We start from the raw sequence: 72,089 nt of genomic DNA on the forward strand, positions 1-72,089 counted from the left end.
AGTGCTGTAGTGGATAGTGAGTAGTCTCCACGAATACAAATACAGTAAACTACAAAAATTAATTTAAATACTATGACAAATATTATGTAATTTATGGCATATGTAAATCAAATAATTATTTTTAGAACGTCATATACAACCCTAATTAGTTTCTTAAAAGGTCGCCAGTCACTAGCACCCTTTTCTAGCCAATCATTCGAGATTTCTATGACCACATTCATTGTCACATATTGCAATTAAAAAAAAATAAAACCCATCAACACTTTTTTTTGTTTGACCCAAATGTAGCTGTCGAACATGTATACTGCCTCTTAACTATATGCTATTTTTTTCTTTACGTGTATGATATAGTGACACCATTCAAGTACGTATTAATATTAACTTAATTTTAACGCTTTCACAATAGCAATTACAAAAAATGCATGTATAAATTGATAGACACTATAAAAAACAAAAGATGAAAATTATTTATTTGCTAATTATAAAAGATTATAGGCTATATATTCTACAAATATAATATTATTTTATTAACAAAAATATCTGACGTGTTTCAAAATATATTTATAAATAATTTAAATATATAATATAGTTTCAAAAATATTTTATATATATATTTAAAATATTCTCAACACATAATTTTTTTAAATATTTAATAGGAAAAATATACATATAAAATATGTATATTATAGATTCTATACTTGTTTTATCAATATATATTATGAATCTATTTTATATATTCAAAACTTATATTTAATTTATATTTTGCATTGCTTTTTAGTAATATTTAAAATATATATTTGAATATATCAAACTATTATTAAAGATATATTTTATATATATTTTATTCGAGGTTCTATCAAATACAACTTTAAATATATAAAATATTTATAAAATACATATTTGTGCTACTAGGGTAGGCTTTCCAACCACCCACAATGTAACAAAATAGGTCCTATAGAAGTCTAGATTTAGTTGTACAAAGTTTAACAAAAATTAATCTAATTCAATATTTTCTCACCATTATAAATTTGGAGGTTACTTAGCTTATTGCCAATAACTTTTAAAATGGAGGGGAAATCAAACAAAGTGGATGTAATATCATGAAAGAGAATAATATTTACTACAAGCAAATAGGTACTATGCATTTTAAGAAAATACTTAATAAAGGCAGCCAAAATCCGGCTACAAATAGAAACTTGAAAACAGAATTTTGAAAAAAGTAGTTTTTAATGTATTTTTGTTATTTTTACTTTTTCCCCACAAATATTCATTAAAATCACACATTCATAATTATTTGCAAATCTACATAAATTAGGCTTTCTAATGCCCATTAGTTAACAAAATCGGTACAGTAGAAGTCTAGATTAAGTTGTACAAAGTTTAACTAAAATATCCCTAACTCAGTATTTCCCCATTACTATAAATTCTTAGGCTGCTTAGCTTTTTTTTGCAAATAACTTTTAAATGGCGAGGAAATCGACCAAAGTGGAAGGTGATATTCTGAAAGAGAATAAACTTTTCTACAAATTGATACCATACACTTCTTGGAAATACTAAAAAAAGGCAGCCAAAAGTTGCACCCAAATAATAAGTGTGAAAAACCCCGTTTTCAATGTATTTCTTATGGAAAACATGTTTTTCCCCATACATCATACAAAAAACAAACTTTCACAATTATTTGTAAATCTACACAAATTAAGCTTTCCAACGACCCATTAGTTAATAAAAGTCGGTCCAGTAGAACACTAGATTTAGCTGTACAAATATTTTTTTTAAAACTGAACGAGGTGTTAGCCCGTCCTACGTACAGGAATTCAGTAGTCAGTTAAAAACCGTGTACACATATAAAGTTTACACATATAAAGACAAAGTTGCTTGCAGTTTTAATGTGAAAAATCATATTGTAAACAAATGTTGTGTGACCAAATATGTTTTTATTCCATCAAATAGGCATATACGATATGCATTTTAAATCCGATAATTTTACATTGAAACAGCAATCCTGCAATTTTTACGATGTGAAAAGCGTTGAAGTGAGATAAGCTGATATAGCTTTTTCACCACACTATGATGTTTTTGGCTGTACATACGCTAATTGGTGGCTGAAAGTTACGTTTTGCTGTCCATGCCAGCTGTCATCGTAATGTGGGGACCGAGCAGGTTTTTACAGGCCGGGGCCGCAAAATCAGCTGTCCGCTTACTTACTTAAAACATGAATGCATTTTAAATACACAATCAAAATCCGAATAAAAACGATCTCGAGCCGGCAAACCCTCATTTTCGGCCCTAGGTACGAAATATACTATTTCACCACACTATGATGTTTTTGGCTGTATTACATACGTTAATTGGTGGCTGAAAGTTACGTTTTGCTGGCTTTGCCAGCTGTCTTCATAATTTGGGGACCGAGCAGGTTTTTACAGCCCGGGGCCGCAAAATCAGCTGTCCACTTAGTTACTTAAAACATGAATGCATTTTAAATACACGAAAAAATCCATAGCATTGCAATAGAATTGTGTTATTGTCACCGTTGCCTATCAACTATTTATTTTTATTTTTTGCTGATTCCTCAAATTATTTCTTCACACAACCATAAAGTTGTAGTTGTGTTGACTATCAGTGTGCATTATTATAGTGGTGAGTAGTGGTAATAGGGTATAGTGTGGTGAAAAATAGCGTTCGTACCACGGACCGAAATGGTTTTGCAGCTCTCGATCGATTTAAGTTCTCGACTTCGTCTCAAACTTAAAAACTATCTCGAGCCGACAAAACCTCATTTTCGGCCCTAGGTACGAAATATACTATTACGCTCGTTTAACTGAAATCACCTTAAACACCTAACTTAACATTAATATAAGCTTTTAGGCTATAGTTCATTATCCCTATTATCTATTTCACCATTAGAACTAAAACCTGTCACTGGTAACTAATGCAAAAAAAATTGAACTTCAAATATAGGCTAATAGGCCTACTATAAAACTAATGTCAAATATGACCAAATTTACAGCAGTTGTTTCAATTAACTCAAGTTTTCTCCAATCTTTTGTCCTTACCTGAAGTAGCTTACCCAGTCAAATCTCATCCATGAACGTATATGGTTAATAAATCAGGTTTAAGCGGTTCGTTTATGAGCTTAAACTAAATTAAATATATTTTAAAATATTATGACCTTGAAATTCTACGAAAAATTTTACTTACGAAATTAAAGTGATAGTAAAAAACACGATTAGTTTTAGTAAAGAAATGGTGTAGTCCAGTGCGATTAGGTTATGACCCGGACAAAATTGATAACAGGCTGAAAATTGGTGGAAATGTTCAAAACATTGTCCTGAGTGGCCCACACAAAGTCCCAAGAAATCCCAGTTGGAGAACGGCCGCCATCTTGGAAATTTAGATTTCTTGCTGTATCTTTTGAAGTAATAGTCCGAAAGGCATTATTTATGTCTCAAATTAAGCGTTTTTAACTCATGTATGAGGGTGAAGAGTTTATTATGTTCTAAGCATAAATTTTATTTAAATTAACCTAAAAATATCTACAATAATGATATAGATACGGTTATGTCCCACCTTTTATACGAATTGTGGATATTTATAGGCATGCAAGGTGGATGCGATGCTCCCTGCTGTGGATTAACGTCCGCACTAGTGAGTACTATGACTATCCGCAGTACTATACTGATAATTAGACCAATTCGTTAATGACAAGGAAAAAATGTGGTTCGGATTCCACTATAAACTGTAGGTCCCTTAGTTGCCATTAGCTGCGTGGGCTATTAATTATGTAGGCCTTAGTCACTAACAAGACTACAAGATGGCGCCACTCATCCTACACTCATCCTTCACTCATATTTGGTTAAAATACGCACATAGTGGCGTCCCCATCTAAAATAATTGATATAAATATACAAAATATATACAAAATAAGCTTTTTTTCGTAATGGACTTGTTTAAGCCCTTAATCCTATAGAAATTTCTTGCACCCCACAATGCTTTGGAATTGGTTAAATATAAAAATAATATCCATTTAACTATGTTAAAGCTTTGAAAAGGAGACAATTAATAAAGCTCATGCAATTATTGCTGCAGCTCGACCACGATCTTTCATATCGCCCCTGCTGCTCGGCCTTCACAGACGGTATGGCTCGAAGTTGCTGTTAGACATTCTATCGTAGCTCGGAGTTTGCTCGACATACAAGAATGTCGTCAATTATGAGACTTCGATAGCTGATAATCACCTTCAATAGATGACGGAGCTTACGTTCATTATGTTTTCGACAACGCGTATATATTATCACTGCGCTTAAATTCACTTTGTTCTATTTTGTCTTTGATGCTCTATTTTTGTGGTATTTCTGTGTCATATTAATTGTACCTGCAACTGAATCAACTTAAATTATTGAATCTAGTAGTATTATTGCATGTAAGCGGCTTGAAAGAAAAATGTATAATAATATTCTTATACCTAATCAAACATATTTTGTAAAATGGCAATTGCCGTATGTACGAATAAAATAAATAAATAAACGCGGATTACAACTTTAAAACACTTGATGGACATGGTACTTTTCACGTCATTGGTGGCATTAAGTGCATAACACCAGCCGAAATGTGTGAATGCAAGTGCTCCTGTACCACGATCTACAATCCCAAAAGCAAAAAGTGTCCTTCTATCTCCTAGCTTTCAGCCAGTGACACCTTACCAACGTCCGCCTAAGCCTGGGACATCTTTAGTAGTGTTGAGAGATGTCAGTACAGCCCTTTCGGAACCAAAAATAGTTGTAGATGCTTGTCTTGCTGACACCATATGGCTCATTAACTACCAACTGAGTGACAAACCAAGTCCACGTTGAAATGGATTCATGGATACAGTACTACTTATGGAACCTTATGGTCTTAATTGTACCACGATGCATGGATACTGCACTGGACACGGATGTGCCAACCGCGCTAGTTACAAAGAAGATTACATCACTGTCAATATTATTTAACAGCGAGTAGTTACATTATAAGTTTATATGCAATATTAAAATATAATGGTAATCAATTATAGCAACTAGATGATTCAATTTTTCAGATCGGAACAAACGAAATTATTAATTTCTTTATCATAATTTATTTTTTACTTCATTGTTAAATTGTTGCTTTCCTAGACAAGATTATATTTCCTGTTACCGATGTTGCTCTGCTCCTGCCATAGATTTAAGTTAGTTAAGTTTTCTGTTAAAATGCATGTTGTTACCACTTAGGCTTCTTGAATCCACATTGTAAATTAGTGATCTTGCTGTTGGAATAAATAAATAAATAGCAAAAACAGCATCTATGTGAATAAAAAGTCAATAACCCCCTTCTCTAATATTTTCTAAGTAAATATACAGAGATGTCCTTTTTGGTGGTCGTCCAATCTTAGGAGGGATTTTTATTTTATGATTTTGAAATTTTTAAATGTTCAAAAAAAAGAGACCCTTATGAAAAAGTTTATATGGCCATATAAAATTTTTTTTATCTGGTTATATTTGGTTTTGGACCAAATATAACCAGATATGATCATATATGGAATCCCCCATATATGGAAATTTTTAAATAAAAATCCTACTAATATTATAAATGAGAAAGTTTGGATGGATGGATGTATGGATGTATGGATGTATGTTTGTGACAAGTGAACGCGAAAAATACTGGTCGGATTGGGCTGAAATTTGGCATGATGATAGCTCACATTCCCTATTAACATATAGGCATATTCTTATTTCAAAAATCCTTTTGGGCTCCGCCCCAGTGGCTCTGGAGTTTCCCATGTTAACCTTATGAGAAATGGAATTATTGAATCTTAACAGCTGTTTCAATTAAACAAATTGGTTCTGTTCTATGATGTTCAATAGCATTAAAGTTACAAGGATTACCAACAGGGTGCAGCACTATTATTTCTCTTACATTTATGACAACAGCTAATTTGCAACCAAAAGGTGAGTGAGCGTAGCGAACGAACTTCAACCTGGAGGCGAGTTAGCGTAGCGAACGAGCTAACCTGAAGGCAAGTGAGCGCAGCGAACGAGCTCCAACCTAAAGGTGAGTGAGCGTAGCGAACAAACTTCAACCAGGACTTGATTGAGCCATGCGAACGAGATAATCTTTAAAATTAGGAAGTTAAACGGGGCAAAGCCCGCGGGTTACAGCTAGTATATAAATAAATAAAAAAATTACAATTTAACATATTTTAACATTAAATAGTATAAACTATGCATTAAAACCATAATAAAAATTTTTAATTCGAAAATTTCAAAACTAAATTTTAAATTTGCCGACTGGGATTTGAACCCGGGACTCCAGCGTGGGAGTCTGCCCCTTTAACCACTACACCTCAACCGCTTCATATCTACAACTTAACAACACGAATAACGGAAGCTGTATTTGGTCTCGTAAAATTAGATTTTCTTATAGCCTAACTACGGGACATAGATATTTGCGGCTGTTTGATAGGCAAATATAATATTCTCTTTATTTAGGCCTACTACACTTGCAATTTTAAAATTATACGTCAGTTTTAAAGTTTGTTGCGTTATAATAAAATTGTACAATAGATGTATGTACAGGATTTTGTCATCTGGGTTAAAATCTGGATACTTTATTACTTTACTAGTAATTACTTTAAATGAGAAATGCCTATTTTATCTGCCCCCCTACTGTACCACATTTCAACTCAATCAGTTCAGTAGTTTGTGCTTGCGAGAGCAACAAGAAAATACACAAACTCACAAACTTTAAGATGTATAATATTATATATATTATAAGAAGTGTTTAGGAGTCCAGTTACAAAATCCAAATGTGGCAACAATTCCTTATAATAATTCCAGTTATTGTCAAAAACTCATTTATACATGAGCATAAATGGAAAATTATTATTCCGTATATGAGTAATTTAATTCCATACCTGGGAGTCATATATGGCCATATATAGACCATGATTCCATATATGGAGGATATTTATGGCCATATATGGGCAATAATTTCATATATAGAAAACATGTATGGCCATATATGGACAATCATTTCATATATAGAAAACATGTATGGCCATATATGGCCAATAATTCCATATATAGACTACATATATGACCATATATGGACACCACCATATATGGATACAACCACATCTGGCCATATCTGCTTCCATATATGGCCATATTAAACCATATATGGCTTTATAAAAACATATATGGAATTTTGATATAGCCATATATGGCCAGAAATTACTTTTTTATAGGGGGAATTTTGAGGACAACTTAAAAATTTAAGCGTAAACCCTTCTTCAAGTGACATATCATTTTAATGTGTTTACAAAATCTTTATGAATGGTGAAAACCAGAGTTTGCTATTTCATCTTTATCAAAAATGGTAGCCCGTCAAAGGTTATGGAACATCAATGGTAATATTGGTTCGTAATTGTAATAGTGGCTACCATTTTGGACAGAGGAGAGTACTCAAAGATTTTAAAATCATAAAATGAAACTTCCTGCTAAGTTTGCATCACCACCAAAAGGATTACTCTGTAATATTTACTTAGGAACAAATTAGAGGGGGGGGAATTACTTTTTACTATACAAGAAAATTAATGTAACAATATCGTCATCAAACTTTTGACGGGCTACCATTTTGGATAGAGAAGATATGGCGAACTCTGGTTTTCACCATTCTTTAAGTTTTTGTAAACACTTCAAGATTAGGTGTCACTTGAATAGGATTTACTTTAAAATTTTTGAGTTGTCCTCAAAATCCCCTTTTTTGGGGGGACACTAAAAAATTTCAAAATCATCAAATGAAACTTCCTACTAAGGTCTCAACACCACCAAAAGGATATTTCTGTATATTTACTTAGAAAGTTAGTAGAGGGGGGGGGGGGTCTTGACTTTTTATTCACCCCTTATTCAACCAATTCCAAAGACTAAAGTGAATTGCAAGAAATGTCAGAGGGTTAATGTCTTTAACAAGTCCGTTAAGAACAAAAGAGAAAATAGCTTCATTTTTTAAATATTTTGTAAATTTATATAATTTTTATAGATATACTTTTGGGTTAATATAAATAGTATTTATGCTTAGAACGTATTAAACTATTGAGTTATATACTACCCTCATTCATGAGTTAAAAACGCTTAATTTGAGACATAAATAAAGCCTTTCGGACTATTACTTCAAGAGATACAACAAAAAATCTAAATTTCCAAGATGGCGGCAGTTTTTTCAAGATGGCAGCCGTTCCCCAACTGGGATTTCTTGGGACTTTGTGTGGGCCACTCAGGACATTGTTCTGAACGTTTCCACCAATTTTCAGCCTGTTATCAATTTTGTCCAGGTCAAGGTCATTTTTTGTCTAATTGCACTGGACTAGTGTTCCTTATCAAACATTGCTGGTAGATGCAAGATATAATCTCTTGAACCATTGACTTCCACGGAATAAGCTAAATATTGCTCCGCGCATTTAAATGTTACGAGAAATCATTCTGCTTGAATATTTTTTCTTGGTATCCGACTTACTTTTAAAACTTTTCACTCTGTTTCTAATGGTTTCTATTTCAATTTTTCTGTACTGAATCATTTTTGTATAAACATATTTAAAACTAAACTGCTTCCCATGATACTTACAAATCTATGTTAAAACTGATGTAAAATTACTACATCTTCGAAATTACTAAAAATGTAACGAAAATAAACTACTCATTTCTAAAGCTTAGCCTATACAAAAATTAACTTAAATTATACTCATGTAATAGTTTATACATGACTTTACAAGTGACAACTTCTCAAAATGCTTTTTAAATTTTAAATACATAACTACAAACTCTTTGCACAACAAATATTGTTCACCAAGCTGCAGTCAACTATGGTAGCTTTTAGTAAACAATATATTAATAAGCAATTCCTAGAAGACTAAGACGTGTAACCTTACATTTATGTAATGTTCCAATTTGAAGCATCTTTTAGTCAGTACACTATCCCGAAAGCATAAACAATTAGTTACCTATAATAGTCATAACAGTCGTTCATTCAACCATTAATTATTACATACATGTACATAGTAGTATGTCAAATATAAAGATTAATGTATACAAAAGTAACGGTTTTTTCTTAACATGCATCAAATCCGAAACTTATTTCCAGTTGTAATTAAAAAAAATACGGTTGGGTATCACCTAACCAATTTTGTGAATAAAATATCCTCATAAAGAGTAAGGTAAATGAAAATTTAAGAAGAAGAAATCTTGAACGAAAGTGGCCTGGAATTTATTGGCCAAGGTCAAACTAACCGTGAAATTACTTGGTCTTGTCAATACCGTAACCAAGACTGAACCGCTCAAGGTAAAGTTCAACTCTATGATTTTCATGTTAGATTAAACCTTAGAGATGCAAAGATACAAATAGAAAATATATATTAAACTATGAGTTTATGGAAATTTAGTAGACGATTCTTAAACTGATTTTGTCTTAATTTTTTTTTAAACAACATCCCAACCTGATTTTTTTGCCAAACGAAAAAGTATGAATGGATTTGTAAAAGCGTTGAGGCTCTCATCTATCGATTGGTAAATGTTTTTCACTAGCTAGATACACAAATTATTCTCTTACATTTATTTTTCTGTATACCGTATGCAATCAATAAAACTCTATACATGATCTTAAATTACAATATGATATTTGATTTATGTGTTTGTGTTTTCTGGGCTTCTTTTATCTTAATAGTTAATTGTTGTATAACAAGTTTTGGTCATAGTGGCTTTGTTTAAAACTTAAAAAAATGTACTAAAATAAATATACTCTTAATAAGCGAAATAATAAAAACCAGAGTACCCTGAAACTCATTTTTATTTAAACTGATACGTATTTCGGCACTAATGCCATGATCACAGAATGAGCTATATAAAAGTATGTAAACAGATAAAATAAATAAATAGTTAATAACATATGTTTTGAATTCATATTAAATATAGCTCATACTATGATCATGGCATTAGTGCTGAAATACGTATCAGTTTGAATAAAAATTAGTTTCAGGGTACGCTGGTTTTTATTATTTCGATTATTAATTGCAAAAGTAGCCCTAAAAAGTGAACAGAACTATCAAAAAATATACTCTTATATATTAAACAAAACTTTGGCAAAACTTATGACAGATAGCATCACCATACTACTGGACCGAATTACACAAAAATTGTACCGAAAGAAAGGTTATTGGTCCTATATGTTCAGGTTTAATTTGTATTTTGAGAATATTCATGTTTTGGGTCAAAATAGAAATTAAAATTTCCTTATGGAGATTCAAAATTGGGCTACTTCTGTATATTAATAGACAAGCACGCTTATTGAAACCCTTTTTTCTCAGCTCCTGTGCATCGCAGGGAAAATCTACGCACACTGTGAGAAAGATATTTACCTGTAGATGTGCAGAATCCCTTTGTAAATTAAAATAGGCAAAAAATAAGCACAAAAATGGATTTTAACACGGGCCTTATGGGTTGCCCGGTTGGTGACGAAATAACAACAAAATATAAACAGACAATCAATACAAATGGAAGAAATTCCAATCACATGTTTTATTGAAAGCGTGGGTTGAAAATGGATAAGATTGCACAATACATACTTTTGGTCGAGTTTTCTACCACGGGACGAGCTATAGTAGAAATTAAATAAATACATCACTCTGTATAACTATGTTGATATTGCATGTGTAACTGTTATGGGTTCAATCAAATAAAAAAAAATGAAGGATATTAGCACCCTAGGTTAAGGTTAAATTACTGGAAATATTGTTATGAGACGGTAACTTCCTGGTACTTTTAAATCCTCGTTTCAAATCATTATTTCATAAGCCTTCTATTGCTGTATCGAGTTTATCGGGTGTTTAAATACAAATAATAGCCTATTCAAATTATTTAACAATGGGTCGAAAATATTTGTTTTATTAAATTATTTGTTCTTGAATTTTTACAGCTTCTTGGACGGATATTTATAATAGTTTTTCCGTGAAGCTTACTTCAATCAGGTGTATTGCTTCGGAAGATAAAATTTAAAATATATCACACTTTTACTTACTTTTAAACTTCACTTTTCTGTATCATGAATCTCAACCCATTTACGTTCGCCAAGAATGAATATTAACCCAATTATATTTAATTTAATTTCCGCTATATTTTAATGGTACCATGCTTCTTGCAGATAAACTTATTTAATAACAACAATCCAACAAACGAATTTATAGTTTTGGTTCAAATAGTAAGTTCATGAATGTTTCTTTTTTTGTGTGAATTACTTTATCCTTATAAAACATTTGAAATCGTCTTTTAAACATGCAACATTAATCGATACAATGTCAGTACAATATTTAGTGTCAGTACAATATAGTCAGTACAATATATTTAAAAATAAACAAGTCAAATTAACTTTAAACATCAACAAACAGTTGAAAACATTAAAACCACTTAAATATTGAACAACCACTTAACGTTTTAAGCCTGTAGCATATCATTATTAATTTAACTCTTGCATAAGCGCAAAGTTTGTTGTTTATTTCTAAATTCCAACACTTCCTGCTAAATGAAAGTCAACTTTCTGTTTTTTTTGTTTCCATACATACATAGATACATACATAGATACATACATACATACATTCCATACATACATTTACATTTATGCAGGAACCATTTAACATTTCATTTTTACATTTAATAGGCCGTTCATTAGTATTAAACGTTAAATGTTTCGTGTAAATACAAATGTATCGTGTGACAGTGTGTGTATAAACGATATGTGGGATGTAATAACCAATATTTTTAACATTAATTAACAAGACAGAAGATTTGACAACGGGGCAGATTGCCTCGAAACTGTACTCATCGGAAGAAGACGACTGGGATTGAAGACGTAAAAATGTATTTAACATATTATTAGTACATTACTACGCTATCGGAAATAGAGTGTAAATAATAAATCTCACCCAGGGATTGGTTTACCGCTATTATATTTATATTTGCAATGGTGGGGGATGGGGGACACAAGAAAAATCAGCATTATAAGGGGGGCGTAGGGGGAACATTTCAAACCTCTGATTTATAGCGTTTATAAACATTTATTAAAGGCTTGTGTTTCATTTGCATACAATAGCTTAGATCTTTTCAACGAAACTGGTTAGCAGCAATTTGTTGATGAAAATGTAGATAGAGGGAGATAAAGAAGCATATTTTAATGATAGTTCATCAATGTCAGATATGTACATAATACCAACACATTTAGTTTTACTTTTTTCCCAGCTGTTTTGAAGTATAAAGAAGAATATCTGACGAATATAATCTGATAAAACGAGATTTAATTTTTTGATTAACTCGGTTGTAACGTTATTATTAAATTTAAATTTGTTACTAACTTCCCAACGGACTTAACGAAAGCTATCATAAACTTAATAAGATCCGAAGGATTCACCAGATTTGGTCTTTTTCTTAAAGTTTGTTCTTACCTTTAGTTAGAGAATTATAAGCAATTACTATTTTAACAGCAAATCGTAGTACCAAGTTTATCTTTACTACTAAACGCATTTATTGAATCTCATGGACAGCGTTTTGACCCTTTATCGTTGCCTGCCTGAATATTTCGGATAAAATAAAAGCTTTTAAGCCGTTAGTCATTTTTGACCTTTTGGTGATAGAAATTAACACTCTTTTTTCACTTCGTTGGTTTTTAGTGAATTTCTTTATACGGAAGTAGCTATAACCGTAAGTGGCACGGTGAGACCTAGACCCGGGACCGATTTATAATCCATTTGACGTCCCCAGACGCCAAAACACCATTCGTTTCAACTTATGTATATTAAGCTCGTATATATGAAACTTTCAACTCCTTTTGTGCTCAGGAAGTAACTTTTTTGACTTAAGCTAAAGTTTAATTTTCTGTCAACAACTTTTAACATATTTATATTTTCTCCTAACGAGTTCACATCTTCTTCTTCTTCACAGCAATCATACATTCTGAACAAACTATTGGACATTTTGACACATAAAATTCATAAGTTTGGAACATTGTTTTGCTTTATATTAGTCAATAGATAATGAGCACTCTTTGTATTTTCAGATCGTTTTAAAAGTATTTTTAAACCTAGTTGGAAGTTGCTTTTAGAATGTGTTTTTTGAATTTATGTTTTAAAATACTTGTGGTTGTTTTGGAAAGTGTCTTAATATTTAATACTTTTTATCGTTTATGTGTTATTTGACAAGAATAAATTATCTCCAATGATTTTAATACGATTATTTTCAATTTATTATATTATTTAAGAAGAAATAAAGACTAGAAGCGTGTTGTCAGTTATCAGTTTTATATCCAAATTCCAAGAGCAAAGGTGTTCCACCTCAGAAGGCTAAATAAGATTTGAGCTGTTTTCACAGGTTATCGTATAGACTCAACTGTCTAACTTAATGATGAGAGAGGGAAATGCAACATTGGAACTTCCAATTTCAACAATTTATTTTGCATTTTTTAAATCGTTTAACCAATGCGATGCTACTAAGTAAGGTTTTCAATATATGTTGTAATTGGTTTTCTACATAAACTAATTCTATAAAAGTCGAAAATAAGGATGTTACGACTTTTGTTTTAAAACAAAACTAGTATTCACATTAAATGAGTAAATTCTCTAAATAGGAAATATTTTACTCAAATATTTAGACCTAATGTTCAAATGCATTCTAACCCAATGAATGTCCACAATAATACAGATTGTAGAATTTCATTTAGGTCCTCTTTCATTGACCATATAAATTAAATAAGATAAATTCTTAATAACATGAATAAGATTCTTCTAGTTTCAACATTGCTGCTTGGACTAATAACAGACTTATACCAAATCGTCTATTAGGACAAGAAAATCTGTCATAATGTACGTTTTAATTCACAATCAGCTTGATATTGACATACTAAAAGCTATAACATTTTAGTAGTAATACATCAACTATAAACCTAATTGGCATTGGGAGAGAACATACAGTCATAATATGCAGTGCATTTTAGTTCGTCTAATTTTCATGAGTATAAAACAAAACGGTGAAAACAGTCTATATTAATTCTTTCCAAAAATGGGAAATGATAAAAATGATAAATAAGCCTCCAACATAATATAATTTATAGTTTACACCTGAATAGATTAAATTATAAAGGCCAAATCTCTTGCAATCTAATTTGATGCTTGCTTAAATTTTAAAACAATCAACACACACTTCACAGTAAATTAAAATGTCAAACCATTTAGCAACTAATTATAAATTCTTTCCTACTATAACTTATAACATTATTAAAAGCTAAGTAATCATTAAAGTGGTACGTACAATATTAATATTTGTCATAAAAGTAATAATTCAGAATTCTATAAAATAATAATCAGAACATAAGTTGAATAAATAAAAAATACCCCCGCCGCAGCAAACCTGCCGACTAAGCGAATTTCCATTTGTCTGAATTGATTTTCAGTTAAATATATTTTAATAACATTAGGTTTAACAAGTACCTAGGTTTGCTGCTACAAGGAAACTAATAAAGTGTGTTTTTGAGTAAAATATAGATAGCTTAGTAGAAAATAAATAAATTTGCCAAGTTTGATAAAAATATATCCATAAACAAGCAAACTACAACATTTGACAATATTCTCCATAAGAATAACATGGGAATTTTAAATTTACAATTTTTTTAATTTTCTCCGTTACTAATAATCAAACAAAAATACTTTTATATACTAAATTATTTGTATTTTAAGCTCTTTAAAAAGGTCTAAAGATAAATCGGGAAATTTTGTGTTTTGAGGGTCAAAAGTAAGAAAAACCAATTTTTACCCCATAAAACCCCCCGTAAAGCCCCGTTCCCATGATCCGATCGTGCTGGTTCGCGAACTCATTCAAGTTTATCCCGCTTTACACCTTTAAACCAAATTTCATCAAAATCGGACAAAAATTACTCAAGTTATCGCGTTCACGGACGTATATATATATATATAAGTAAGTCTATATATATATAAGTATGTCTATATATATATATATATATATACATATATAAAAATTTGAACGAATGGTGTTTTTTTCCTCTGGGGACATCAAAATGAAAAAGTAAATCGGTCCCGGGTCTAGGTCTTACCGTGCCACCTACGGTAATAGCTACTTCCCTATAGGGAAATTCGCTAAAATCTGAGTTTAATAACACCATTGAGTTTACTTTGGGTGTTATTGTCCACTGGATGTAAAATTGAGTTCATTGTAGAACTTTTTATGAGTGATGTTTTCATATAATAGCATTGCAGCTGTCACTTCAGTTTATTTCTAGTTGTGATAAGATAAAAGTATCTTTTTTCATAAAAATTAAATTGCGTTCTCCGTTTACATACATTTACATACTACACTATGACATCTAAACAACACAGAAAAACAAAATACATTCATAATAAATCAAATAAAAAGTGTTAAAGTGTTAAGTTATTTTTACTTAAAAAAGTAATTATTGTTCATGAAATATATTGTAAAACAAATTGTGCTTACAAAGTTCTTAGGAGTTTGTTGGAATCAAAATGTTTGTAAGCCATACAGGAAAGTTCAGTAGGTATATATAGTTTGGTTACCTGCGATGTTCTAAGTTTTTTGCTAAAGAAAGACTCGTGTGTTTTGTTTTGTTTTCGAAAGTTAGTTTTAGAATCAAACAATACTCTAACACAAAATGTAGATCAAATTAAGGTCAATTTGAATGTTACTTTGAGCTATAATTGGAAAATATGTTGAGTGTCAACACGAAAATATATTACATCTCTACATACAATTTTACAATTAAAATATTCAATTTTTTCACTACACCAATAACATGAAAAAGTCAATTCAACAAATTCTGTATGTTTCATAGTGACCTGTTATAATGCGAAGTATGTATAGTTTATTTTGAAATCAAAGTAAATTATTAATACAAGCCAATAAACAACAAGCAAGTGCTTGGAACTAAATGGCACAAAACATACTACTGCTAAATCATTATAAAATTCATTGTCAACTGCATTCAATATAATCTGAAGGCAATTAGGCTCTCAGTGTATAGGGGATTGTTTTGATTTTGAGACGGAACTTTATTTATTTTTAATTATTTTCAAGAACTTCTTTTTTACCATTCCAAGACATTAATAATCGTTTTAGTTCAGTTCACCGTCATAGTAACAACTTTAATGATTATCTAAATATTTAGACGAGGGAAATACAGCTTAATAAGGAAGATTTTATGAGATTCAACTTTATCGCTTGGTTCACATTTTAAATCGTGTAAAAAACTCAATGCTTTTTTGACACGATAAAAAGAAAATTTTAACTTATTCCTAGGTGCTCTGGGTTCAAAAAATCTAAAATTCAATAAATCAATATACCAAACAATATTACATTATAACTATCACTTATTTTTAAACTATGGAAGTTTTACTTTGTGAATATCAGGTGAATATAGGCTTCATTTCCTCAGTTTGTAGACAGCATTTTATTAACAATATTCTGTTGAGTAGTTTTGTTATAAGCGCAATAGTATTTTAATGAAACTAGTCAACGGAAATTTTTTGATGACAATTTAGGTAACAGTGCGAGGCATGCAAACATATTTTGAGGTAAAATAATCTATCTGACATTAGTCAGATAAGTGGACCTAATTGGTTTTGAGCGAAAGTTACAACAATACGAAGACATTTCGTACTACTTTTCCCTCTAATTTTTCGAATAATACATAAGGAAAGTAATCCGTCAAAGTAAGTATTAAATTACCAATAAAACACGGTTTAACGTTTATTATGCCATTTAAAATTCGTAACTAACTTTCCAACTTACTTTCCGAAAGCTATTTGCAAGTTAATTAGACCCGGCGAATTCACCAGATATCATTTTCATCTTAATAATTATTTAATTACCATTTAAGCTAAAATTGAAATTGACCTACTTAATTTACAGCATTTTGAAACACCGTTTTTACAGATCCAATTGATATTCAACAGCGACTTTTAATGTTCCTATTATATTTATAATTAAAAGTGTTAACTGATTCTGTTGGTTAGATTTTGGACACTTTTCCCGGGCCTGTTAAATTTGGCTTCAAATGAAAGCTTTTAAGCACTTTATGGTTGTTATCTGATTACCTTGACCACCTGAGTACTCAATAATATTGTTAAAAGGTCGTATCTATTACTGTATATGATTTTTTGGCTTTACCAATTATGTGTGCTTTAGTTATTGGGAGTAATTTGATTTTAAACCGTCACATAAATATTAATTAAGACAATTAAGTTTGCAGCAATGTGTTCTACTAACTAAGACCCTATATAACAAACTTGGCTTATGCTGCTTTTTAAGAATGTTGTCTGACTTCTCGTGGTTTGTCCCCCTTAAGGGATAAAACAGTGATAATCGCTTAAAAGAGTATACATTTATGGCTATTATTGATATACCAGGTTTCACTACTTGATTCACATTGCTAAAAATATATTAAACCGTTTCGGGACTTTCCTACCACGCTGTATTTAGATACTTATGGATTTATACAGGTTGCAAATATACCGATACTTGTTACTTGGTCATTGGCAATTAATAACCCAGTATATGTTTGCGTTATTAATAGAAAACACCATTTAACAATTAACCAAGACACTACTAAGATACTTTATCGTCCCTATTATTATTTCGTTATTTCTTTGTTAGTTCAACGATTGGCTTTAGATTTATAGGTTGTGTTGTAAATTTATAATTTTTTCTAAACCAATATGGAACTCTATAAATATATTTACAAAATTAATCCGAGGGTTCCATATAAGTTTTAATCGTAATTGTATTATTAGTTTCAATAATATAATTATAATTTTATATTTTAGCCTTGTGCTATTTTTTTACCGTCCATGTCCTCAACTCACACAAGTGCCGAACAAATTACAAGTTACTAACCTGATAACAAGTTAAGCTGATACGTTAGATCTTTTATTGTAACAGTTTAGTAATAAAATCTTAAATCTTGATCTGTATCTAACGATTTTTACCTTCAAAGTGGACAAATAATTTATTGTAATTAAACCTAAATATGTACATCAAATAATTTAAATGTCTTATATCTGCCTAAAAAGGAAATCATAGTTAAAGAGAAAAAATACAACCTATTCCATTTAGAAACATTTCAGATGAATTTTTTATGAACAATTTTAGTAATATCTTAAGATTTTAAATTGTTGTGTGTTTGTAAATCAGGTAACAGCCTGCAACTAAAGCGTGATTTGTTGCAAACAACTTTTAACATATTCATGTTTGCTACTCACGAGTTCACATCTTGTTCTTCTTACATTCTCAGTAATTCCACCTCTTCACAGCAATCACACATGCCGATACAAACTATTTGCTTCAACAGTTTTAAAGTTTATAAGTTTTTAAATTGAATCAAAGTTTCACTTTAAACTGATTTGCAGAACACCATTTTATAAATTAAATTTCAAAAGAATATGCACTACTGTGTTTTATTTGGTACCATTAATCATTTTAACGTATGTCATAGTTGTTATCCTAATCTTAAAATCAATAATTAGGCTGATTATCAACAAAGAGAAACATTCGTACAATTAATGTACGAAAAATACACAACAATTAATGTACAATTAATGCACACAATGTGCACAATGTGCAATTAATGTGTGTGTACAATTAATGTGTGTGTGTGTCTGTGTGTATGTGTGTATGTGTGTGTGTATTTTAATAGACTTAAAGACCAGTATCAATGAAATAAACGAATTAATAAAAAACACAATATCAGTTACTTGTAAATCGTAAAACCCACAACTCTTTACCTTGAACCCAAAAGAGAGAGAAAAAACTAACACAATACAAACACTTTTGAATGTATTTTATCTTACCCGTAGTTGTTACATTTTAATTGTAGAGATGACTTAAACTAATAACGAACGTTCAAACAAATATGGATATGATTATCTAATAAAGCATATCTAGCATACATTTGTTCAAAACGATTAATTTGCTATCAAATTGAGTATTTATAGCGGTGTAAACATCTTATCTCATCTAACGAACAATTTGTACTGAAATATTTGAGATCCAAAATATTTTAACTAACTGATGGCCTGCAATATTGGCAAGTCTGGAATTTCATTTTAGTTCACCTTCAGTGATCATTAAGCTCCTAATGATGTAGCCTATTATTTTGTGTCACTAAGAGATGTGCAAAACTTTTGTCTACTTCCTCTTCCTATACATAGTATACAGAGAAGGAATTGTTTTATTCATAAAGTTCGATGATATATGTGGTGATTTGGATTAAATTTGGTATGGTACGTGCTTACTAGTTTAAAGTATCTCTAAGAGTTTTTTATTTATTTTTACTTTTGATTTGGCGATTGTCCAATAAATCCTATAAAATAACTGAAAACCCAATTTTCACGAAAACTATCCGAACTTCTCTTTGAACTCTAAACATAACCATGACACTAGTCTTATCCTATACAAAACATAGTTTAAAAGTTATTGCCACTTTTGTGACCCGTATAATATTATACTTACTCCCATCCTTTGTCAATTAAAAGAGTCGTTAAAGAAATTATGTGTCAGATGACAGATACAAATAACTTCAAAGTTTTATATTATCATCGTAGCTAGATATCATTTTGTAGGTAAATAATCAATCATTCTAAGTCGTACAACAGTAGAGGGAAGGACGGTTATTATCACATGACGTCATAATTAATGTGATTAGGTAAGTATCTAGAGATGGGGAGTATCGTAGTCAGGGCTGGGCATGTACTCTGGTGATGTGTGTGATTACAGATGTTGTAGATGGTATTGTTATTAGGTCAAGGACGTCTGAATGTGTTTTAAAAATATTCTGTACTTATAGGTAAAATATTGTAGTATATTTTCATTTTTGATCTATCCATCTACTAGCTGCCGCATGAGTTCTTCAAACGCCTGATTTAAAAAATATGTTGTGCTGGTAACTTTGGGATCTTGTATTATTAACATAGTTATGTCTACTGTGTTTTGTCCTTGATTACTATTTGAGTTATCTGTTAATGGAGATATATTGTTGTCCGTTGTTGAAGATATTTTGTTTTCTTGAATAGAAGGAGCATTTCCAGAGGACATGTTCACCTAGTGATTGGTAATAGTCAAATGACTGGTAATTCGCACTGTTAACACTTATATAGTGTTTATAGAAGTTTGGGTAATAGGTTTCAGTCTTAATATTGTCTTACCTAAGACGGGAGGAAAACATGTGCACGTACGCATGCGCGTCACGTAACTTGCTCCATCCTGTAGGCACGACTTTAGGTAGACATCCTGTCTGTGTTGGCTTGAACAATGTGAACAGCCTACTTGGATTGAATAATTGATATATTGAGTTCTGTTTGGAATGTAGCATCTAGACACTTTATGCAGTTCTGCAATTATTTGCATCTTATAGGTAAGTAGCGTTGCACTTTTATTGTCACTGCATAATCTTCAAGGTCTGTCTGCAGCGTCAACTAACCAGTATTCACTTGTCTTTGCTAGTGAACCTATTCGTCGAATACTGTAGTCTGTGAACATTAATTACCAATTATCTTGTTGCTTTATTTAATTTCGAGCGTTTTGATTATATTTGCCGATTTTTTAAGTTCAAGTGTTTCTAGTTCTACATATTCCACATCTACATATTGTGATTTGGGGATTTTTCTGATACAGGTAATTATACTCTCTTAATATATTAGTTCTTACTGTTTTAGACCTTAAATACATAAAGCTATTTGTATGGAAAATATTTTGAGTTCTGTTGTTGAGCTTGTGGTTTTACGAAAATTTCTATATATATTAAATTAGTAGTTTTTCAATATGAGACAGTTGAATTAAGATTGCTTAATCATTTAATGTATGTCTCATATTTTGTAATAGATTTTATTCATACAGGCAATTAATCTTTCTTGTGGCATATATTTATAACTATTATTATATTAGTACTAGAGAACCCGTGCTTCAATTTGAGTAATTCTAGCTATATCTTAGAGTTGTTTAAACACTTGTTAGAAAATAATTTTAAATATCTCTTTTTGTGTTGTAAAAGGTTTGCCTACATTATTTTTTTTTTGCTCTCAGTTTTAACTGATAACTTCCAATGAATGCTAAACGATCTGCTTCAATTTGGGTTAACATGTTACAACAAAGTTTTTACAGCATTGAGAATTAAAGAAAACTGTTGCCTAACTGATAGCCTGTGTTGCGTAATTTAAGTTTGGGTAATTTTATTTCTTTGATTTGAGACTTCCCGCTAATACTAAGGTGGTCTGCCGTTACACTTTAGACGCATAAATGAGCGAAGCATTATTTAAAGATTGTCAATGGCTAAAGCAGCTAACACCCTACAATATGTTCCCTTTCAACAGATGCACCGTTTGTTTGCCCGATATTATTTAAGTTCTAAAGAATGACAAATTTATCTGATAGTTCATACTGTACCTTTGTAGTGAAACTGGCCATCCTGACCATTTGCTTGTACTTTGTAAATGTGCATAGCAGGATGTACTCGTGCAATCAAAATTTGTTCTACAATCGCCAGGTCAGTTAATTCGTTCGGGGCACTTGACACATCCATATTATTTAACGCCGTGAATTACGTTGCATTTGAACGACAACGGGAACAAATTGGTAATTGATTTGAAGCTGTTAGTCGTTGCTGATGACAGTTAGTCCAAAGTGTAAAATTTTAGTGCATCTAATTCATGTTGGAATTGATTAGCTATCTGCCTATCATTATCAGCTTCATCTGGTTCTTTTTGTTCACGACACCACTCTCTTACAATATTTGCATTATTGGTGCGACGACCAATATTACGTTGGGCCTTTGAGCAACAAACAAATATAGCAAAACTGTTACTTCCATTGATAAACTGTTACATTCCAACTTTAACCTAGGATGAAAGTAAACATTGAAATGTAAACAAAACAGTTACAAACAATTAATATATGTTTATCTTATTTAAATGAAATGAGATAAACCCATATGTCATAAACCCAATATAATTTTTATTTCAACTTACATTAAAATAACAAGCGAAATTGCGTGACCCGTAAAATAAAATCCAGAAGGAAATTCGCAAATATTTTTTACCAAAACATTGTACTCAGTATTGTTTAGCTGTTGGCCAAATTTCATATTAATTGGTCAAGCCATTACATTCTGATGCTCTTATAAAGAAGTTACAAAGTGAGGGAAAGTGAGCTTCGCTCAATAATGGGGGTGTGACTTTAAGTTTTCTCAAAAGTTTATGGGTGCTTTTTGGCTTTATATATAGATATAGTTTGATTCAAATTTTTAAGATGGAAGAAACTGTTAGTGATATTTATTGAGAATAGCCTCTCATCCTGTTATGTGTTAAATCATAACATAACTGCTTTTTGTGGTCATTTGATAACTTCTAAATTAAGTCTTTTGACTTTAGTAAAATATAGCTGGAATAGATTGCTTCTTTCTTATTTGATTTTTATCGAGAATTACCTCACATACTGTTAGGTCTAAAATCGTAACATATCTGCTTTTTGTGATCATTTGATGAATTATAAATTGCTTCTTTCTTATATGGTTGTTTGAGATGGAAGTAAATGTTAGTGATTTCCTTGTTTGATTTTTATTGGGAATCGCTTCACACTGCTAGGTTTTTAAATAATAATAAAACAGTTTTTGTCATCTTTCGATTAGTTTAATTTACGTTTTTGACTTTGTTAAAATGTAGGTGTTTCCTTATACGATTGTTTATAATGGATATAATGTTAGTGATTTTCTTATTTGATTTTTATTATGAATTGCAATTGTATATGATTGAAAATAACTGATAGCTATTTCCTTCTTGCGACAGTAATAAAACTGTTTTTGTGATCATTCAAAGGTTTGAAATTCGACTTTGTTAAAATGTAGCTTTATTGGGAATCGCTTCACACTGCTAGGTTTTTAAATAATAAAACAGTTTTTGTGATCTTTCGATTAATTTAATATACGTTTTTGACTTTGTTAAAATGTAGGTGTTTCCTTATACGATTGTTTATAATGGAAATAATGTTAGTGATTTTCTTATTTGATTTTTATTGGGAATTGTATATGATTGAAAATAACTGATGGCTATTTCCTTCTTGCGACAGTAATAAAACTGTTTTTGTGATCATTCAAAGGTTTGAATTTCGACTTTGTTAAAATGTAGCTTTATTGGGAATCGCTTCACACTGCTAGGTTTTTAAATAATAAAACAGTTTTTGTGATCTTTCGATTAATTTAATATATGTTTTTGACTTTGTTAAAATGTAGGTGTTTCCTTATACGATTGTTTATAATGGAAATAATGTTAGTGATTTTCTTATTTGATTTTTATTGGGAATTGCAATTGTATATGATTGAAAATAACTGATAACTTTTTCCTTCTTGCGACAGTAATAAAACTGTTTTTGTGATCATTCAAAGGTTTGAATTTTGACTTTGTTAAAATGTAGCTTGATGAAGATGATTCTTATACGATTGTTTAAGATAGAAAATACTGTCAGTGATTTCCTTATTTGATTGTTATCGGGAATGGTTTGAAAACAATAATCAAACTATCTCATAGGTCTTTAATCAATAACAAAACCGTTTTATGTATCTTCTGATAATTTGAAATTAAAATATAGCTTGCTTAAGATTTTTTTTTTTCAAAATAAATGCATAAAATGGTTACAATACTTAATAAATTTAATGTGCATTTTCTTTTCTAGAGTTATCGTGGCCTAACTTTATACACCAAGTGTTCCTGATTTCTACTGAAATAGGTAGGTCTAATTATTCTCTGTTCCATATTGTGTTTGCGTAGCTGAAATGATGTGATATATTAGTTGAAATCTACATGTATAATTAAATATATTGCATGGGTTACATATTGGTGTCTGGTAAATGTTGTTGTATTCTCATATTGTAATTAGCTTGGTTAGTAATTTAATTGATTTAATATCTTGTTCTTGAGGCCTGAAGAAAATTGTTTCTCTGATTATATACCATTCTTAAGCGAACAACTTATACCTTTTAATGGACTTTACTTCAGTTTTAAGCATGTATATTGTTTTGGATTGATACAAATATGATTAGTAGCTGCACGTGTTAGTTACACCCCCCCCCCCTTTGCTTCATTATTGCGAGACTTCCACTACACCACTTGTCCGTTGATTGGCTGAGTAGACCACGCCCCCAGTGAGTCCTCCCCACTACACCACCTGTCCTGTGATTGGCTGAGTAGACCACACCCCCATATAGCCCGGCCCCCCACCAGAGCGCATAAAACTAGTTGGAGTTCTTTCAAACTTCACTGTTCATCACGTGCTCTTGCCAGGTACACATCATGTGCACAAGCAAGCTGCACATCAAGTGATGAACGGTGAGCTAACTTATGCAATGTTGGGCCCGCATTCATATATCAGCTCATTTCTTTTTCAGGTTAATAATAACTAATCTTTTGTTGAATTGCTATGTTTACTTGTTTTTTCCTTTCAGGTTAACTAACTTGTTGTTGCATTACTATATTCACTTGTTTTGTTTTCTGGTTAACTAACTTGTTGTTTATTTTGTTTGCAGGTTGACCTCCAATGTATATGTCTAATCATTTTCAGGTTAAACTCTATCCTTCCTTAACACACATAGAGGCAAGAAAACCTGATGTTTCCTTAAAGTGCAAAATGGCATGAAAACCAATTGTACTTAGATCTCCATACCCTATTCAAATCTTGTATATATGTTTAATCATTTTCAGGTTAAACTCTATCCTTCCTTAACACACATAGAGGCAAGAAAACCTTATGTGTTTCCTTAAAGTGCAAAATGGCATGAAAACCAATTGTACTTAGATCTCCATACCCTATTCAAATCTTGTCTATATGTCTAATCATTTTCAGGTTAAACTCTATCCTTCCTTAACACACATAGAGGCAAGAAAACCTGATGTTTCCTTAAAGTGCAAAATGGCATGAAAACCAATTGTACTTAGATCTCCATACCCTATTCAAATCTTGTCTATATGTCTAATCATTTTCAGGTTAAACTCTATCCTTCCTTAACACACATAGAGGCAAGAAAACCTTATGTGTTTCCTTAAAGTGCAAAATGGCATGAAAACCAATTGTACTTAGATCTCCATACCCTATTCAAATCTTGTCTATATGTCTAATCATTTTCAGGTTCTTCATGCATGTACTGTTGTAGTCTTACTTGTAGATAGTCTTGTAGATACTATGCACCAGTAGTTGTGTTTTGGTGTTGGTAGTTTGAATCTTTGCACTACTATTTTTCTTGCATGGCTTTCGGTTTTTTTTTAATAGAGGATGACCTTGACCTACTTTTATGATTGGTTAGTTGAAACTTTATCTTTGAAAATAGTTTATCATTCCATAGCCAAACTCTTCCTATTAGATATAATTATTTCCCACTCCCCACCCTTTTACAACACTCCTAACTTCCCCCACTCTGTCCTATACCTATATCCCCCACCACTTGGAGTGGGTATATATGTGAGAGCATTTTGGTTAATAACATCATTCTGTTGCCTGCCTGCAGAAGAGCCATGGACCCCTGCTTCAGAAAGACCACTAAGCCGATGAAGCCGGTGGCTGGAGTGAAAAGGTCCAAACTTCTCCAGGCATTGAATGGGGAAATAAGGAAAGAATGTACTGTCTCCAAGACGATTCAGGAGCCTGGACCTTCTTCTGCTGCTGCCAACACTTCTTCTGGACCTTCTGCTGCTGCCAACACTTCAAAGCCTCTGCCTGTCTCCAAGATTTCTCCAGAGCCTGGATCGTCAACTTCTATCGTCAAGAATATTCAAGAGCCTGGACCTTCTTCTTCTGCTGCCAACACTTTGAAACCTAGGCCTCCATCATCGCCATCGTCTTCTTCTTCTTCATCCTCGTCTTTTGACTCCTTGTCTTCATCATCCTCGTCCTCGTCTTCTACGTCATCCCCCCGAAAACAAAGAAATATGTCCCCCCTATCCCCCTTGACTACTTTCTCCCTTGATTGTCTCCTTACTATCCCCTATCAAATCTCCTGAAAAGCCATCTCCTCCCAAAGATAAGCCGTCTCCTCTCAAAAACAAGTCATCTCCTAACAAAGATAAGTCATCTCCAAAACCTCAAACACCTAACCTAACTCTTCCTAATTTAAATCCATCCTCAAACCAGATTACCAACATAGATTCTCCTGAAATAACCATTCCATTACCTCCACCCAAATCCCTCCCTGCTGCACCTGCTGTTGTAAGAAAACTATTTGCAAAACCCGAGTCCTCAAAAGAATCCCTACCCTCACAAAAAACCCCTTCTGAAAAAATGCAAAAACTTATGGCAAAAAGACGAGCAGCATTTAAGATCAAGTCTCAATGTACTTATGTTTTCCAAAAAGGGGTGAAAAAAGGTGAGCGCTGTGAAAAATCCTGCTTTTCCGATACCAATGTGTGTAGCCTCCACACTAAGGGGAAAAGCAGGATGGTACCCGCCCAACCTAAAATTGTTAATAATAATCCTGTCACAGAAAATCCTCCATCATTTGAAAGATCAAGACCATCAATTATTGTAAAAACTCAGGCTCAGGAAAAATCTTGCTTATCTGATCCGGCACCGAGCACCTCCCGTGTTGTTGTGATAAACAAGATCTTACCCAGCCAACCACGGACGTCAGGCTTTGCTCGACCCTGTCGTCCACCACAAATTATTGCCAAAAAAACCAGAATTAATAGGTTGCCCAAAAACAAAAAGTTAGAAATTCTAATGATGACACCTAGTGGTGAAGTCATTTTAAAAGAAGGAAATGACAGGTTCCGCCTTAAATTACCAAGAGGCATGACCATCCCGAATACACCACACCGATACTACTTAATTCGTGATCGGTCTTCGGGATTGGTTACAGTAACATTGTAAATTGGTTTTTAGTTTTAACGTGTTTTTATTATTTTCTTTATTTTCCTTTAGTATGCAAAAATTGGGAACGCATTTGTTGTATCATAACAAATGCGTTCCCAATTTTTGCATTCAAAGAGTGACCTTGAGCTTTTCAACCTATTTTATCGTAAAGGTTTAGGAACACATTTGTCATAACCTTATAATGTGTTCCTAAAGTTTTGTGTATAATATATTTAGACCAAGTTATATTTAACATTTTAATCGTTCATATTGTACAATAAAGATTATATTTCTTCAATGCCATGCTGTATAACTTAACAATTCAAGGTAAAATATATACATATATATACTTATTTGTAGTAACTTTCTCAGGCTAATTCCTCCATATATATATATTCTATTGTTTTTGAACTCTTATCTTTATACTTAAACTTTAAATTATTCCTGGACTTTCAAATTAAATCAAAATAGCATTTATTTAGCAAAACAAAATTTACTTCATATTAGTTCAATACAAAAACTGTTTACAATATATTTTATATTTTGTCATTATTTGTTTTTTCTATTTAGACAAAAATAAAATGTGCTTGAATTTTATGTTTAGTTTTTCTTATGAAAACCTTATCTATTGTTAATATTCCAAATCATTTTAGGTACTCATAATTAAGACCAATACAGTCATAGAATATTGTTAAAGCGTAATACTGTGCCCAAACAATTAGGTCAAGGTCAAACTGAAGAATTTTTAAAAAACAATAAAATAGCTACATGTTTTATGATTCACTCTCTGAACTAAATGATAATCTTCTACGAACATTACCACAAAACTGTAATATTCGACAAAGTTTGTTTTCACCATTTTCAACTTCATCTGCTTGAACTGGAATCGTTGGTGTTTCACAATAGTCCGAATGAAATTCTTTAATTGGTGTGTCTTCAGTGGGTTGAATTTGTTCATTAATAAACTCTTCGTCCACTTGTTCTTCTAGCATCTCTTGCAAGTCCTCGTCACTTTCTGTATTGTTTTCTTCCACATTCCCTGCTTCATCAAAATCAGTCGGTAAGATTCTGGGCTCTACTCCAGTAAGGTATGTGTGGTCTGTAGGAGGCATTGTGAATGTTTATGCTAAACCCCTATTTCAGGTGTTATTTATAAAATACTTAAGCCATTGGTGGGGGGTTTAACACGCCCCTTCATTGAATAAAAATGGAGTGGGGGTTATACACTGTGCTATATATATGAGTCCTGAGCCCCACCCATATCATTACTGTGAATAATACCATGCAGTGTGTAATGTAGATAGTTTTCTAAGTAGTGTCTTAAACCTGCAAAAATGTATCAATGTGAAAATTGTTGGGAGTCTTTTGAGGATGAATTGCTCTTAAATATTCATCATGAACTCTTACATAGACCTAATGAATCTTCAACACCGATGGAATATGAAGATTTCGTTGAAGACCCCTTCTTGCAACAGAATAGATCAACAGTTATACAGTATGCACCACCAAACCAACAATTGTCAGTAGAAATATTAGCTCAAGCATTTCCTAAAGCAATAGTAAACCATTTCAACATTTCTAATAACAATTATGAATTGTCAGATTTTATTTTAAAAGCTAAACCCCTTATCATAGAAACACTAGAAAAGGAACTAACCAGACTTAATTTTATCAAATTCGGCTTGCTCTTGGACACTAGATTTACAAATGTGCAAAATGAGGTTTCCCCGCGGGGGTTTATAACACGAAATAAATCGATCATGGTAACCAGTGATATAGAGGCTGAAGTCGACAGTTGCTTACAAGAAATTGTTGTTAAAATATCTGAACATGAAGGAAGAGGATCTGGGTGGTCTTTGCTAAGTGTAGACAGTTTAGATATACGTGTACATAAACATGGATATGGTGATAGAGGTAGTAGTTTCATTCCACTGCCTAAAAAAATTGCTGATACAAGAACTTGTATAAATGTTCAAAATGAGGACAATGAATGTTTTAAATATGCACTTTTAGCAAAGTTTGTTGAAGATAGGAATGCCTATAGACCTAGCCGGTATTATAGTGAAGTGGCTCATAAATATAATTTCTCAGGTTTGTCTTACCCAGTGTCTTTAAAAGATATCAAGAGATTTGAAAAACAGAATCTTAATTCATCAGTTAATGTCTATGGATTGGATGAGTCTAATAATGTTTTTCCCATTCAGGTTACATCTCATGAGCGTAAAGACCATACTGATCTTTTACTCCTCACAAATGGTAAAATCTCACATTATGTATACATCAAAAACTTTAATGCACTTTTATCAAGACAACTATCCAAAAGGAAGATGAGACTCACTATTTGCAAACGTTGTTTTTGCTATGTTGCCAAACCATTTCAGATGGGTGGTAAGGAATGGTTACTTGACCACCAACGTCTCTGCAATAGTAAGGATGAAGTAAGGGTTAAATTACCTCCCCCTAATAGAGCTTTTATTAAATTCAACAAAACCGCTCAACAATATCGAATACCAATTGTTATATATGCAGACTTTGAGTCATCATTAGTTCCTTTAGTTATAGATGAGTGTGATCAAAGTAAAATTAAAAAATTTCAATTTCATGAACCAAACAGCTTTTGTTTAATGCTTAAATCAACTTTGGAAGAAGATCATCTACGTCGGTATGGGTTAACAACCCAACCACTTGTATATCGAGGTGAAAATGCTGCTAAGACATTTGTAGATAACCTGTATGATATAGCTAATAAGGTAGAAAAACTGTATAGTTATGTAGTTCCGATGAACAATCTTCAACATGATGAATTGACATTCCATGAAAGTGCGGATAGATGTTACCTTTGTGACTGTAGTTTTACAGAAGACAACAGGCGTGTGCGTGATCATGATCACCTGACTGGTTTTTACAAAGGCCCTGCTTGCAACAGGTGTAACATTAATTTTAAATTACCAAAGTTTATCCCTGTAGTGTTCCACAATTTAAGTGGATATGACTCACATTTCATAATTCCTGAATTAGGTAGGGACAAAGGGGCGATTGATGTTTTAGCTACAAGCACGGAGAAATTTATAAGTTTTTCGAAAAAAGTGGGTAAAATAAAATTAAGGTTTGTTGACTCTTTTAGATTCATGGCTTCTAGTTTAGAGAAATTGACAGCTAATTTGCAAAGAGAACACTTTATTGAAACTCAAAAGATTGTTGCATCTGATAAAATGGATTTGGTTCTTCGTAAAGGAGTGTACCCTTATGATTATATTGATAATCCTGAAAGATTCAACGAGACGTCACTGCCACCCATTGAGGCATTTTACAGTCAGTTAAATGATTCTAATATTGACCCTGAAGACTATCAACATGCTTGCCAGGTATGGAACGAGTTAAAAATGAACACCTTAGGCGAGTATAGTGACTTTTATGTGAAGTTAGATGTAACACTTCTTTGCGATATAATGGAGGAATTCCGTAACACCTGTATAGCGGCCTATGGATTAGACCCACTACATTCTTACACCTCACCTGGATTAGCTTGGCAAGCTATGTTAAAAGAAACAAAATGTACATTACAGCTGTTAACAGACATTGATATGGTTCTCATGATTGAATCTAGTATCCGTGGAGGGCTTACCCAGAGTGTTACACGACATGTAAAAGCAAATAATAAACACATTCCAGGCTTCAAGAAGGAGGACCCATCAGTTTATCTAGGGTATTTTGACGCTAATAACTTATATGGGTGGGCAATGTCAAACCCACTTCCATATGGTAATTTTCAATGGATTGATCCGATATTATTAGGTGATGTGACAACTATCCCAAAAAATGGCGACACCGGATTTATAATGGAGTGTGATTTTGAATACCCATCCACACTTCATGATCATCACTATGATTTACCTCTATTAGCTAAATCCGAAATACCACCAGAGGGAAAACACCCTAAGCTGATGATGACGCTTAACGACAAGAAACGCTATGTTGCCCATTTTTGGGTTGTCCAACAAGCCATTGAACTCGGTCTAAAATTAAAAAAAGTTCACCGTGTTTTACAGTTTAATCAATCATGTTGGTTAAAAACATATATTGACTCAAACACAAAAAGAAGAGCTGCAGCATCATCAGCTTCCCAAAAGGACTTTTTTAAGCTGATGAATAATGCGATATTTGGAAAGACCTTAGAAAATAAAAGAAAACATAAAAATGTTAAGTTAGTATCGGATCCCAAAAAGGTAGAAAAACTTGTAAGGCATCCAAATTTTAAATCATCTATTATCATAAATGAAAATCTTGTTTGTGTGTCAATGGACAAAACTACTATTAAAATGGATAGACCTATGTATGTTGGTATGTGTATACTTGACATTTCAAAAACACACATGTACGACTTTCATTATAACAAGATGGTTTCATTTTACGGAAGAGACAATATTGGAATTATATATATGGATACCGACGCATTCCTTTATTGGATCAAAACTCATGATATGTATGAAGATTTACGAACATTTATGTATAAAGACGATTTCGACTTTTCTGACTACCCGAGGGATCATCATAACTATGACAATGGTAAACACAAAAAGGTGTTAGGAAAGTTCAAAGACGAAACAAATGGAATCCCTTTGGAAGAAGTAGTAGCACTGATGTCGAAGCTATACTCATTAAAATTATACACTGGAAGTACTGACAGTGATATTGGTGTAATAAAAAAGGCAAAAGGAATCAAAAGTTTATATTTGAAGAAGAAACTCAAATTTGAACATTTTAAAAAGTGTTTATTTGAAAACCAAGTTCATGTTGCAAGTTTCAAAACAATCAGAAGCTTTAACCATAGACTATATACAATTGTGCAAGAGAAGACTGCATTAACATCCAATGATAACAAAAGATATATACTCGAAAATGGTATTGATACACTTCCTTTTGGACACTATTCAATTGTAACAAATTAACCTAATACATCCAAACTTTTCCTGTCCTAGATTATCCCAATATCCTCCCCGTAAAAAGGAGGGGGGCATTATACACTGCCCCCCTCTTTTTTACACATATTTCAAATGACCTTGACCTATATAACCAATTGATAATTATCAGAGATGTCCATTATTACGACTGACCTGTACAACGGATGTTAAAATTAATTATGGTTTCTAAATGGCAAATTGTTTCTGAAATTCACAAACCTGCAAGGAAAAACTTTCCAAGGAGGAATACAATACTAAAAGGAATTAATGACTTATACCAAGCGGATCTAATTGAAATGATACCTTACAGTAAATTTAATAAGGGATTTAAATATATACTGACAGTGATAAACTGCTTCACAAAAGTTGCTGATGCCATGCCTTTGAAGGATAAAACCGGAAAAAGTGTGACCAAGGCTATGGAGACAGTTATCCGGAGGGATAATAATATTATCAAACATTTGCAAACTGACGATGGAAAAGAATATTTCAATAAGGACTTTTCAGTGCTAATGAAAAAATATAATATAAATCACTATTCAACAAAATCTGAAAAAAAGGCTGCAATTATCGAACGATTTAATAGAACAATAAAAGGAGATTTGTTTAAGGAATTTTCAAATAGAGGTTCTTATGTATGGATTAATATACTTGGAGATTTGTTGAACAACTACAACAATAGGTTTCATAGAACCATAGGTATGACCCCAAGTGAGGTAAATGAAAATAATTCAGAACAAGTCTTGAACAACATTAAAAGAAATACACGCCCAAAGGTTGAAAAGATTTTACCACATAAATTTGTTGAAGGTGATAAAGTTCGTATAAGTAAATATAAGGGGATATTTAGTAAGAAATATCTACCGAACTGGACTAACGAAGTTTTCACTGTTTATAGAGTGCAACCGACATATCCAGAAACATATATTTTGAAGGACAATAAAGGTCAAATTTTACATGGAGGTTTTTATGGTCATGAGATGTTAAAATCTTCTACAGGAGATATTTACCTTGTTGAAAAAGTTTTAAAGCGTAAAAAAGATAAGGTTTTGGTTCGCTGGCTAGGTTTTGATAAAAGTGAAGACACTTGGGTGTCTAAAGAAAATATTATATAGAATACGTCATTTATGAAACAACTATCACAGAGTGATGTCATGGAGATTATACACAATGGATATTCTTTTGAAATTGAGAATATAGACAATTTAACTGTAGATAATGTAAAACTCAAAGAAGGAAGACATGGTAAACTATTACCCGATAGTGTTAGGGCTATTGTAAGTGGACCATCCAATTGTGGAAAAACTAATGTTGTATTTAACTTGTTAACAAACCCACATGGTTTGCGGTTTAATAATGTTTATATATTTTCAAAATCATTGGCTCAACCTAAATATCAACTATTAGATAAAATAATTTCAGACGTAAAAGAGGTATCTTTATTCAAATTTGATGCAAGCAGTGAAATACTACAACCTGGTGAAGCTAAACCTCATTCTGTATTCATATTTGATGACGTGTCGTGTGAAAATCATGACACGATACGAAACTATTTTTCCATGGGGAGACACAACAGTATAGACTGTATATACATTGGTCAAACATATAGCAAAATTCCAAAACAATTAATAAGGGATAATGCAAATGTAATTATAATTTTTAAACAAGATGAGATGAATTTAAAACACATATATAATGATCATGTAGGTGTTGATATGCCATTTGAAATGTTAAAAACAATATGTTGTAAGGCTTGGGGTGAAAAATATGGATTTGTTGTAATTGATAAGGATCAAACTATAAAAAACGGGCGATATCGAATAGGGTTTGATAGGTTCGTTATAATACACTAACAGTTATAAACCTTATCTATTAGTAGATTGAATTTCATCTTGAGAACATGGGTAGCCAAGAAAAGCTTATAAAGGAAATAAAAACACTAAGTGATTCCATTAGAAGAAAAAACAGGGCTCTAAGAATGGGAATAAGTGAAAGAGATAGGTATTTAGAAACAACATTTAAACCTATCATTGAACCCATAAAAGACTTGTCACACACATTTTCTAAATCAATTCAAACTAAAGATAGTGAAATGTTACTACCTGTATCGAAATCAGAAGTACAAGATGGTGGTTTAGAACCAGTAACGACTTATAACGACTACGAGGATTTAGAAGAATTTGAGGATGCTGAGGAGAGTGATGAATCGGATAAAGATTCTAGAGAAGGGGATCAAACTTTAGAAATTCCTGAAGAATATGAAAGTATTAAGAATGCAGATATTCATCCATCTGAAATAAGTAAATTGGGAGAAGATATAACTTCTAAATCTGTGCTTGGAAGGAAGTATTTATTAAAAATGTTACATTCTACAAATGCTAACAGAAAATACCATGTGTATGGTGCTAGACTTGAAGAAAAAGGACTAATGATTGGAAATAGTAAGCTAGACATTGATGAAAATGATGTTATACATGTAGGAAACAAAAAATATAAGGGGACACCTGGTTTATTCGAACTTATATTTAAAAACAAGCCTGGTAAATATAATAAAAAAGATTTAGTTTTATTTAAAAACATTTGTGCTAAAACAAACCTTCATAGAAAAGGTTACAACTCTAATTTACCAATACATAGAAACCAATCTGTTAAATACACAACTATCATTTCAGAACTATTCCCGTCACAAGTCAAAAGAGTTAAAAGAAGGGCAATGTCATCAATCGACATTGATACAATTCATAAGAGAAAAAGGAAAGATGACATTTCAACTTATTCTGGCGAAGGACTATTTAAAGACTGCTCCAACACTAACGTAATATATTACAACAATGCAAACAAATTAATTGATAGAATGAAATTGATACGTGAAGCTATTGAAGCTGGTCATTCAGGGTTAGAAAACGAATGGGTAGCTTTAGTAGATGAACTGCGCAATCGAGGGATAATTGAGTAATACTAATAACTGCTATTTATTTATTAAAATTACAAAGAAGTAATTGTTGTGCTAATACACTGTATTGTTTGTGTACAAAGCTTACATAGACCAGTTTAATTACCAGTGTTTATTAAACAAATCATATAAATTAAAAGAAAAACCATTTATTAATCATTCGTTGATACATATTTACAGAGTGCACTCTTCATTTGTGATTTTACTATAAAACAAATGTTAAACCACAACCGTGCCATTCGCAATCGAGAGACCTTCAAGAGAGGAAGGGGAATAACATCGACGGCACTTTCTATACTTACTAAACCAGTTGGAGCATTAGTCAACAAAGCTATTGATTTACTGCCTGTGGAATTGCATTTAATTGGTGGTTATCAGTACTGTGGTCCTGGAACAAAATTAAAAAAAACGCCTTGCTAGAGGAGATCCGGGAATAAATAAGCTCGATCAAGCTTGTAAAGATCACGATATAGCATATTCAAAATTTGGTAATTTAAAAGACCGATCAGTAGCAGACAAAATACTTGCTGAGAAAGCTTGGCAACGTGTAAAAGCAAGTGATAGTAGTATTGGAGAGAAAGCAGCAGCGTTAGCAGTAGCGGCAGCAATGAAAGGAAAAACAGCTTTTGGTGGAGGAAAAAGGAGAAAAGGAAGACATAGTAATGTTAAGAAACGTGGAGGAAATATAAGAAGGAAACGAAACAGAACTTCTCATAGAAAAAAAAAGAACAAACCTACAATTTGGTCTATGATAAAGAACGGAGGAGGGTTATATCTAAGGCCATACCGTGTTTATTAAACAAGAAGAATAAGTTGATAATTCCGGATAAATCCTTAAGCAATATTGAGCTTTTACGATACGCTAGCTGTTTACGCATACCTTTCTTCAGAGGCGTTTTTATGAAGGATGAACTACCATCTGTAGTAAAATATAACGAGACTGGTATAGTGAATCTTGATAATGCTAGAGGTCCTGGCACTTATTGGGTTTGTTACAAAAAACTTGGTGAAATAGTTTACTACTTTGACAGTTTTGGGAACTTACCACCTCCGAAGGAACTTCTTGAATATTTCAAATCTTCAAAAATTGTATACTATAACTATGAAGGACAACAACCAGAAGATACATCAATATGTGGCCATTTGTGTTTAGAATTTTTAAAGAAAAGCATTAGTTGTCTATAAATAAGTGGTAATTAACCTATAGCATTCAGTTATGTCTCAGACCCTAACACTATCAGGTAGGAGCTCTGTGCTCTCTATCGATTATTTCCCGCCTATTGAGTTGAGTTCTCTTGATGAGTATGAAATCGGTCTTCTCAGTTTTGAATCGTACAACTCAATACCAAACGTTGATGAAACAAACAACCTGTTTCATTTCGATAAAGATAAAGTAATAACTATTCCAAAAGGTGCATATGAGGTGCAGGACATAAGAGACTATATACAAGAAAAATTCCAAAAAATAACAACAAAGGAAAAGAAATACTATATCCAACTAGGAACCAACAACAATACTTTAAAATCTATGTTAAAGTGTACTGTGGAAGTAGATTTTTCTAAGCCTAATTCCATTGGAAAACTATTAGGATTCGGTAGTATTAAAGCTGAACCTGGAATCAGTTATTACTCAGAAAACGTTGTAGACATTTTTAAAGTAAACACAGTAAGAATAGATTGTAATATAGCCACCGGATCATTCATTAACAACAAACAAGGTCATATGATTTTCCAATTCTTTCCCGCTGTACCACCTGGTTATAAACTGGTAGAGATACCTAATCCTGTAATTTACTTACCAATCACTACCCGGACAATCAGCAACATTACACTAAAAATCATGGACCAAGACAATAGACTGGTAGATTTCAGAAATGAAAGAATTACAGTTTGTTTACACTTAAAGAAAAATAAGTAGTGCGAAAAAACTGTTTTTCAATTGTGTTTTAATATATAAGTAAATTTCTTTTGGAAAATCATTATTATGTTTGTACACGTTGAAAGTTGAACACCTGAAATGATAAGGCACCACATAATTGATAAATTTGGCCACTCTTTGTATACACAAAAACGTGAGAGACAAGTAGAGCTGGAAGATGATGACGATGAAGAAGATACAAAAAGATTTAGGGTTGCATCTGATTATGAAACAGCACATCAACCGGTAACAAAAGGTTATTTAAACCGTTACTATGTTAATAAACTAGATTTTAAAAGTGTGGAAGAAAAACTTCTTAAAATAGATGAAAAGTTGGACAAATTGAAAGAATTAAGCGATCAATTTTCCACATTAACACAAAACTTGAAATCTTCTAATGATGGTCTTGAGGAAGCGGTAAAAGAAGTAAAAAAGACAATTTCTCCTCCTGAAGGATGTTGCTTTGATGCTAAAAATAGGAGAATCACTAATGTTGCTCAAGGAATCAACAAAGATGATGTAAGCACTGTTAGCCAAACATTGACATACGATCAGGAAAAAGACATCTTTAAATGTGGTGATAAGGAATTCGACTTGGTTATAAATAATCCATTAACTCCTGTAATAATAGCTAAAGGTAGTAGTATAAGTGGATTTGCATCTTATCGTGGTGGAGATTACAAATTTCCCACACATGTATATCGGGTAAAAGATCGGCTTATAACATATATGGGATCAAAGTTTGTTTGGAATGAAGAAGAACGCATGATCAAACCTGAATATGATGGTCAACAACTTAAAAATATATCGAAATATCATTCTGAACCCTCGATATCAAATTAGGGAAATTCTTGACATATCCTGATAATAAGTAGAAAAAATCAGATACTTTACAGAATGAATAGTAGTTATATTATATCAAACATCTTCATTTATATTTTAGATGAAACCAGGACCCCTTAAACTCTAGAGGGTAAGATAAACTTCTGTTCATTTTCTTATGTTAACCCAGTTTATGAATAATGGGACTATCCTTTAAAAAGAAGAGCACTGGTGATTTAAGAGTTAGTAGGCCACCTGCATCAGAAGAGTTAACAGTTGAAAACATAAAATTTCTACAGGATATTGGTCTGCATGTAAACAATAATGGATATACTGGATATAACGCACGGTCCAACTTTCGACGAGACTCTATGGGAAAAGGAGTATCACACCCACAACCCTTACGCTTCATCGAAATTAAACAATAACGATGAAATTAGAATCCCAATCCAACAGCAAGATGTCTACACCCTTCCTTCTGAGAGTTGTTTATACATCGAAGGAACAGTAACAAAAAAGGATGGAACTATAGGAACAACAATCCCTTTCGTTAGTAACCCAATGGCTTTTCTCTTTGATGAAATAAGGTATGAAATTTCAGGAGTTACCATAGACTCTACAAAAAGAGTAGGAATATCTAGTACACTTAAAGGACTATGCTCATTATCACCAAACACAAGAAATTTACTAGAGGTTGCTGGATGGGTTAATCCCAGTTCAGATTCCATAAAACCTAATGCAGATGGTAATTTTGATTTTTCTGTGCCGTTAAAGCTGTTACTAGGTTTTGCTGAGGATTACAATAAGATATTGATTAACGTAAAACAAGAATTGGTCCTGTTACGATCTTCAAATGACAAAGACCTTATTATAGCTCCTCAATCAACGACCGAAGAAGCTTTGGAATGGAAATTATACTTGAATAAGATAGTCTGGAGAGTCCCACACCTGAAACTGGCAGATGAACACAGGATTACACTTTTAAGGCAGTTGAAAGCTGATCGTGACATCGTTCTACCATTCAGAAGCTGGGAATTGCATGAATACCCTATTCTACCTGAGACAGAAAGACATACATGGACTGTAAAGACTTCTAATCATTTAGAAAAACCTAGATATGTGATAGTTGGGCTGCAAACAGACAGAAGGAGTAACATAACTGCTGATGCAACATTATTCGATCATTGTAAACTTAAAAACTGTAAACTGTACCTTAACTCTCAATTCTTCCCATACGACAATTTAAATGTTTCTTTTGGAAAGAAGCGGTATAGTATTTTATACGATATGTATGCTAGATTTCAATCTTCATATTATGGCAAGGCAAACACACCTTTACTATCGCCAACTGAATTTATTTCAAAAGCTCCAATCGTGGTTATTGATTGTTCAAAACAAAATGAATCCGTCAAATCTTCTAGTGTGGATATAAAATTAGAAATGGAGTTTGAATCCAACATACCTTCTAATACAAGTGCGTACTGTTTGATTCTTCATGACAAAATTGTGACATACACTCCTTTAACCGGTATAGTAAAGATGGTTTTATAAACCACAGCAAGACAAGGTATAAATAGCAGGCACTTAAACAAGGATTCAGTATATATTTGTCAGTGGTTGAAGCAACATATAATACGGTGGACATGAATTCTGTAACGGACAAAGATAAAAGCAGTACCAAAGTGGAAGAAGAGGTGGTGGTTGGAGGAGAAGAATATGACGCAAAAGTTAAGCTTTGTGAAGATGAATTATCAGAGTTTCTAAAATTCCATACTCAAGATAACAATGATTTGAACAATTGTGAAAACAATGTCTTTGCATCTAACTCAGTTCTAAAGAGGAAGAAAACCCCCGAAGACGACCTTCCTCTTAATATGTTGATGGATATTTTCCTCCGTATATTTTACCCCATTTCAAGATGTATGACTAAAGGCATTGCAATCGGATTAGTGAAGGACCTGTCATACACACCTAACGCAATTTTAAACCATGGATCAAAAATGTTGTTGTTTTCAGAGCATGCATGGGACTCATTCATAAAACATTTGCACTTAATCGAATGTTATTTAGCTAAAAACATGTTTGGTAAAAAAACGGCTATTCGGTTATTGGATTGTGACATAGAAATAGATATTTATAAGTATCGTGGAGGACAGCAAATACGTTTCAGAGACCTATCAAAACACGATATTAAGATTCAACTAACAAGGGAAGAATTTTATGTTTTGAGTTGTGCCGCTTCACCTGTAACTAGATACATGAAACAACTAACATTTTCAAGCTCTGTAATAAAGGAATATTTAGTGGATGCTATGGATCAATACCCCGACTCCCAGATTATACACGGACCGATCGATACATCAATTTTTAATCGAATCCCCTATGAGGTTGAAATGTGGCGGAGTATAAAAGACTACGAGATTAATAAGACCACAACAAATGAAGTAAAAGAAACTATTGAAGAAACACAGCCCATCTAAGTGTGTAATGGTTTGAAATTTTAAAAAAACTAATTTAACCTCGTGGGGTAGGCCTACTGGGGATGATGCCCACGTTAAATATACATCAACGCGCCTTAACTGTACGGCCTGGTATAGATATAAAACCTACCGTGGTGTGGAAATCAGTTACTTAACATTCTTACCATGGAGCAGAGGGTATGGTTCGCAGACAAAGTTAAAACAATAGAAGAGAAACCATGTGTAATTGAGTTCCAAGCTTTTCGTGGAAATACAAATGAATATGTTGTTAAGGAGTTAGTAATTTTAGACTTATTAACATACGTTGTCTATCCCTTTATGTTTAAACCACCACATCCTTTTAAAAAACTTAATACTAAAGCCAAGTTAACTAATAAGTGGCTTACTAGGAATTTTCATCTCATTGCATGGAACGAAGGTTTTTTAGATTACAACACCATCGATGATGTAATGTACCACTATTGTGCAGAATTCAACCGTATATACACTAAAGGTTTGGAAAAACGAAACTGGATTCAAAAATATACCATTGGCAACGTGATTGATGTACCGATTGACTCACATTTTAATGTGTGTTATGACAGTATTTGTCTTGCAGGCAAAAACAAATGTCATCGTCAAGGTCATTGTGCTTTAAAAAATGCATACCGTTTAGCATCATTCCTAAACCAAAAGGAGAGCTGTGGTAGTGGGGGAATCGATGGGTATAAATATGAGGAAAGTGTGCAGACAACACATCAGTATTGTTCTAACCTAGGACAGGAAAACACCTACAGCTTGGTCGATAAAGATGGCATCTCAACTCCAGAACCTTGTTGATCAGTTCAACACTCATTCAAAGTCAAGTGTTTTAATTACTAAAAAGTGTTCGGAACTTAAAGAACAAAAACATTATATTGTGCATACAATGAAGAAAATGGAAACATCTATTGGGGATGCTATTTTAGTCTCCTTAAGCGATGCACCTTTTACTCCAGGAGATGAACCAAAGTTCCAAATGTTTCTTCCAAAACGGTTTGTCAACATGTTACAGAATGTGGATCTACGCAGCATAGAACCTGGCTCACTCTATTTGGTGTCTCATGGAGTTAGTGGAAACAACTCTACAGAACTGTCTCTGCACTGTTGTTAGAATATTGTACATATGATTGTATATAAATAAAAAGTTATAAAGTATGATGTTAGTATTTTGTTTAAAATACTAACATGATATTTTTTAAAAACTAATATGGATGACCTTGGCCTAAATCAGAAACAAAATTATACAAACGATTACATACGAGCTAACCCCCCCCCCCTCTTCTTATTTGCGTATAAAACGTTGCTAACAGTTGGGCTTTAATCATTTGGATCGTAGCAAGCCATCTAGTACCTTAACATGTCTGCAACCATTTTGAAGATTAAGATTGCCTTTCCAAACTATACCCACTTTCAAACTAGGTTGAATTCTTTTGAAAAAAGTCTACTTAACTCTGTCGTAAACAATTCCAAATGGGAATTATCCGAAGCTGGATTTTTTTACACGGGGAAAAATGATGAAACTATATGTTACTACTGTGGAGGAGGATTAAAGGATTGGCAAGAAGAAGATGATCCATGGCAAGAACATGCGCGATGGTTTCCAAGATGTCCCTTTGTGATTGTTAACAAGGGACAAGACTTTGTGGACAAACATTCCAAGCAAATAAATAAAAATGCGATAGTTAAAAAGAGATGCTCAACCAAAGGTTTGGGAACAAACGAACCGGTGCAAAAACAAGGCTCGGAGTGCATAGTATGTTTGTCCGCAGAAAGGGAAATTGTGTTTTTACCTTGCAAGCATTTTTGCAGCTGCATTATGTGCGCTCTAAGTGTTGACGATTGTGTTTATTGCAGAACCCCCATTATTTCTGTGATGAAAATATTTATGGTGTAATACGAGGCCCCCTTCGAAAAGATTAGTGGTGGGGGTAGCTAGGGGGGGGGGTGAGTTTACCTATAAATACATGAAGGTAGTTACATGCTTTCAATCGTTCTGAGGACTTGCTAGAGGCAACTTCAGCTCAACACAACAATCATGTCTCTCAAAGTTAAGTTTGTCCAGTACGACGATGTTTACCTTTCAACCTACCATGACATTGAGGTTTTTGCTGAAGAGTTGAGAGTTCTAATTGCAAGTGGGTATGCAATTACAATAACAACAACAGCTAACAGCACTCTGCTTCCAGACTACGGAGCTTACAAACCACCATGCCCCAATCGAAGAAAATTTGATACCGACCATTCATCAGCATTCAACATATTATACGGAAGCAGCTCTACGACGAAGAACGATTCCAACACTTCTTAGATTTAACTTAGATATAACTACTGTACATTATTATTACTATTTATGATTGTAATAAAAATAAATGAAAAAATAAAAAATATTCTGCACTATTTATCCATTAGTGCAGAATATTTTTTAAAAACAGATTCAAACGACCTTGACCTAATAACAATACCATCTACAACATCTGTAATCACACACATCACCAGAGTACATGCCCAGCCCTGACTACGATACTCCCCATCTCTAGATACTTACCTAATCACATTAATTATGACGTCATGTGATAATAACCGTCCTTCCCTCTACTTACAACTATATGAAATAGTTTATAAGAAAAACTATTAGACTTTTTTAGCCACCAAACAATGTCAAGAACAACACACTTGCTCGACACAATAGCCAATCTGGAATCGTATAAAGCTGCTAACATTGCCTCAGGTACGGTCCCATTTAGAAGTAATTTCGTCTCTGTTTGCTTCTCTAACAACTCTGGGCTAAAGCCTAACACAGAATAGGGTCGTTGCAATGCTTTTTATATATTTTAGATTTCCGTGTAATAGAAAATAATACTGTGAGAAAATAATCAACCTGTTTATGAGATAAAACATTCTTTCGATGGCCACAAAAAAAATCTGGGACTAGGAGAAATATTATATTTTACATTGTTTACGGATGTGACATTTTCAAAGGAGGTACCACGATTACTAGAAAAATATCGGTATGGATCATAAACATAAAAAATGACGTTTTTGGCCCGAAAATAAACATGTTTAACATTGCTTAAATGGAACGACCAAAACATACGTTCAATGCTCTCAGAATAGGATTCGGGCAAACAACGTTATTTGTTTACGTTTATGATCCATCCCGGTATATTTCTAGTATTCGTGGTAGGTACTGTACAGCAACAAACTAATTCAGAGCAAGTCTATTAAGAATGTGGTATTCTTAGTTGAATTAGTAGATTTGCCGAGAGTTGAACCCGACTCTCACACGCCGAAATCTGAAACGCTAATCACTTCTATGCAAACATATCCAATCACATGGTTTATGCTGTCATTTAGATTTACGAAAATTGGAGATGTCTTTACTATTATTTTCAAAGCTATCGTACTGCTTACATTGTGCTAATTGTAATGCGAATTTGGAAGGTTATTCACAATAAAATCTTGAATGAAGCTTAATATAATAGTAATAACATCTGTATTGCAAGTAGTAATAAATTGATTGATAAATCAACTGAATATGCAACTAAGAACTGATTTTAGTGTGAAATAGTGAGATGATGGATGAAATAAATCATATCCAATATTTACGTTCATTTGATCCAATTGATACTGATCATTCACCTCATTATAATGCACATAACTTGATTGCAGCCTTCTGAAATATGAAGTGTTTGTGTTTGTGCGTGACTTATGATTGTCACCTTTCTTATCCAAAACCAAAACATATTTACGAACATTATATGTGTACAAAACCAAAATAGTTTAGATTAATTAATTCGTAATAATTAGTTTGTAAACGATTATTTTATACTAAACGCCTACATTTGGGCTAATTATTTTTGCCAGACCGTTCACGTGTGATGAGGTTGATCGTATTATAGGATTTTTACTGACCCAAGTGGTATCCACATTTTTCATATAATTTAACAAGAATTAAATTAAAAAAAAAATTATAAATATTTTAAAAGCAGTTTGTTTTAAAATATTGTAAGAATTTTCCATTTTCTTAGTCTACCTCCATCTATAAAACTTTTTAACAGAAACTAAAAGGATCTTCTTATTTCTTTGAGAGAGATACGTAAGAACAAGAGAGCCTAAGAGACCGATAACAGGGAACAGATGTACATACCTAACTAAGAATAATGAAAATGGTTAAGTATTATATCCGTTGTGGGAGATGTTCTATCTCTGGTTGTGTTATGTGTTTAGAGATTGTGCGTGACTCCAAGAAAACAAAATTAACCAAACTTTTTTTGTATAACGGTAAGTACGACATCAAAATTGATGCTACAATTCTATGCAGTTTGTTCATCCACGGTTATTGGAAAAGTGAATTGAATAAATCAATACAGTGGGACGACTTTAGTATCGGCCGTTTACCACTGAACGTATATTATTACTTGTTGCTATCCCATAAAAATCATTGCTTCGATTAACTAATGTTTGAAAATGCTAAGTATTGTTAGAGATATGTGTTTTGTGTCCTGTCTTAATATCAATCTTGATAAAAAGGTGTACAATATAACCACTTTTAGTTTTATTTCTGGGAAACAATATACATGTTTTACATACCCTCCATTAGTATACAAACTTCCAAATTTATTCATATCAGGTGCGAATATCTGATAATTGTGGTATTTGAATTATGTACCAATCATTTATAGGGTTAGGTGATTTTTTTTTTCAAAGAAATTACCTAACAACATTTCTCAATAAGTTGCCATATTCCAGATTTTAATAAAGCCACAATAGAATTTATGCATTATGGTTCCAAAATATTTACTTTAAAATGTTGAACAAAGAAATATTTTTGGGATAAAACTAATATTTTCATTCGTTTTCAACCAAGTGAGGAAATAATGGTGCAAATGTAGGCCATAAGTAACGCCAGTGTAGTGTTATCTTCTATATAGCCTCACACACATTAGCTACATCTACATTACACTCGTTCTGTGCTCTCTAGACATTTACATTTGTAATACCGCTGAGTGCGTTACGTATTCTGTTTACATAGCGTAGTAAAAGCTATATACACATGAAATATATAGCTTTTTGAAATGGAGAGCTTCTAAAAACATATTTGTTATAATGGGTTCCATCCGTACAGAAAATATTTTTTTTGCAAAGTGTTGAAAGTACTATACATGTTAAGGAGATATTAAATATACGAAAAATATTTTTCCTACAGTTACCCAACAATGTACATGTTCTCTCACTGATTTGAGAAAGCAAAGTGGCCAATTCGCTCATCAGTGAGACAATGTTAACATTGTCTCACTCTAATTACTTTGTCTCACTCCAGATTTGCAACGTGAAGGCACGAAATAGTGAGCGCGTAACATGCAGGCAACGTCGTATGCGCGCGAAATACGTTGGCAGCGCTGGCTGTAAATCAGCTGGTCAGCTGTTGTACTGTTGTAAGTGTCACTTCACATTAAATGTTATATTAAAAGTTCACTTCTGTGTAAAAATAGGTTATATTTCTTCACAAATTTATTTGTTTTATGATAACTGTAGGAAAAGTATTATGTGCAACTCGAGTTCAAAGTACAATTGCCTCACTCGAGAAACCATTCCTCACTCGCCTACGGCTCGTGAGTAAGGATTTCTCTCGAGTGAGTCAATTGCTCACTTTTCTCACTAGTTGCACAAATGACTATTGTATTTACTCGTGAAACATACGAAACATATTGGACTTTTCCACTCAACAGAAACACTTTTATTTTTATACGTATATGCACAGCATAGCAATAATGCATATCAGTATGGAATTATAATGCACTCGTGTTTCCAGCAATAAGTAATGTGATGTAATACCATTAGACATAACTGAATCGCTCCACAAAAGGCTTAGGACTTTGTAATCTGGTGAAGTAAACATTTCTTAAACGTAACTTTTTTACGCTCAGATTGTTTTACTAAATCCCATTAGAAAAAACGATTTGTTCAAGCTTTTAACCGAGTTACATACTAATTTGTGTTTTTATTTTCCTTAATTAGTGTTTTATTACAAGGTTCTACTACTATTACTATGCAGTGTTAAAGGTTTTGTTAAATATTATCATTAATTGATTTTAAAATTAAATGTTACCCTAGGGATATCTATTTTCTGATCAATGTATATTGGACAGTAATTATTCAACTTGACTGAACCTTTTATAAAAATCACGAATCTTAAATCATTTTAAAACCGTACTTATTTCAAAACATCAATTTATTTAGAATTTTTACAGAAAAATCATGTAAATAATGATGGAAACCGTAATTCGCAAAGCCTCTACGAAAATAGGAGCTTTGTTTAGAAACTTTCCATCAATAAATTTACACAAACTGTTATTTCCATGAACTTTTTAATTTTTTATCAATGTTGTTTTTCAAGAAAGGGAAACTGATCGGTTTTGGAGTCTTTTCATATATTATGTAAGTTAAGCCTTCTTATACCACAACTACAAGCCTTAAGCTAACAACAATTCACTTGATTGTTCTATTGCATGACGTATACGCACGGTAATACAGCGACTTTCAAATTAAACGTTATAACCAAAACCTTCGTCACTTTCAATTGTATTTATTCTGATGAACATTTTATGCCAAGATTCAATTAGAAATGTAGACCACCTTTATTGAACAGTTTGTGAATTTGTTATATTATGTACAATCTTTTACAAACACTGTAAAATCTATTTTATGTTTTAGGCATCCAACAAAGGCGTTTAAATATTTATCAGTTAGAACAAAAATATTTTATAATTTATTCATTATTTTTATATACAGTTTTATGTATTTAAAATCAAGTGATTATTATGATTATTGACTAAAGATTCCAATTGCTATTAATTATTGGGGTCATCATATTAGGGTGAATTAGTGTATAACTATTTGAAATGACAAACTTTTGATCCAAATCTCTCTAGCTTATTAACAAGAATATTATAAATATTCATAGTAAAGTAGCGTTTAAAAATAAAATAGTAATTATTAATTATTATCATCACATTATATTACTATTAATGTTCTGAAAGTACATGTATTCGTAAATCTGCTTTTACAATGTTCAAGAAACCTACATCTTTTGTAACCATAAGGTGAAAAGAGTGTATTATTGAAGAGCTTACTATTCTTCAAACATAAGGAAAATCTCAAAGCAGTTTCTGAGAAATAGTTCAAACAAGCAAACATTTGAGCAAATCTCACTCATATCATAACATGTTATGTTCACATGCGGCTTAGCAACACTTCATCAAGTAACAATATTTGCCCGTCATCACAAGTAATTGTAATCTAAAAAGAAGGTTAAATGATGATATCACATATAAATCCATCGTGTTATTCAATTTGTAAATTTTTAGTAAAAGTGGCAATCATTATCGTATATTTTTTTAAGCTGTACTTGTGTTTGAGTTTATTTTGTTCAAGCAGCGTATGTGTATTATGAAATAGTTTTTCTTTTTTTTTTTACCAACCAACCTTTTGTCATAAAGAAGATTAATTATTTTTTGAAATATTAAATAACCACAGATCATTTTTACAAACGTAATAGACTTAGTCAATAGTTGTACCTGACTTAATATAAGTTTTAGACTTTACAAAAGTTAAATGTACTTACATTCAAAGAGAAAAATAATGGTACCACGTTTTCAAATTATTTAGTGATGACAATGAATAACAGTGAATGGCCAAATACAGAATCAACACAGAGCGGCATTTTTTTCAAATACAGTAACAGATAATTTCATGCGTTAAAATGTTTTAATTTTGCTTTGTATATGCAAATTACAAATTACTTTACACAAAGATGTTTCCATTAATTGAATACGTAGTTTGTATTATCTATTCGAATAATTCAAGTTAAAGCGAAGATATAATAATTCTGCACATAGTGTTGTATTAAGCCACGCATCGTCGCTTCTACAGTGTGATGAGAACATTGAGTATAAAGTGATGTTGTTTGTAGCAATAGCATTGTTTTAAGTTGACAATGGCACAACAACGTTACTCTTTGTTACTTAGATTTACAAGTTACCTTTTTCTTTTATGTTGCCATGAGATCTTGATGTTTTCACATCCGGTACCGTTACAGTGACTCTAGTGTTCATAAACTTTGTATATGTTAGGATGTAAGCGTAGCATAGTGACCTCCGATGATGCTACAACCTGTGGCGAAATGCGCATCAGGAAACGAAAACATCAAGTTCTCATGGCAACATAAAACAAAAAGGTAAATAATTGAAACTGTAAATGTACTGAAACTTGTAAAATGCTTGACAAGTTTTCGTCAACTTAAATTATGACTTTTTAAATTTTGTTGGTCAATCAGTTAAATAAAACGACAAAAGAGGTCTCATAGCAAAAGTTTAAGCTTTCATTGTAAGTTCCATTGCTCGTTATCGTTAGACACTTACTGAATATTACAAGAACAGTCGTCTTGAACTTTGGAATGTAGCGCTTTGCCACAAACTAAAATCCAACTTGGTTTTCATTTAAGGTTTTGCAAAAGCTATTAAAAACAATATATTATAATTTAATCAGACATATGCAATCTTTATATACTTAAAAAACATTTGCAAAACTTATGACAGCTAGACCATACTACCGGACCGAATTACACGCGGTTGGTACTAAATGAAAGATATTTTTCTGTAGATGTGCAGAATCCTTTTATAAAATTAAAATAGGCTAAAAAAGAAGAAAAAAAAATAACATGGGCCTTATTATGAGTTGTTACGTTGGTGACGAAATAACATCAAAATATAAACAGAAAATCAAAACAGAATAAAGAAATTCCAATCACATGTTTTATTTACAGTGTGGGTTGTAAATAGAAAAGTTTGCACAATACATACTTTTGGTCGATTTTTTGGCCATGGGGCGAGCTCATGTCTCAATATTAATAATTTTTTTTAACGCTGGGATGAAATATAGAATGTGTGTAACAATAAATATTCTTTAAGTAAATTATATGTGGATTGTAAATCGAAATAATATTATAAATAGTATCTTAATGTTAATTTTAAACCATAAATTATGTAGGGTATTGAGTTTTAGCCTCCTGATCACATTTAAATACTAAATAATTGGTGTATTTTAGCAACACATTGATCACATAAATGCAGGTATTTACACCAATTATTTAGTATGTAGGGTAATAATGTAGGCCTATAGAATATTTACTTTTAAAGCTCGCGGTACCAATTATACTCCACTATCTACTCCACAATATCATTCGTTGTTTCACTCAGAACATAAAAAAACGATTGCTTTACATTTGTTAAGCAATACCCTATATTTTATTTTATTATTCAAATGAGTAAGTTAACTATTTAATATTCAGTATTCGTTTATGTTTCTGGTTTGACAACAAATGTATTTGAACGTAAAATATATAAATGTGTTTAAGGAAAACATACCGTTTTTATACGTGTAACATACTTATCTTTAAATACCAAGCATTAAATTATGTATAAATACATTTATTTTTAGTTTTAAAATTGTGTAGTTAAGCCCTAAGAAAAGGAGGAATGAAAAAAAAAATAAAAATAACGAGAGATACTTTCACTAAGTCCCTTCTGGGGTAAATATTTTCACTCCTCGTCCTTTTACAGGATCGATAAGAACATTTGAATCGATTCAAACGGTCAATATACAGAAATTAAGCCAAATAAAGAGAACGGGTTCAAATTGAAACAACCCAGGACACCGAACCAGACTATCATCTTTTATTGTTTCATAGTATGTCATAAATGCTGAAAAGCGATTGAGAATATTTCCAAGAATACAAACTTGTTATATTGTCGTGGAAGTGTTGGAAAAAATACAAAATATCCAAACTATTCTGCATGGGAAAAGGGTAGGCCTATAACAACATATTGAATAAAAGTAAATTAATTATTAGCAACTATAATGTTATTAACGTTGTATACTTATGAAAATATAAATTTCTTTGCCTTAGGTTTAGAAAACAATACCCTCTGTTTTATTTGATTGTCACTTCAACGGATAGGAATCTGATGACAATAGTTTTGTATGGTTACACGTTCATAGAAAACTGATTTGATTTGTAATAAATTAAATATTTTCTTATTACATAGTAATCATATTTATTGAAAACAGACTTAAAACCCACGATTGGGCGTTAATACTATACTTCTCATTGAAATTAGATGTTAAACTGCAACGTTAAACATATTTTAATATATTTTTACAAGGCAAAGCAAATTTATTGATAGAGCATAGATTCGATTAAATGTTTGATAGTTCAAAACCACCAGGTATCAATAATAAGTTATACAGGATGCTCCAAAAAGATCTGACACTTTTTAACATAAATTTAATTGTCGAAATTGTAACTGTATTGTAACAGTTACACATGTATAAATAGAAAACCTGTGAGGTTTTTGGTGATATTCAATAAATCTCAAGATGGTCACCATTTAAGACTCTGCTGGAGTCAAATCAATAACATTAAGTAAAGGTGTTTGGTGTTCTAAATTTAAAAATAAAAATAATTTCTGATAAATGAAAGTCTGATAAAAATAATTTAAAACTACAAAAAAAAACACTGAGAGGTAAACCATGTATTCAATTATGAACCTGGCAAACTAATTTTAAGCACATAAAAGAGAAAATAGCACACTTCAACATAGTTCAACTATTTAATCTTGTATCCAGGTACATGAATTTATTTCAGTTTGAAGTCCGTCATAGCATAATTTGGATTATTAACGTTATATCTTTTGTAGTACAAATTATTTAGCGAAACTGTTTCTGATTTTCTGTCGTGTTCGGGCTGATAAATGTTCTAAACTGAATCTTCTTGGCTATGTATGATTTAAAGTTACAGAAATATTAACCGTATCCGAGTGCCAACTATATCGTCAAATACAGCAATTTTCTCGTTTAGTTGGGACTGAAATCTTCTATTTGTCTGACGCAACGACCGTAGTTGACGGCAAATATCGAATTTCTCTGTAAAATACTAGAAGCTTTTAGCCAAGTAAATAGTGGCTAGAACTGCCAATCACAACGTTTTGCTTATTTTTAAACGCATCTTGTAACAATATCTACATCTTGTATTAATTACTTTTATCACGTTTAACACTGTTTATAATTAAAATAAAGTCAAATTATTGAAATATTTTAATTGTTCACATTATTTTAAATAGTTGTAATCATTGTTTGTCATGAAGCAGGAACTATTAGGATATTCACCATGAGATTTTAATTCGTTATACAGTTATATACCACGTAAAAGATTATTTCACAAGAATTTATGTAACTGTCTATTTCTAAAAAAGTCTTATACGACCACATGCTTGTGTGCTTGACCTGTAGTTTTCAATGGGTGTTTCTTTTTCTCCATACTTTCTACAAGTTGGTAGAGGAAAAAATACATGGGAAATTAATAAAAATAATTAAGGCGTACCCTATGCTATGTTGCTTCCAATTCCTGTCAACTGTATTTTGGTTTATATACAATACCTGTCATATCCCTTAATTGGTTATCAACTACAACACACATAGTGGGAAGCAAACCATATAACATATTTCAAATGTAAAGACATACCGAACATGTTACTAGTTATCATAAACAAGCCATTGCAGATTATAGAAAAACCACCGGATTTTTTGGGTGGAGTGAGTAATCATAGAAATATGAAGTAAAGGCCGGTTGGCATTTAGAGGTGGGTTTTGAAACCCATAAAGTCACGATGTTTATTATTATTTTTTTTGGAGATAACTGTATCCTACAAAATCATTGAAAAACATGGCTGGAAGCAAATAATTGCGAAGGTTCAAGGTTTAAACCACAAGAAACTAAATCAAAAGAAAAATTATTTCGGCAAACGAATTAAGATAACAAAACATAAAACTGACTGCCACATTTAGCTGAAGGCCGAGAATACGGACCTTAAAGCAAAAACGTGTTGGGATAATCTCTTTTACGGAACAGATTATTCCTTCAGAGGTATTCCTCTTAGTGAAATGATGAAAATATGACAAATTTCTTTCATAATGTAATAGACTGTCAAGCTCTGTAAAACACCTTGAAACTTTAGTGGACCCTAAAAGTAGCCTTTTATGCTATATTAAATATCATTTATATTGATTATTTTTAATTACTGTACTCTATTTGACCATGTCCTCTACAATATTTGAACTAATAAGTTCGGAGAATCGATGAGTTAAATTATTACCACATAACATAATGGTAACTTTAATGATTTTTTTATAGGTAGCTATAATTATAAGAGTGAATACTTGGCCAATAAATATCAAATACCTATTAGTCAGTGAAAGAAGATTGGATGTAAGATGAAAAACATCTAGATTTATATGAGTTATGATAGTCAGGTACAAATTTATGATAGATTTTAGTAAAAATAGTTTGCTTTCAATGTTACTACGTGTAATTTAGTACATAATTTTAACTGACAGTCCAATATTTTCTATTTTAAAAAGATTATTATAAAGGTGTTACTAATGTTAATATTATCGATTCCTCATGAGAGGGGCATATATGAAAATTAATTACGTCATAGTTACATGACTTAAATTTGTTATTTATTTTACATTATGTAAACGTACTCTTTGGTAAAATTAGAATTGTGATTACAGGCTAATTACATTACATTTCAGGTGTAATTTTGAGGTTTGACATTACTTTAAGGCCGGTGCAGCGGAGTTAATGTTAAACATTCAGCCAGTGATTAAACAGCTTAACGCTGTAATTGTTTGGCAATTATATTTTCTTAATCTGTATAAACCAACATACAATTAAAATTTGTATAATTTTAACCAACATTTTCTTTAATTGGATTGCATTTATTATTAATTCATATTTATTTATTTTACAGAGTTCTGACAAAATCTCTTCCACTTAAGAATCAAGAATCAATATTTTATTCCAGTAGACACATACATGCACATGGGCAGTTTTGGACACATTAAAAATTTTATTACATGTTGCAAAAACACAAGTCAGAGATAAATACAGTATAGTAGACCCTCTCTAATCCGGCACTGTGCTACTACGGCACTCCAGTATGCCGGTGTCTTTTTACGGGTGAGGTCTTCCGCGATCCCTGCAAAAACTGAGTCTCCCGCGGCGGTATATAAAACATCATCATACACTCCCGCGTTTGCGGAAACGTCATCGTCCTCTTTCACGATTGCGGCAAAATCATGAATATTTCCCGCGATCATGTAGACATTGTCATCACCTTCCATATACATAACAAAATCAGGCATTAACAAGAAAGCAAATAACTCAAACAGAGGTCATTTTATGTTGTGAGGTCATCAAGTTATGAGGGCCCTTATTATTATAGAGTAGTTTAATACAGCAATAGATGTTCCGCAGTATATTACGATTTATGAGACAAAACGTATTGATTACTTAAAGTAAACACCGATTAAAGTAAATGACTTTGTAGCTGCTGATAAAATATTTAAAAAACGGATTCTTTTAGCTCAATATATTAACGTGTAGATTCTAGTGACCCACAAAAGAAAATTGCATTCTTAGTGTTACAAACATCATAGAAAAAATACTTTAACTGCAAATATAATTCATGTCATTTAACTCATATTCAAATCATTGAATTTCACAGCCATTGATTAACTAACCAATGTTAAAACCATAAATACACAGTCAATGTTAAAACCAAGCAACCAAAATAATTATTAGGGTTTAAAATTTTGTTCATGTGTCGGTTTATAAAACTTAACTATTTTTCAATTCAACACTATATAAATGGTGCGTATTAACATCTCCGTGTGCGCTTAAATAATACTCCACTAACTCATTGCGTGGTTCAATTTTACAACTCCACAAAAATATGCATAATTTAAAAACTACATCAATTTGTTCATGTATTTTAGAGTCGTTTGTAATAATAGGTTTTGTAGGTTGGGCATTTTTTGTAGCAAGCATAATAATTTAGTTGTACACTCATCTCAAAGATAGGGGATGAGTTTTATCTTCCACAGAAATTGATAGTCCTAATTTTTAGCTCTCCCATCGTTAGTCGTCTCCTTATACAAATTTTCAACAAAAATATTTTCTGACTCCTCATTGTATTTGATATAGTTTAGTAATTTTTCAGTAATCAGTAAAATGTTGAGAAAAACTAAAGATGAAAGCATTACAAATTAATAAATTCCTTCGAAGAATTTATTTCACTGGGGGGATGTATTATATGTAGCCTATGAATAAAAATAATTGAACAATTTCAAAATATATATTAAACCGGAGAAGAAAACAGGATATGAAACACAAACACCCTGCCTCATATATCATACGGATATTTGGCCTGACCACAGAAACACATTTCAAGATATTTAATGACATAATCAATGTATTATTTAAAAACAAATTTTGGAAAGAAACAAACATTAATAATCATCAATATATACTCCTAATATCTGAATCCCGATGTTTTAACAAGAATAATGTGCTCTAAGTTGATTTAAACCAAATGGAACAAATAGAGAGTAAATTTTTGTCATTGTTTCTTTGTACGCCGGTCATTGAATATCTGAATAACGTTATGTGATATTTAACAATAACAATACACGCTTTCATGTAATGAAGTTAATGTTTTTGTTTGTATACAAAGTAAATTCAACCGTGCAATGCTCAAATGATTGGGAACGTTTTCAATGCAATATTGTGTTATGAAAACAAACAAACTGTTTAATTGTTCTGTTGCATGTACAATATTTTCAATGGTGAAACTAGGGTAATTGAAATGATTCCACTCTGCATTTAGTTCTCGATAAGGCGAAAACATATTTTAAATTATGTCTAAGCGTTAAAGATGGTTAAGTTGACAACATTTTACAAACTTGTTAAACTTTATAAAAAGTGTATTTTATTGTCTCTTTAATGAATACGTTTATGTTTGTAGGAGAATTTTATACCATTTCAACTGTGATCAACCAACCGTTTTGAATCGTAGAGTTGGATGAAAATACATTGTCGTGGCTTCACCTCTTCGACGTCTTAAGCTCATTCGTGTATTAAATATAGTTATCCTGCAGCATTGAATTAACTGATGGCATACTGTACAAAGTATATTGTAAATTATTGAAAATATTATTAACCTTTAGGTGTAGAAGGCTTACTTTAAATATTTTCAACTGAGCCTTTACATATCAATGTATAAAAGTCAGAAAAATCCGCTAATTCTAAACACTATGTAAACTATGGCCTGTTCGTAAATTGCGTGTAAATACAGAATCATGAGATATTTTTTTTTTGAATTTGGGATATATTTAATATTATATAGGTCTAATATACATACGTAGGCTATCTAAAACAATAAAGATAATGTGTTATCATTTGATCATTAGAATCATTACTGTAGATGATTAAAACTGCTAATTTACTGTTTAAATCTGTCGATTGTAGATCTATACCATAATGAGTGGTGGGTCTACTTGAAATTAACTACAATTAATAAATTATCAATAAAAGTGACCTATTTGACTAGATCACAATGTTACTGTAGTTAAAAATTAAACTGAAGGTTATAAACTGTATGGCTACAATTCACGTTTAAAATTGTCATTAAACCATAGCAGTAATTTACCTTTGAAAACGCCTGCTTGAAATGAATCAAAAGCTTAGGGGCGAAGGCCTAATAGAAGTTTCCTTTTGAAAAACCATGCGTCCCTCCACTTCAAGCTTAAAAATGACAAATAAATCGGAAAATCGGTCAAGTATGACAAAATGATCAGGATTTCTATTCACCATGATTTATTATGTTTAGTTGAAATAAATTCGCATAAGGTGATGGTAGTTTTGAATATTTCCCTTAAATACGCAATGTAACATAAATAATTAATTACTTCCCAAATGTTTCATTCTTCTTTTCAAACAAAAAGCTTACTTGTTAATTTAAAAGTAATATCGGAAATGTTTCGCCTGTCAAATACTTTACGGGTGTTGGTTAGCAGCTTAAACTTTCTCCTCTTTAATGGTAAAAGTTGAAGCGATCCACTTCTGCCCTCCGAGATTATCATACCTCTTAAAACTTTTAGACTCCTTGTAAGTCGATACTTTGAGTGTTATTGAGAAGTTGGAATTGGATGTAAACGATTAGGCCTACTAAATAGTACCATACACAAACGTTTAAAACAATCAACTTTGTTACCATTCTTTAACCATTTCAGGCAAACTTAGTAATCCATATACTTATCGTTCAGTACACTAAACTGAATACTCATATGTATATACATTTATGTATATACATTCAAATGAGCACATACAACTGGAAAATAAGGAAATTACCCGTGACAAATATGATACTTGTATAGTTTCAATTTTGGTCACAACTGTACTAGAAAAATCTAAGATTTTCCTTTCTCGTTTAACACCGAGTTTCTATAACATTAATATCTGGTTAAATATTACCCTATACAAGGAAGTTTGATGAAAATAGAAAAAACAAAATAACATAAATAATAACATTGAGCTCATATTTGAGACACCCTGTAACATAGTACATTAAATGCAGGTCTTATGTTCAATTTTCTTTTGGCTTCGTCCAACAAGTCTTGGGGAAGCCTTCGGTGTAATCTTCTGTTTTCTGCTGTTTCACCATTGTGCCCCAGGATCATTGTCTAGGAAGTTTAGAAATTTGAAGGTGGATTATTCAATGAAGGTTGAGATAGACTCTACGCCGTGTATGGTCTCCGTGTATATGTTATTTTCTAACGAACCAAGAAGCATTCACTGCTATTCTAAGAGTTTTGTTTTGGGTTACTTGAATTTTGAACAGTTTATTTATGTAGTAGGTTATCCCCAGATACACATGGTTATTGTAACCAATAACCAATTCAAAGCAATAAATTGGGTAAAATTAAAATATAATTAATTGCCATTTTAGAGACTGTAATGTATGTGAAACAACTTGAAAATCAAAATTTTGTAAACAAAGTTCACCCGTACAACATCAGATTAAATAGACCGGTAGAACCACATAATTTAGAATTTTTCAAAAAGAAAACGAAATATATGGGAACAAAATTTTGTTTCATTTACCAAGGTCATTTCTTGGTGAACAAAACTTAAGTAAATGCAAGAATGACTTAAAGGAATATTTGGTAAAATTAGCCCCATACTCTCTAACCAATTTTTTCGAAAACCACAGAGTTTAGAGTAATTGATGAGTAACAAATCAAATCAATAACTGATAAGAAAATGAACGTTCCATACACGTTAATTAATTTACTTTTAATTTAGACGAAATTAGTGTAACTGTTTTTATATATAGGATTATTGTCATTACTATTTCTTTTTGTAGACATTGACACTATTTGTTGTACCATTGTGCAAATTTATGAATAAAGAATGTTTGAATTGAATTGAATTGCCAGTTAAATTTCCGATATGCTTCACATAACTAAACACAACTTTACAGAGAGTAGAATAATATTACACTAAATACTTTCACAAGCTTATCTTTATACTCATTATAGATTTTGTATTTATTATTTTTCTTACTGTATTTACTATTTATTGTTTTGAGTGAATCCATCACATGTAATATTTTTTAAATTAATATAGGGTTCATCGTTTTCTATTGGTTTTAACATGTGCTGTAATTAAACCAGTTTTTTAAATGATTGTATCAATGTTATTCGTTTTCACTACAAAGAATAGTTGTAACGAAAGAACGAAAATGTTTAAAATCTGTTTAACATGTTAAACACGTTTTTAAAAAGCTTTTGGATTTTTTGGTTCACCAGTTAACTATGTTAGCACAAATCCCGAAATATATTATTTTATTATGTTTCTTTTCATTTAGAAAAATATATGTTATTTTGTTAAACAATGGTAACATACTTACGATATCTAAATTGGTGTACTAAAATCTTTAAAGTAAGTCATTTAACTGAAATATAGCCAACAGTGATTAACATTACATTTGGTATTAATTTATCTTAACAAATACAGTTTTGTGACGTTTAAATAATATACTTAATGTGTATTAAGGCTAGATATACATTTTTAGCAACGGATTTTTTACTGTGACTTGAACTCAACAGGCATTATTAAAATAAACTGTGGTTTTGGACGTAACATATTTATGTACACTGGACATAACAATCCTTAACAATGACGGATAAGTTTACCAATCCTGCAACATATTATTGAGAATAATGAGAAAGCAGCAAGAAGATTTTTGTATTAGTTTACAAAAAAGTTAGTTATTATTATTTTATAAAAAAATGTTTGGTTATTTGGGTTTAAAGCTAAAAGTGATGTTCGATTTACAGACATGGAATAAGTGCAACCGATAATGTGATGATCCATAAACCTAATAAGGTCTGTCGAGAAAAGATAACAGAAAATTGTGAAAGCAGTTTTATCCTACCTTTACCACTTCTAGGTCTTAGATTTAAACGTATCTTTATTACATCATAATGTTTTACTTGTAAATTATTGGTAAACAAAATATTTTGTGACGTTTCACTACAATTACTATGTGGATCATTTGATTGGTTGGCACGAACTTGCGAAGCATAGTTTATAAAATCATATTAATATTTTGTAATACACATTTACACAGCATTTAAGGTAAACATTAAAAACAAATAATACCCCCGCCGCAGCAAACCTGCCGACTAAGCGAATTTCCATTTGTCTTAATTGATTTTCAATTAAATATATTTTAATAACATTAGGTTTAACGAGTACCTAGGTTTGCTGCTACAAGGAAACTAATAAAGTGTATTTTTTGGAAAATATTGATAGCTTAGTACAAAATAAATAAATTTGATCAAAATACAAAATATATCCATAAACAAACAAACTACAACATTTTACAATATTCTCCATAAGAATAACATGGGAATTTTAAATTTACAATTTTTTTAATTTTCTCTGTTACTATTAACCGAACAAAAATACTTTTATATACTAAATTAATTGTTTTTTAAGCTCTTTAAACAGGCCTAAAGAGAAATTGGGAAATTTTGTGTTTTGAGGGTCAAAAGTGAGAAAAACCAATTTTTACCCCATAAAACCCCCCGTAAAGCCCCGTTCCCATGGTCCGATCATGCTGGATCGCGAACTTATTCAAGTTTATCCCGTTTTACACCTTTAAACCAAATTTCATCAAAATCGGACAAAAATTACTCAAGTTATCGCGTTCACGGACGTATACCGGGTGTCCAGCCTAAAGTTTTCCAATAGCTAACTTTTTAATTTTAAATCCAACAAACAACTTGTTATGGGGGACTTCCCTTTATTTTTCTATTCTGCATTTTGGGGTGATTTCGAAATTTTTCTAAATGGCCGCCATTTTCCAATATGGCGGACAACTTTGTTTTTTCTTATGGAACACCCTGTATTTTATGGTGTTTTTGGATACTACAGGTTATTTTAAGACATTTTTGTTCTTAAGTATTTTTTCATAAAACCAATGGTTAAGGAGATATGAACGGTTAAAGTTTATTTTCCGCCATAAGAAATGCCTTAAGTTTTCCAATAGCAAACTCTTCTTGGAAAACTTAAGGCATTTCTTATGGCGGAAAATAAACTTTAACCGTTCATATCTCCTTAACCATTGGTTTTATGAAAAAATACTTAAGAACAAAAATGTCTTAAAATAACCTGTAGTATCCAAAAACACCATAAAATACAGGGTGTTCCATAAGAAAAAACAAAGTTGTCCGCCATATTGGAAAATGGCGGCCATTTAGAAAAATTTCGAAATCACCCCAAAATGCAGAATAAAAAATAAAGGGAAGTCTCCCTTAACAAGTTGTTTGTCGGATTAAAAATTAAAAAGTTAGCTATTGGAAAACTTTAGGCTGGACACCCGGTATATACAGGGTGATTTGTACTCAGTGTGACAAAATTTTTTTGATGTAAGTACAAAGTAAATGAAGTGTGATGATGCATATCAAATGTTCCAAGTCTCAAAATTAGCGTCCCAAAAAATTATTTTATGTTTTTCAAAAATAACCATGCTTTTAAACTTAATACAGCGATTTCTAAATTACCTGTATATGGATTTGAGTAGATAATGTCATTTTCGTGTTCTACATTAAATTTTGAACAAGAATAATGGAAAATGACGGAGGATCAGTTGTAAAAACTCCATTGTAAATAGATTCAAAGATAAAAATTAAGATATTTGATAAAAATTTTAAAAACAATGGTCTATTGTATTTTTCACACCCTGTATACAAGAAATTGTCGGAATATGTTAAAAACTGTGCCATTTTATAAGCTTTCCAACCATATGCTACACTATTGAGGTTTAGACATTTTTTTGTTTGTTTTAGTGGTTTGAATACCAGAAAACAGGGAACTGTTTACTGTTTTTACTGTTCAAGCTGAATCAAAAATACAACTTTTGCTTAATACATGCCGACAATCTATGTTTTAAATGTTAAAGACACCATGCTTTGTAGTCTTCAAACCATTAAAGCGTACATAAGCAGACATAACCCTCAATAGTGTAGCATATCGTTGGAAAGCTTATAAAATGGTGCAGTTTTTAACATATTCCGACACTTTCTTGTATACAGGGTGTAAAAAATGCAATAGACCATTGTTTTTAAAATTGTTATCAAATATCTTAATTTTTATCTTTGAATCTATTTACAATGGAGTTTTTACAACTGATCCTCCGTCATTTTCTATTATTCTTGTTCAAAATTTAATGTAGAACACGAAAATTACATTATCTACTCAAATCCATATACAGGTAATTGATAAATCGCTGTATTAAGTTTAAAAACATGGCTATTTTTGAAAAACATAAAATAATTTTTTGGGAAGCTAATTTTTAGACTTGGAACATTTGATATGCATCATCACACTTCATTTACTTTGTACTTACACCAAAAAGATTTTGTTTCACTGAGTACAAATCACCCTGTATACATATAAAAATTTGAACGAATGGTGTTATCGGCCTCTGGGGACATCAAAATGAAAAAGTAAATCGGTCCCGGGTCTAGGTCTTACCGTGCCACCTACGGTAATAGCTACTTCCCTATAGGGAAATTCGCTAAAACGAGGTAATACGTTTTGATTTTACGTTAATAGAGTATTTATTATTTTATCTGGCTTTACATTATATATTATTAGTAGTTGTCCTGCCTCAACTTCTAAGGGTATAAAAATATTGGATTATGATCAAAGGTGAAGTTTCGTGCTCGGAGCTGCTAAATATGATTGGTATTAGTCCTAATTATGGTTTTATTTAAAAAAAATGGTAATTACTAATCGTGGAATGGTTAAATTTTCAATTTAAAGCTTTATTTAACTAAAAGTAAAACCACAAATATAAGAGTAGTTTGACAGTCTATGTAAATGTTTATGAACAAGATTCTTCTTAAGGCTTAACCCCGGTTTGATAGTAGGCCTATGGAAATGTTCTAAAATGTCCTTTACAATAATGATGTTAGGTATTGGTTGTGTGAATTTTGAATATTAATATTCACCTTTATATGAAAGCTTATTTTAGCCGAATGGCAGGCTAATAAAATGTAGATATATCTTATGAATTTATAGAATTTTCAAATATTAAAATATCTTCTTGGACTGTTCTTCTTCACAAAACTGATCACTGAGAGTGTGTTTATCCAACAATGGTAATCTTTAAAGAGCTCCAAATGATAACTTATAACTATTTTACAAAAAACACTTATGAACTAAATTAATTAATATTAATAAGAATAATACAATTTTAAATTTGGTTGGTTATAAACTGAATAAGAAGTTATTATGGTATACAGTACTATTAAATAATACATTCTAATTTAATCTTGATGATTTTCTAAGGGGTTATGAAACATTCCTAACAATTTAGGACAACACAGTATAAATAATGGATAAAGTAAAATGAAACATCACAATTTTACTGTACATACATTTAAAGTGTAACGGTAAATAGCCTTTGGGTATATTTTAAGCTGCGTATACTTTTAGTAATATTTTTACATAAATATATGATTTAATTTATTGACCATTGAGTTCACAAAATGCTTTTATATATTCGATTTTTGCAAATGTATTTAAATTCATATGAAACGTATATTGGTAATCTTATTTTGAACAGAACTAAGCATAACATTTTTAAACGGAAAAGTGCAAGACATAAGAGAAAAAAAATATGAAGAAACAACATTTATTAAACACGACGAACAATTGTTAATAATTACTAAGAAAACTGCTGCAAAAGATAAGTAAATTACTACAATTAGGGACGAAGTTCTGAGGAAAGGACTAAGGGGCTAATTGGGGTCCAGAGTTGTGGGAGCAATTAGAGTACCATTGCAGAAACAATTTAGTGGCAATATAACTTTTATAAAGTTCGTAATAAAAGTCAAGACCTCAACCTTATATTACCATAGTAAGTATTATTCGGTAATGTTTTAGTTTCACTTTTTGTAGCTTATGTTTTGCTCGTCTAAATTATTGACCATATAAACACTAGTGCTTATATAGTCAAAGTTTAAATACACACCAGAACAGTTCATGTTTTGTAAAAACTACTGAATTAATTATCATTACTTTAAAATGCGTCATAAACATGTTTTACAATTATTAGATAGCTGAACATTCGGTTTTATGTCAAAACAAACATTCAATGAATAGGACTATCCCCACCACAGACTACATGCATACTAAGTGACTTTATTAGAATAAATGGATCAAACCAATGCATGAACTCATTTAAAACACTTTATTTGTACGTAGCTAAAACATAAAACAAAGTAATATTACTTTGATTGATTTGGTACGAATTCCTGATTTGGTATGGATTCCTGAGGATCCATATTTATAAGGTTTGCTATGTATGAATAATGTATAAATTATATCGTCTGAACTGTATAAAACATAGATGTGTCTAAGCCAAGCTTTAAACCAGACCGGTGGAATTAAGCATACGCTTATCCTTCCTTTAGTCAGACTTATTTACAGTATTGCCATATTCTGCATTTTAATTACCACATGGATATTACTTTCATTAGTTATTTAGTACTACTAGTTATAGTTCTCTAACACTTATTAACTGTCAATGTTTTCTTAACATGCTCTCAAAAAAGTATGAATAACCGGTATTTTTTTAAATGCATTTAAGCGCAGTTTTTTTGGAAATTCTTTCACACTTTTACATTTCCAAATAAAGGTATTTAGTATATTTACGAAGTGTGACTTGAAATGGTATATCATAAAAAAACTATCAGTTTATATAAGTTTATTCAATATTATTTTATATTCAGTATTCTGTGATCAGTGCTATGTATTCATACAATGTTATACACAGCACATGAAAGTTTCATATTGTACTCATAGTTCTTTATCTGGACTTTTCCATACACAATGTCTGATAAACGGCACTTGCTCAACACATGATCAGAATACATGTACACATTGTGTGTAAAATGTACAACGCAGCAAGGGTAGTATAAATCATGTACAAACTACCTCTATAAATACATTGTGCTATCTGTGTGATTTAATGTCAATGTAACGTTTTATCATTAAAACACTCTAGATAATATACAGTTCTTGGGCTAGAAAATATAAAACTTAAATAATATCACTTGTATGTAATATTTTAAATAATTTAATTCCAATTACAACTTAATACGTTTGATTTTCTTTTTAAAAGTCCTTTTCCAACGTTGAAGTATTAAGTTGTAATTGGAATTAAATCATTTAAAATATTACATAAAGGTTTTTATTAAAATACGTAACCTCAGAGGATAGCGTACAAAGTCTGGGTTTGTCTTTGTTCTTCAATACACTTCAAACAGCCTAAATTACTATTCTTGATTCCTCTAGTGAGTTTCCCATAAACTCGGATATCAGTGTCGTTTGATCAGATAATTTTTGTTCACAGTTAATAATTCACCAACAAGGTATAAACCCAGGATTTTGTTTCTACATGCCTCATAAAGTAAGATCCCTATGTAGTATATTTTAATGTATTCTCTGTGGTAAAATAAGCAAGAGCAACAGAACTTTTAGCTATTTCTTGGGGATGATTTGAGACGAAAAATTCTCACTTCATCATTGTAGGGCAAACGGTCTTTATAAAATAAAAAGTGGACATCTTATGAGATTATTCATTTTTATTCGGACTTTTACTTTTGTCATGACTTACCCTTTCTTTACCTCACTTTTTAATTTTTATAGTTTAATTTTTAATTTTAAATACATAGTCTCAGGTAATAGAATTTTAAAATTATTTAATCAATACTGCGTAGAACAAACTGGAATCTTAGTCAACTGTGAATAGATATCAGGAGTATTAGTGCCGATGTTCTACATAATTTAACATGTTATCACAGGAAAATGTCATTAACCCGAGCCTCATTAAAAAGAGGTTTGAAAAATATAGAATCATAAGATGGCAGTTAATACAAATTTCAAACATACTTTCATATTATTAAATGCACTGCATATGTGGTCCTTGGTAGCTCCTCAAGTACTTCTTAAGTTTTCCTTGGATAATAAGGGTGGGGTGTCATGGTGAAACTGTTGATGCCCTGTACTGAACTTATTGCAAAACAATACTGGACTTGTCAACTGAGACGTTTTGACTTCTCTTGATTTATCACCAGTTTTATGTTATCAACACTTTTAAATCATGAAATAACGTTTTATCTTATTGTTGTTTTGATTGAGTACATATCTCTTATGATTACTGAATCTTTCAGTACACGGAAAACAGTATTTAATATCCTATTTTTAACACGCTGCTATGATCCATCAAAAACAGTACCGATAAGTAGACTATTATACAATATACGTATACTTATATAAACTTACATTAAGTCTAAATTGGCACATGAAAGGATACACACCTTATTTCGGTACTTTCCTGTTAAAGGGAACATTCATTATTATCGATGATTTTTTTCTCGATATATTGATATTAACAAATTGAAACTCATCAGCTGAAATGAAACTATGAAAAATATTGTTCAGTATCAACAAACATTAATGAAATGAAACTGTTCTAAATAAAATAACCTAACATAACTAACCAAACTTGCTGTAACATTTAAAAGTTCCGTGTTTATAACTTGCCTTTAATATTCAAACCCAAACGGAGTTTTTAAATGGTACAGTAAGTTTGGTTGGTTATGTTAGGTAAGCTTAGAAACAGTTTCATTTCTTAATCCATATTGATAAACTATTTTAGCCTAAACAAGATCAGTTAGTTGTTGTCAATTTGTAATGGATCGGAAAACAAAAACATCGAAATATCGAGAAAAAATCATCGATAATAATGAATGTTCCCTTTAACAGGAAAGTATCCTTATTTCAACGAAGTTGTATTTTCACTAAATTGAGGGTGCTTAATTGGCTTTGTCTGTTGGTACATGATGTTTATTCTAATGAAAGGCCACCAGTAATGCAAATCACTAGTGTATTATTTACTACCCTTTAGTTGAAAATAAAATACATTTAATGTTAAATAAATACTTCGCAATGTTTACCGGATACATAAAACTGGAGTATTAACATAACACATTGACGTATTTGGGTTGTTAAACCCTATGACAATAAACAAAATACGTAAATAAAAAAATGGAAATATTACACAATTTTGTTTTTAATAAAGCTTTTATTTTTAGACTAGACTATCAATACCAAGCAACAGAACTTATGTATACACTGAGAAATTAAAATAACAATTAGCTTTCAAGATCAAGTTCTAATGAAAATACAAATGAGCTATTTGAGGTTCAGAGATAAGGGTGCAATTAGGGTACCAACGCAGAACCACTTCGACTGTAATCAACATTTTGTTAACATCCTTTATCAACATTCATTATTACTACAACTATTCATCTATGAAAACAAAACAAAAATCCACACTTATCAATGTACACACGTATAAACGCTCTGGATTTTACTAACACAAACTAAAAAATACATATTCATTTAAGATGGGAATTTTACCTATGTGCGTATTTTAACCCAAATATGAGTAAAGGATGAGTATGTATTATGAAGTGATGCCTTGTGTAGCTTTGTTACTGTCTAAGATAAGCTGTTTTATTAGTTCATTAGGACCATTTATTGAAAGCCAAATGATGAAGGACAGCTGGGTCCAATTTCGAACCATCATAAAGCTAAACACTTTTCTCAGGATTACTGTAAAAGTGTTATATTGGGCACTGACAAAATCCTGCTAAAAGAAGCAATTACCAACATGTTGAAGACATAGAACTGGTGTTTGCAGGGTAAGCCAAGACAAAGTGGTCCAACATTAGAAGATGCGGGATGATTCAAGCTGACACATCTGAAACTGTAAGCTTCTCTAAGAAGGGAAATCGGATTATTTACGAACTCATACAGCAAATACAATATGTTGCTTACATTTATATACGAAGGAATACCTTCATTTTCTAATTAAACGTCAGGAATAGCTGACAGAAATGTGTGTATCAAACAGCGTATACTCATTATTTTAAATAAGGGTAAAAGGAGAATTGAAATGCAATTAATTAGCATCAGACAATAAGACATTGTTAATGCTAAAGATAAATTAATCGTATTTTTCATAGATTCAACCCTGCTAAAAACATTGAACATAAAAATGTTGAACAATGAGAAAATAAAATAGTACATACAACTAGACTCACTTGATTTTAAAACTTCTGTTAAATTTGAATTCATAATTTAACAAATTTGGCACATTGTACGTACAAGTTAGGGCACAGTAATAAGTCCATGTTTTATGAGCGGTTGCGCCTCATAAGCGGTCCCTTTGTGCTTCACTGTTACATTTTTTACTCCTTTATTTTTTCTGAAACAATGCGTGTGATGATTCATCTTTGGTAAGTAAATATATGTTGGAATATGGCATAACAATTCTAATGATTAGAACTGTATAAAAAACAGAGTTTAACAGTTCAAGTCATCATAAAGTTGCATGTTTAAACTAGTTTTGTTGCAAACTTATACGTTTTACACTCACAGGTATAAAAAAGACTTTTTCAAAATACTATTGAAGAACGTATATATTCTGGAACTCAGAGCCACTCAAAATGGAAGTTAAGTAAAAACAATGCACTTTGTCAAACTATTTAAAGGTTTGTATTATTTATGTTATTACCTCAACCCTAATTGGATTGCTGTTTGTTTCGATCAAATGTTAACACCTTTAAATTATTAAACTCAACCTAAAATCGTACAGAGGAGTAAAAATCTTGACCAATAGAATAAAATGCCTAACATATACAAACCATTAAAACATACACTTATTAAAACAAGAAGAAACAATTTGAAAGAAACTAGGTTTACCCCTAGACATTAAACTAGAAATCAGTTTTTACTCTATTGATGATTACAGATTTACTTGGTGAAATTACACCTGGCTACTATATTGTAGCGGGGTTTTAACTCCATTGGCATTTTTAGTTTTTTAAAGAAAGGGTCCAAGCCGAAGTAGTAATAAATCCTTACTTTTTAAAGTAGAATTTGTGGTGGATAGCATAATCAATTGAAAATGTGAATGGCAAATGACATCTTGATTCATAATTTAATAGACCTACATTTGGGATTGAACAAGCAACTCTCATATTTGAAGGCGGACGATGTAAACACTCGGTTGGCCAGACGAAACTACGCTACAAAGTAGATTGAATAGCTGTAATGATAACAGTCATGAATTTCAACAAAATTACTATGGATAACTAATTCATTGTTGAAAGCCATTACCAAACATATTGTCTACTGGTATTTGCATCAACATTCAATGCTATGAAATCTCTATAACACGATAGTCAATTGATTGATCAATCACATACAAAACAGACTATTGGATCATCTTTAGAGTGATTTTACACATATTTAGTGTTGTGCTCTTAACAATTAGTGTATAAACGCGTATATGTTTTTGGTACAAAACAATTTACAAAAAGATTCCGTGTGTGTACGTATCATCATATTCACTTATAAGTGATTTATAAGGACAGCTTTGTAAAAACATGATGCAGTTAAACTAATGTAGATATATAAAAAAAAAAATGTGTTTGGAAAATAAAATAAAATACTTTACCTACCAAAGGATGCCCATTTCAGAATAGGAATACATTCTTGGGTCTTAGGATATATGTATAATAGGTATAATTCAAACGCGTTTTCAATGGTATTTAAGGTCTTAGTAATGTTTTATCATTAGGAGAAAATGTTATCATACTATATAGATTTGACATAATTAATAACCATTTAAATATATGTTTAAAAATACAGAAAGTTTGTCAATACACTTAAAAGACAAAAATAAAATAAGTATAAAAATATAAGTATAAATATAAAATAATGAACAGTTATTTTTGAGCAGTAACATACAAAACAACTATATTTATTTTTTAAGTGGAATAAAACCACCCTCATTGCAAATAAATCGATTTTTTTATTAAGATAAATTCAACAAACTAACGAGCAACCACACGAAATTTTGTAAGTTAATTAGAATAAATACAGTACGGTATATTACAATCATAAAAAATACTCTTCTACTGAAGTTAAAAATCAAACTGATCGGTAAAGAATGTAACTCATTAGGGAGTTGAATGAGGACGTCTCAATAATTTAGGTTACGACAAAAAAAATAAATTAAATTTAAATGAAATGCTTTTTTCCCACCACAAACAAAATCAATTTAAAAAACGCAAGCGATGGATTTATAAATCCCTTTTTAACACAAAAAAACCATTGATTGAATGAGAAACAAAATAAATAGGAAAATGTTTCCTACATGATCTATTTTCCAGTTGTATTTAATATTACTGAGTTGCTGGTGAATCAATCCCATTCTAATTACTAAATTTTAGAACTAGATTATAAATAATTATTATAAAACCTGTAAGTGATTGATGTTTTAAAAAGATGAAAATAATTTCCTTACAAGGAAAACGAGAGAAAACGTTTTTTTATCATATTATTATTTATTTGCTTGTATGTTTTATATAAGTGAACAGGTATGGTAAGACCTTGAGTATGTATTTTGCGTTATGAAGGTATAAATATTTTCAGTTTTTAAATAACTGTTATTGTTGACAACATTTGTAATTTATATTCCCTGGGCACCGCCATGCATCATAAACCAAGCTTGTTTAATGCAAAGCTGTGACATATTTTACACGAGGAAGGTTCATGTGTTAGCTGGATAAATTTCCGGTGACAAAAATTAATTTTGTTTCTTCTCAGGGAAAAATTGAATAATACAGGATCATCAATAAAGTTATATATTTGAAATGAATTTTATATTGAACTAGCTTTAGGCCTAATTGGTTTTCTATATTTTCCTCTAAGCTAAATGTACAAAGAAGATATACATTGACTATATACATCATTACAAAATGTTAGCGTAAAGTTCCCGTGAACAGGCATATTTTGGATCGGTAAATAACATTTTAAATATTCAGTTAATTAAACTTAAAAAAACTGATATTAACTATTGACTAAACTATTGACGGTACTGTCATTTTTAGTTATTTATTAATTGGTCATAGTAGTTACGAGCTTCATTCTAATTCCTGATTAAATGGCGCCTTACTAACTAAATAAAAATAGTTTCCTTTGTCAGATCATTACTTTTATTAATTACTCAAATGCAACTGAGATTGGATGAGATAAGTTTATTTTTATCACTTGTCTTTCACTTCAATTTGCTGATGTTAACTTTTATTTTATGTTTTCGTCGATCAGATGCTTTAAACTAATAATTTACTCATACTATCAGAACATTTTTTGATCATACTTATTTAATGCAACACACATTCATCATTAAGTTTAAAAGTTGCCTGATTATGTAACTCTTGGTCTCTTTTATGCAACTTAAAAAAATGTAATGGGCCTAGATGTAGAGAATCACATGACTAACCGTAAACATTAAAGATTGGTTTAATTTTTATGTTGAATTACAAAATCTTTCCAAAGAATTCTTTTACTAAAATTGGTATAGTTTGCTTGGATGTAATATATCATTAATTCTTCGCAATTATAACATTGCTGATTAAACTTGTATGTGTATACTTAGCTGGGACAGTTGAAATATAGGAAAAACTGTATCTAAAAAGCATTTTAAATACAGTATAATTCTGCAAATTTAATAATTTCAAGCTGGGATGTAACTGAAGAGCTTTAAATGAAACCGTTTTTAAGATAGAACTTTTTATTTGCAAGAGACAAATTTAGATACAAGCGACAAAATAAGCAGATGGAATTTCAAGAGTCTTATCTTAACCTCACGTGGAACTCATCCACATTAATGAACGACACTGATGTTTTGATCTCTCTCACTTTCTCAGTAATACATCTTCTTCTTCCTCTCACCTCTAATGTTTCCCAAAAATTTAAAACAAATAATTTGAAAAATATTGCGCAAATGATTTGGTAGACACTTTCTTTCCTTTTTAAATGCTATTTTGGTGCAAACTACTTCGTTAGAGTGGATTGTTTATTAAAAACTACATTTGCATGGAGCACAAAAATTAAATGTAAACGTAGCCATTGATGTAATCCTGTTGCTAGTAGTTAGGCCTGATGACATATTATTTTGTTTAACTGCATAGTAAATTTAACTTAACACTTTTGGAAACATGTTCGTAAACCCCCCCTCTTCCATCGGCACAATATATCCAACATTCTAGGGAACGTAAGATATTACCAAGGTATTCGTATGATGTAGAGTTGGAATGCCATTTCATTTAGCCAACTGTACATGACGTTTGACACACGTTTTAACCAAGCAATTGGACTAATTGTTGTCTATCAACTATCTATCCACTCTGTTTGGCATTATGCATTAATAGTTTGACTGTCCATCAGTAAAATACTACTGATATATGTAATCTTCACTATTAATACCTTACTTTAAAAATAATTTTTGCAAAAAGACGGGCACCAAAGTATTGGAATAATTCAATTTAATACTGTTAAGTTTCAATATCAGAGATTCATGTATATCGTAATAGATAACTGAGAATGTTCCTGAAAGAGAGTTGTGTAGTTAGCAAAATTAGTAAAATTGCTAAAAAGTCTCGTTATACTGTTAACATAGTTTAATGTTTTTGTTTAATAAAAAAAATTAAAATGTGGAACTTTGAATTCTAAATGTAAAAACTCTAAGTATTTGGTAGTTATTCTTGGGAAAATAATATAGGAGTACTACATTCATATTTTAATTTTTAGATAGGAAATATAAAAATACGAATGGAAAAACATTTTAAAAAACACAATAAAAACTGCAATAGCATAATGTAAAAATAATTCAGAGAGGTGTTGGCCGTGCAATAAATCTAACCTTTCAACTAAAATACTCGATTTTCAATGATACTTTATCCATGCACCATCTTATACCCAGAGTACCGTTATGCGTCATAAACTGAAGTATTTTATGCAAAACTGTCATATTTTTACAAGAAAAGCTTATGAAGGGGACTAATACATTATATGCAAAACTTTATCAAGGTTCAGATTTCTTTAGTTATACTATTAGATATCGTATTTTTCATCATATTCAAATCATCATATGAAAATAATAGTATGCTGAAAAAGATTAGTGATCACCAGAATAAACTAATATTGTCCATTGAATCCAAAACATCATAAAATATGCCTCATTTGACATAAGATAAGGACAAATATATAGTGTAAAATAAAGAAATGAGAAAAACACACCAAAATGTTTACTTGAAATCCAGATTATTACAAAATATTCACACTGAGCCATCAGTTTGTATCTCGGAAGTTACGCTTTTGTGCTTATGTAAAGGTGATTGATGAATGACAGCACAAGTTGTAACATGTAAACACACATTTAGCTATCTCTAACTTGGTACATCAAGCATAAACTGTTGACGTCAACTTTTGCCATTGTTCGAAAGGGGGGTGTGTTTAATAGACTGATCGATTGTATTCGGTTATACTAAACTTTTCAAGTATGGGTTCTCTTTGAC

At 31.4% G+C, this 72,089-nt stretch overlaps 1 protein-coding gene across 1 annotated transcript; it reads left to right on the plus strand.

The window, feature by feature from the left end:
• Window positions 1-25,624: 25,624 nt before the first annotated feature.
• Window positions 25,625-26,110, plus strand: LOC128989185 (uncharacterized). Its single transcript, XM_054411056.1, has one exon. It carries the CDS (start codon window positions 25,625-25,627, stop codon window positions 26,108-26,110), a length of 486 nt encoding a protein of 161 aa, XP_054267031.1.
• The last annotated feature ends 45,979 nt before the right edge of the window (window positions 26,111-72,089 follow it).

This window comes from Macrosteles quadrilineatus, unplaced genomic scaffold (assembly GCF_028750875.1).
Source record: "Macrosteles quadrilineatus isolate MER2022 unplaced genomic scaffold, UCM_ALF_1.0 Scaffold_3__2_contigs__length_128488019, whole genome shotgun sequence".
Lineage (NCBI taxonomy): Eukaryota > Metazoa > Arthropoda > Insecta > Hemiptera > Cicadellidae > Macrosteles > Macrosteles quadrilineatus.

Bases quoted from the DNA above. Each gene is read 5' to 3' on its own strand.
- LOC128989185 (XM_054411056.1), top strand. From the start codon at position 25,625: ATGGACCCCTGCTTCAGAAAGACCACTAAGCCGATGAAGCCGGTGGCT.